Source organism: Malania oleifera, chromosome 3, assembly GCF_029873635.1.
Source record: "Malania oleifera isolate guangnan ecotype guangnan chromosome 3, ASM2987363v1, whole genome shotgun sequence".
Taxonomy (NCBI): domain Eukaryota; kingdom Viridiplantae; phylum Streptophyta; class Magnoliopsida; order Santalales; family Ximeniaceae; genus Malania; species Malania oleifera.
Window position 1 is genome coordinate 14,651,707 of NC_080419.1, and position 72,089 is coordinate 14,723,795.

General features: G+C 35.9%; 3 protein-coding genes across 5 annotated transcripts; all 3 read right to left on the bottom strand.

The window, feature by feature from the left end:
- Positions 1-11,117: 11,117 nt before the first annotated feature.
- LOC131150203 (uncharacterized) lies at positions 11,118-12,425 on the bottom strand. The gene is made up of 2 exons (XM_058100798.1): positions 11,858-12,425; positions 11,118-11,721 (listed from the first exon to the last, which is right to left on the bottom strand). Exons 1-2 carry the CDS (start codon positions 11,966-11,968, stop codon positions 11,446-11,448), a joined length of 387 nt encoding a protein of 128 aa, XP_057956781.1. The 5' UTR covers positions 11,969-12,425; the 3' UTR covers positions 11,118-11,445.
- A 5,783-nt stretch (positions 12,426-18,208) lies between these two features.
- Positions 18,209-43,120, bottom strand: LOC131150204 (NEDD8-activating enzyme E1 catalytic subunit). Of its 2 annotated transcripts, XM_058100799.1 has the most exons (10): positions 42,960-43,120; positions 42,606-42,855; positions 42,241-42,404; positions 41,188-41,390; positions 38,283-38,515; positions 38,130-38,192; positions 37,989-38,045; positions 37,059-37,180; positions 23,775-23,892; positions 18,209-18,766 (listed from the first exon to the last, which is right to left on the bottom strand). In XM_058100799.1, exons 2-10 carry the CDS (start codon positions 42,705-42,707, stop codon positions 18,479-18,481), a joined length of 1,350 nt encoding a protein of 449 aa, XP_057956782.1. In that variant the 5' UTR covers positions 42,708-42,855; positions 42,960-43,120; the 3' UTR covers positions 18,209-18,478. The 2 variants fall into 2 exon arrangements, with proteins under 2 accessions (XP_057956782.1, XP_057956783.1); XM_058100800.1 differs by having other exon boundaries at positions 42,606-43,084.
- A 10,960-nt stretch (positions 43,121-54,080) lies between these two features.
- Positions 54,081-58,968, bottom strand: LOC131150206 (protein trichome birefringence-like 11). Of its 2 annotated transcripts, XM_058100802.1 has the most exons (5): positions 58,078-58,944; positions 56,601-56,990; positions 55,845-56,003; positions 55,001-55,146; positions 54,081-54,855 (listed from the first exon to the last, which is right to left on the bottom strand). In XM_058100802.1, exons 1-5 carry the CDS (start codon positions 58,515-58,517, stop codon positions 54,749-54,751), a joined length of 1,242 nt encoding a protein of 413 aa, XP_057956785.1. In that variant the 5' UTR covers positions 58,518-58,944; the 3' UTR covers positions 54,081-54,748. The 2 variants fall into 2 exon arrangements, with proteins under 2 accessions (XP_057956785.1, XP_057956784.1); XM_058100801.1 differs by lacking the exon at positions 55,001-55,146 and having other exon boundaries at positions 58,078-58,968.
- Positions 58,969-72,089: the final 13,121 nt, after the last annotated feature.

Sequence of the window (72,089 nt, forward strand, 5' to 3'; positions counted from 1 at the left end):
AATGTGATCCCACTTCCATGCTAGGATGTAAAGTGGCTGCAACTGTCCTGTAGGTCTCTGGTGTTCGGCCTTAACCTGCTGGCACGTCAAGTACTGCTGCACAAATTTGGCAATCTCTCTCTTCATGCCGCTTCACCGAAAATACTCTCGCAGATCCCTATACATGTTAATGCTATTGGGATGTACCGTGTACAGGGACCTATAAGCCTCCTCAAGGATCACCTTTATGATATCCTCATCTTCAGACACCCATAATTTGGTATAGAACAGCAGAGCTCCATCATCTGAAATACTGAACTCCTCCTCCTGTCCTTTATGTATCTTCTCTATCAACTCTGCATCATTCTTCTAAGCTGCTTTAATATTTTCATATAGCGTCGGCTGCACTACCAGGTTGGCAATAAATGTATGGTGATCACTTTTTACTAAATCCACGCCAAACCTCTCCAAATCCATCAGGATCAGGTGTTGAATTACTGCCGCTAACTGTGCTGTTTCTCCTTATTTTCGGCTCAGTGCATCAGCCACTACATTAGCTTTACTTGGATGGTAACTGATGGTGTAGTCATAATTCTTGATAAGCTCTAACCATCTTCTTTGTCATATATTCAACTCCTTCTGCGTAAAGAAGTACTTTAAACTTTTATGGTCTGAAAATATTTCACATCTCTCTCCGTACATATAATGTCTCCAAATTTTCAGTGCATGAACCACTGTAACCAATTCTAGATCATGAGTGGGATAATTCTTTTCATATTCTTTCAATTGTCTAGAGGCATATGCTACTACTCTGCCCTGCTGTATTAATACACATGATCCCCCTCAAAGACACGTCACAGTAGATCACGTAATCATCACCTCTCGATGGAATGGTCAATATTGGACAAGCCTCTGTTTCAATTCCTAGAAACTTTGCTCACAACTGTCGTCCTATTCAAACCTGACATTCTTTATGGTTAGTCACATCAAAGGCCCTGATAATGCTGAGAATCCTTCTACAAACCGACGGTAATGTCCCGTCAGTCATAAGAAACTCCTGACTTCATCTACATTCCTCAGTCTGACCCAATTCACTACTACCTCTATCTTGCTGTGATCTACTGAAATTCCATTCCTTGATATAACATGCCCCAAAATTGCAACTTCTTCTAACCAAAATTCACATTTGCTAAACTTGCCATACAATTTCTTTTCCCCGAGCAACTGAAGTACTAGCCTTAGGTGCGTCTCATGCTCCTCAAAACTTATTGAGTAGACCAGTATGTCGTCAATGAAAATCACAACGAACTGGTTTAAATACTGTTGAAAGATTTTATTCATCAAATCTATGAATACAGTAGGAGCATTTGTCATACCAAATGGCATAACAAGAAATTCATAATGCCCATACTTGGTCTTGAAATTTGTCTTTGAGATGTCCTCAATTTTAACTGTCATGTGGTGATAACCTGACCTGAGGTCGATATTAGAATAGACCCGTGTACCCTCAAGCTGATCAAATAAGTTCTCTATACGGGGTAGAGGATACTTGTTCTTAATTGTTACTTTGTTTATTTCCTTATAATCTATGCCCATCCTCAGAGACCCGTCATTCTTTTTCACAAATAACACTAAAACTCCCCATGGAAAAATACTAGGTCTGATAAACCCTTTACTCAATAAATTGTGCAACTGATCCTTTAATTCTCCCAATTCTTCTAGAGCCATTCAGTAAGGGGCTTTAAAGATCGGTTGTGTCCCTGGAAGTAAGTCGATAGTAAAATCTATCTCACGGTCGGGAGGCAACTCAGGTAGTTCTTCTGGAAAAACGTCTGAAAACTCCTTAACCACTGGTGTACTGACAAGCTTCAATTCATTTTCCGTCATCTCCTTTACATAAGCCATAAACCCCTGACATCCATCCAGAAGTAGTCTTCTCGCCTGCATGACTGACACTAACTGAGGTGGGGATTACACCTGCGATCCCACAAATCTGAATTCAGGCTTTCCTGGTGGTCTGAAAATCACATCTTTCATATGACCGTTGATACTAGCATGGTTAGTAGCCAGCCAGTCCATACCAAGTATTACATCAAATCCATGCTAATCTAACATAATTAGGTCAACTGGTAATACTCTCTCTTGAATTTCTACTAGGTAACCCCTGAGCACCCTACAACACCTCACCACTGACCCTGTCGGTGTTGCTATTGACAATTCAACATCTAATAACAATGTTTCAACACCCGACAATTTAACATATCCCGTAGACACAAAAGAGTGGGTGGCACCTGTATCAAATAAAATAATAGCTTGATATGATAAAGCAGTAAAGGTACCTGTCACGACGTCGTTTACGGCCTTCGTGTCTCCCAGCGTGAAAGCATAAACCCTTGCCGGGGCTACATTCCTCTATTGGCCTCCACGAGGCACCTAATAACCTCCTTGGTGCAGTCTGGGACTAGGTGCAGTACCAAGTGGTGTAGGGCAATCTCGTTCTAAATGTCCCGGTACACTGCAATGATAGTAGACGCCTCTCCCTACTCAACACTCTCCTAAGTGTCTTTTTCCACATGTCTGACATACAAGGTAGGTTTGCACTCTTTGAACCTCATGGCCCCCAGTCTCCTGCCTTTGTCCTCTACCATAATTTCTTCTCCTCCACTGGCCTCAACTAGATCCCTGCTGAAAGCCTGAAGGCATGGACCTCTTCTTCTGTCCCTGCTCCTTTGCACCCATCTGCTCATCGGCCTCAGCCACAACTGCCCTATCTACCAATTTAGTAAAGTCCTACACTTTCAACACTACTACCTACTTATAAATTTCTCGCCTCAGACCCCTTTCAAACTGCCTTGCCTTCTTTGCCTCATCAAGTATGATGTACGGGGCGAAGCGAGACAACTTTATAAACCTCGCCGTGTACTATTAGATTGTTTGTTGTCCCTGCTTCAAGTTCAGGAACTCCTCCACATTAGTCTCCCTAATAGTGGCCAAAAAGTATCTGTCGAAGAAAAAATCTTTAAAACGATGTCAAGTCATAGCTATAGGCACTGCCCTCTTTTCCTCCAATAGTTTCACCGCATTCCACCATCTTTCGACTTCTCTTGTCAGTTTATAGGTGGAAAATAAGACCCTCTACTATTCAGTGCACTGTAGTACCGCCAATACTTTCTCTATTTCCTGCATCCAATTTTCAACGACTGCAGGATCAGCTCCTCCTGAAAATGCCGAAGGATTCATCTTGGTGAATTTCTCTATCGTGCACTCGTGGCCTGCAGATGGGTCTCCTTGCTCCCTAAAGCTCCATGCAATCTCAGCCATTACCTACTAAGCTACACTACGTTGTATCGCATCTGAATTAGCCATGCTTGCACCCGAGGGCCCTGCACTCTTGCTACCGCTCGCATGAGCACTGCCACCACCAGGGTCCATCCTCAAAAGACAATAATCATGACTTAGGGACCCTACCCTTATAATTTATGCATATAATCAAAATTCTTCATATCCTTCTACCCTGACATCCCTATCTTAATTCAAGATTCAGTCCTACACTTCAGAAACACAACCCGACAATAGTTTACTATAACTTTCCTGAAATAGTCACCCCAGGAAAGACACAGAAACCACCATGGAAGTCCTGCCTCCAAACTACAAAACAAAATCTCAAATCCCTTTTCCTATACTCTGGTATTGTTTCTGCTACACTCTAGAGTCTACAGAACCTAGCAACCTAGGCTCTGATACCAAATTGTAATGACCTGCCTATTTTTCCATGTTTTTTTTTCATATATAATAAAATACATAATAACCCTATAAACCTTCTTATAAACTAGACTAATCATGATCAACCCAGACCTATGGGTACTGAGGAAATACCTGTCATACATCTCTGATACCTAAGTAGCGAAAAACATAAATTACATATATACCATCCAACCAGTCACAATACCAGAGTTTTAGTAAATCTGCCATATATATATATACAAACATATATTTCAAAAAGACCAAAAAGTATCCTAGGGTCATAACCCAAAATACATCAGACCCTAGCTCACCCGCTTACCCTACAAACAGGGTAGCTTGGGCCATCTCAACTGCTGCGGAGCGCGGTCCATCCTTTTGCCTGGATTTCTTAAAATGATTGTATGGCTGGGGTGAAACACCTCTCAATAAGGGAGATAAACTAATATCAGTGTGTGGCAACATGATTATTTTTCGTGATATACATATAGATAGTACATAATTCATATTTGGTATAAACAGTTGTATCATATTTGACTAAAACATGATTTAACATAACATAGTTTAACATACTAAATTCTTGTACTGAAAAATCATTTTATATAAACATATCATACTTGAATTATTACCTAGGATAGATAGACAGTTAGCTATCGTCATGTCTTACCCCCCACATGATAGGATTGTGCAGCCCGAAGGCGGAACCTAGCAATGGTTGGCCGACCATGCTAAGTCAAACATAAATGTGTAAGTATGATGGACTTGTTCCACCTGTTCCGGACTACCAGGGGAACTATGACACTCCCATAAAGCCACATCGACTGCCATCTCCCATACTCTACATAAGATGTGTGGTAGTACTAACGTAAACGTGAACATACCAGCTATGGTACCGTGCTTCGTGAAACTAAACTAAGCTATTCGGATTGTGATAACATATAATACATTTTATGATATTGAACATAGCAGTTTCATATTTCAGAGTAAAACATGACATGATAATATTTTCTTGAAACTTGACATAACATGCATAATTACGGCATTTATACTATCATATCATAATGTAAAAATCATGATGCCAGCGCCGGCATAACATGACGTACTTGTATATGAAATTCTTGCACTTGTTAACATAATATTCTTAAAACCATAATTTTTGTACTGTTTTTATGGTTTTCCTGAAAACTGTTATAGCATGCTTATCTTGGAAAAATCATAATATTTCAATATAACATAATTTTCATGGAAATATTATACTCATGCCACACAAATGTAAGTAGTCTTATAAACTCATAATTTATTCTGAAATCATATTTCCTTATAAAATGTGTTAAAATCATTTTCGTATTCAACAGTAGTATTCCCAAACATAGTTCTATAACATATATATTTTCCTGAAAATAAATGTTGTATAATAATAAATAATTTCATGAAAAATGCTGACTTAATTTATCTTCTTATCTGAATTACTGAGAAGCCTACAAACTTAACCAAATCTACTCCTATGGTGTTCCCAGCTCAACACCCTGAAATTATATTTTCCCCAACAAAACTTCAGTATTATTCTATTTAAAGCATTTTCCTCAGTCCAGAAATACCAAATACCTTATAAAACTTTTTTTTTTTTTTAAATCCAACTTACCCAAATTTTGGGATGGTGCCCAAGTTGGCCTAACCAACGAACAATTCCATCAGACTTTAGGAGTATCTTTGGAGGAGTAGCGTGGCGGCTTCTGACCTTCGAACTGACGAGAATCGAAGCCGAAAATGAAGAGAGAGTGTTGAGGAGATGAGGTTTAGAGAGAGAGAGGATTTCATGCAAAATTTCACGTTGAAATCATGAGGTTAGTGTATTTATAACGTGTTGACTCGTCAACGAGACACGTCACCTCGTCAACGAGGCCGTGAAGGGAGTTCGTTGACGAACTTTAAGCTTTGTCAAACCCCCTCTAGGTAAGTTCTCGTCGACGAGACACAAGTCCACGTCGATGAGCCCAAAAAGCCAGTTCGTCGACGAGCACTCTACACTCGTCGACGAAACCATGCTGAATCCCTCTTTTGAAAAATCATTTTCTCTTATTTTTTTATTATTTAATTACTATAATTCTTCTGTCTCTACACAACCAGTCCCATTATAGGTCTCCTAGAGAAACATGACAAAAACAACCATTAGCCAACACCTACAAATGCAAAATAAATCACTCTACTCTAAACCAAATTATTTGTTGTGACCACCCATTTGAAAATTTTGGCATTTCTCTTCAACTAAACATACCTAATAAAAGCCATAATAGTGCATTGCCACAAGGTTTTGATAATTTTTCACAATACTCCTTCATAATTAGTCAAAGAATTATTTAGGAAAATGACCCTTCTATATTAGAGGGAGCGAACAATTGCCTCCTCTAGGCTTGTCAGATACGTTTGAATTTGAATAAACTTAGACCAAATTCAAGAAACTCTTAAGCGGGTAAGATTTTTGGACCTCCCCTAATGGACCCTCCTTTTCTGTAAAATATAGTTATGGTTAGCTCCTCTCTGACCTACTCTAATTCCATCTTTTACTTTAAATTTTTATAAATATTTTTAACATGGTATTTACTTTGTTAATTATAAGACATGAATCATGTATTAAGCTTTTAGGCATTGCAGTTAATGTTTAGGCACAAGACACATGATGAGGGGCCTCCTCCTTTGACCATGGGCGATCAAAAGAGTGGGTTCCTTGATGCTAAGGCTAGCATGGAGGAATCGTTCCTCTAAATAATTTCTTCAATTAGTCCATTACAATACATATTTTTAACACAAAGGAGGGAGAGAGAGAGAGAGAGAGAGAGAGAGAGAGAGAGAGAGAGAGAGAGAGAGAGAGTAATGACTATTGTATAATTTCAAATGGGCTTAATGTACATATAGATTCAAATAAGGAAGTATTAAAAAACATTATCTTCTCATACTTATCATCTAACTTTTTTGTTCAATTGACTAGCGATGACTTAAAATTTATTTGTCATTTCACTATTTCAACTTCCCCTAATGTATGATCGCATTGAATTACCATTTTCATAGGCCGTTTTCAGCAAGTAAAATGGATTACCTATTTAAAGAAATGTCGCATTATTTTCAATGGGAGCATATTTGCACAAGGAAATTAAAATTGTCGGGTATTTTATGGGGCCAATTTTATATATTTAATCTTAAAGTTTCAATCATTAGATTATTGGGGTTTAAAATAAGTTTTATATATATATATATATAAACACTTCCTCCCACACGATCTTTCATTTCAGTTGTGATAAGGAGGGAGCACTACAACTAAAACTTTGAATGTTTAGGTCAAATATTCCCTAATCATATCTTTAATCTTTTCTATTTAACTTTACCTTTTTCTTTTTCTTTTTTTTCTGTTTGCTCATATTTCCCTTAAAGTGATATGAAGGAAACCTAATAATTAGGGTTTGACTATATATGGTTTGAAAAATCTAGGATTCTTGCCACTGCCAGTGGATGGCTCACTCATAAAAGTAGGTTTGGTACTTTGCATATGGGCCTCTAACATAAAAATTATGCTATTGCACAGCAACTCTAGAAAAATTAAAGTATTTAGACCCCAATTTAGCTGATGATAAATTTGTATCAAGATTCTTGTTTATAAAAATAAAAAGTGCAAGTTGCATCATGTATGTTTTGAATTGAAAATCATGTTGGGATAGTTAGTTTCCACTAATGAAAATAAGAAATTTGTTTGGAACTGGATAAATTAATTTTTTTTTATTTAAAAAAAAAATTGGATGGTTGGCATCAATAATTTCTCAGTGATAGTTGTGATATCTGGTTACCAACAATGAACTGTGTTGTGGTCGTGGACAACAGTATATTGTTCTATGTATGGTAGTAGTCGCGAATAGTGAAAGTAAAAAGTAATGAATAGCAGTAGTGAGCAACGACAACTCTCAACGAAGGATGATTGATAACAATAAGATAGTATTTAGGAACATGAATTTCAAATCTTAAATTTAGATTTGAATGAATTTAAAAAATTTAAGTACAACTTTATATATTATCTTATCCAAGGACCTCTCCATCATGGGGTAAGGGTGTGTTTGATTTCGTGGTTAAGACTTATGAGATTGGACTAGATTAGGCTACACTTGACAAATTATGATCATAGTTCATATGCCCCAGCCAACATTGCCAAGGGGGTGGAGAGGAAGTTCCAGCCCCTTCACATATAAATGGGCTTAAAAGTCCACTTTTATTGTCCAATCCTATTATGCAATGTGTTACATTAAACATGAGTTAAGAATCCTTGACCTAATTTTGTATAATCCAACCAATGAAATGACAATAAAGAAAAGGATTATTGTATTAACAATGCATTACAGCTTGACACATTCAATGAGAGTGATGTCATCGATAGTTTCAGGCAGAAACAAATTCAGAAGGAAACCGTCGACGATTTTGTCTACTGTAGATTTAAATGCCAAAAATTCGAGACAAATCATCACAATAAAATTTGGGGAGTTTTAAAGATCCAAAGTCAGTTGCCTAAGGATCATATATGCTAACAAATCAGAGTCTATTGATTCAAAAAAATTAAAAAGCATATATGTCAATAATGCAAATTTTATATCCATTTATCTCAGATTTCATGGGATTTATGATATTTCATTTATTGTTAACTATATTTTGTAAACTTGTTTAAATACCCTAACTAGTATTTTTTTTTTTTATTACATAGGAACTCTACCCACCAACAAGCCCTTCGGACCCCCTGTTGCGGCACCAAACCTACGGATCAGCATCCTCCCCCTAGATCTCACTGATCAGGTAAAGTTCGGAATGCGGACACGGCTTCCTTGCATCAGTTGGACGTTCGGCCAACCCGATCCCCTGGACACATTTCCATTACCATCCATGGTCCCCGCTGGCTCACAAAGCAAACTCTAACCATCCACAGTCTCCGCTGGCTCACAAAGTAAATTCTCATCACCCACACATACCGCTTGCTCCGAGAGTGTATTTACCTAGAATTGAACCCTCGATACTCCTTCTTACGTACCGATGCCTTTCCACCCCGCCATGCCCATGGAGGCCCCTAACTAGTATTTTCCTTATGCACTTAGTGATCACGGTTCAGTTATTGCAATAAAAGTACCGTTAGTTCTTCTTGTTTCACTTTTTCTTTATGTTGAAAATAATAAGTTATGAAAGGAGAGTCTCTCTTGCTATAATGAGTAATTCCTTTTTATTAAAAATTCAAAAAAATTTTAAATGAAAAGTTAAACTTGAATTTATTTATTTACTTACTTTTTGCACTCTCCCTCTCTCTTGTAAATTACATTTTAAAATTCAATCAAACTCTCAAACCTTAATTTCGAAACTCTTAAACTACAATAGCTTTGGCCAATTTTGACATTAAACTTGGTTCACAAAATAGAATAAAAAGAATAGAAATATAACAACTTTGAAGTTGATTGTGAAAATTTGGGTCATCTGATCTAATATAAAATATGATATTAATAGACATTTTAATTATAAAATATATTTGGTGTCATGTTTTGAGGAGAATGGTTGTTCTTAATTACTATACAAAGTGATTGGTAAAATTATATAATTAATAACATCATTTATTCATGCAATATTGCTTTTTAGCTAATGTCCGACAACCAGCTATAAGATGACTCCCATCACTCCCAATTAGGAGTGTAAGTGAGTCAAGTTTACTTGCGAATTACTCAAAGTTAACTCGTTTTCTAACACAATGGTCAATTTGTGACTTTGGTGACTTCAAGATCACGTGTTCGATTCCTCCTTTAAAATTTATTCCAATGAATCACTAGTGGTACGTCAATGGATGGACGACTTTTACTCTCTCAAATTTGATGTCACATCATAGTGTTCAAAATGGTACGATAATAATTGAATGCCCAAATTATCAAAAAATATAAAATAAACTTACAACTAGCCCATCAATCCTCCCTGCTAATTAATTCTTTTACTTTTATAAAAGCTTTTGACATATTGTATATGCTTTGTGACTCTGAGGGATGAATCATGCAAGCACTGCAAACACGAGACAGGTGGCGATAAGACTCGCTCCCCTGCCTACATGAGCAGTTGGAGTGGGCTCCTTAGGCTGGAGCCCTAGACCCTAGGCTAGCATGGAGGAATCCTTCTCATGAATAATTTCTTCAATTTGTCCATCACAGTGCATACATTTGATGCAAAGGTGAGAGAGAGAGAGATAAAGTCATACAAGTCCAGATGGGCTTAATGTACCTAACGACCTACAGAATCCAATGAGGAAGAGATATCATCTTCTCATATATTCTTTCTTTTGGGTCAACCAATCACTTGCAATTTGTTCAAAGCTACCACTTCATTATTTTCATTTCCCTTTATTTATGGCTACCATTTCGCCACAATAATGGCATTTAACCATGGGTTGATTCTTTAAAGAAATGTCAAATTTTTAAGCATGAAACATTTGCAGCTGCAAATTGAAATTGTCCTTTCAAGTCTTCCTCTTTTTTCTATTTTAGGGGGAAAGGCGTACATTGAAGTACTGTCCGATCTTAAAGCCTAAGCCATTATATTAAGTTAATTCTATAGTAGGGTTTTAAAAGTTGGACGAAAAACAAATTTTTCATTTATTTTGTGCTAAGAAAAAATGAAAAATTATAATTAAAATTTTGAATGTTTACGTCAAAAGAGATTCAGACATCATGTAAAATAATTCGTTACTTTAAAAGTTTAAACTTGACGATAATAATATTAGCCCTCTTACAAATGCATATCAGATTTTAAATGTAGCATCGTTTTGGATCAACCAAATGCATTGCAGTTGGAGCTCAGGTTCTCAAGAATGTAAGCGGATGCCGAAAGATGGGTTTATTTTTATATTCTCGGAATAAGATTCCAAACTAAAGGGGGATTTGAGAGAATGTGAGGTTAGTCAATAATTGAGGCCTTTGACCAAATCAAATCAAATAAGAGTATAAGATGTCCTCCCAACATACAATATACCAATTTTTCAAATTGTGTTTAACCCAAGCGACTCACGACTTATACAAATGACCAATTTTAGATGAAACATTATACTTAATCACCTAATTTTTTTATATTGAAGGAGCAAAGTCATTTTCCAATATTTATAATTACAATTTTTGAACTTAAAACTTCACCTAATTTAGTAGGTCCTAGAGTGAAATTGGCCTATCACTTTTTTCAAGTCAAACAAATATTTTGGGTAGCATTCTTAATTGCAGATCGGAAGTCCATTCGCATTCAAAATTGCATGGAATTTGGCAAAATTGACCAAATACTTAAAGAGGAAAATTAGAAGACAGAGAATGATTAACAAGAAAAAAAGCAAGAAAGGAAAAAATGATCATGGATGATTAAATATAATTAAAAAATAGCATTAAATGAGCAATACATAATACATTCAAACATATTCTAATATCCTATAGCAATATGTGTGTATCAAATTCAAACTCAACAACAACCACACATTTCGATAAGGGGAGGGCTGCAAAACCTTCGGTTAAACCTCCCGTAAACCCATGCCATCAAGTACTAATTAACACAGTAAATAGCTTACTAGCTTCTTGTCAGTGTACAGGATTCCCATGCAGATCTTAAAATCTTGCCTCTCATTGCATGTAAATCGGCGGCAATTATTGAATAATACCCTTAATTTAATAAGCATCTATTCATAACATACTAATTTTTGGGGTTACAACAATTACAGGACGGGCTGTAATTGTTGTAGGCGTAGGATGCACGATGATTTGAAGACCCTCTCGAGTAATCAGCTGGCTGATGCTTAGACTTTGGGTTGAAGCTTTTTCTTTCTTTGCTGCTCTTCCTTCTCGGGCGAGATGACTGAGGGATGAAAACCCCTGTTCCTTTGCTTTCTCGTTCTCCTCTGCAACTCTGCTCAAACAGGATTGGAGGATACTGCAATTGTTCGGTGGGGTAAATTGCTCTAGAGAAACCCTGAAGATTCAAGAACAGTAAATGATTAAATTCTACTTAATTAATTTATGCGCGCAGCAGCTGATCGAGGGAGCAAATAATTTGTAAGTGAAAACAGAGGAGCAGCTGAGAAGGATACAGGGGATGGAGGTTAAACCTGGAGAGAGACTGAAGGAGAAGGCAGAGCAGGGTCCTCATCATCATCCATGATTAGAAGGGAAATTCGCTTGCTCAGGTCTGCAAAGAACACATCATCTTCAACTTCCATATTTGCGCATATGAGAAGTTACAGATACAGAGGGAGCTTCACTTTCAGGTCACCCTCCAAATCTCTCTCTTTTTTTGGGGGGTAGTGGTTTTGCTTAATTTAGGTGATCAGATGGCAAATAAGAGGGGATTTAAATAGAAGCAGGGGAAGGGTGAGTAGAGAGAGTAAATGGGGCAGTGGGCATGTGGGGTGGTGGGGTCATGGGGGCAGTTGGCCAATCTGTCCAATTAAGCCCAGTACCCCACAAGAATCATGAACAAGTGTGTGTTTGAATTATGATATTATCCAGTTGGTGAGGGGAGATCCCAGAGGAGCAGCCAGCCAGCCAGCAGCAACTCACACTCTCTCATATCTCATCCAAGATAGGCTTGATCCCCCCATCACCTATACTTGGTTGTGAATGGCACTTTGTACCGTAGGGGTACTTACTCTCTCTCTCTCTCTCTCTCTCTCTCTCTCTCTCTCTCTCTCTCTCACACACACACACACACACACACAGGTCAAAAGTCTGGCCTGTGAATTATTGGTTGTAAATTAGACAAAATTGAGTATAATTTGATATTATATCTTGTCAAAATTCTTAAAATCCAAATTGAAGGTGTCTCCAAATATAAGGTGAGAAATAGAGTAAATATCCAAAATATCGTACATCAAATGAAAATTTTCATATAAAATCTCATCTTAGTGGTCAAAGTTTGAACTTCAAAGTTGAACACTTTAAACTCGAATCTCGAAAGGATTGAGGAAAAAATACAGAAAACTTTAGATTTAAATACGAAAGGAATGAGAAATGGGTGGAATATTTTTATATTTTATTTTTTTTTAAGAAAGAACTCATGAATTACCCATTCAATTTTTGAGTTGGATACATACAATACTTTCCCTTCTTCAATATTTCATGTATTGATTCAATAGTGGAGTGGGTCCAGTGAAATGGTAAAGGTGGGGCCAATGAGTATAAGAATAGTTTTCTTCTTGAATCCTGATGACAAAGATGTAGTGTAAGTGGACGAGTGTCCTTGTGCATGTATATATGGACTATGCATGAAGGGTCATGCACCTTCCAAATTATACATACGTATAATGTATAACATATGGTTGAGAGAAGAAGATTCCAATAGATGAAATGAAGTAGGCTATATATATATATATAGCTATGGAATTGTGTAGGGTACTACTCTATCCCTTAACAATACATTTTTTAAGTGTCCAACATGTTCCATTCACAATTTTCTTAACTAGCTTCTCCTTCCATCCTCAAGGTTCACAACTCATCCATCTGCATCTATATGATTATATATATGTATATTAAGAAACAAAAAGGTTTTCAAATGATAAAGGTGAATTTTGATGATATAAAAGTTTTATATTTGATTTTTCATATATAATTTATCCAACAAATTATTAAAGATGCGCCAATATGTGAATGATAGTAGGTTGGTTAAAATTGAAAAGTGATTCAAGTGTGTTTTGTGATCGTAAAATATTCTTAAAATTAAAAAAAAATAAAAAATTATAAGACTATAAGACCAGTTATGCTATATGAATCAAAATGTTGGATGAGTAATATAATATTGAAAGATAAAAAACATATTCGCAGTAAGTTAGGTATAACTCTTATAGAAGATAAGATAAGGAATGGACAACTCGAATGGTATAAATACTTACAACGTATGCCACATAGTGCCCCAATGAGGAAGAGTGAGTTAGTTATTTTGAGAGACAGTAGAAGGAATATAGATAAACTTAGAATAACTTGAGAAGAGATAGTGAGTAATTATTTAATATCCTTGAATTTGTCAAAAGTAATGGTCCATGTTCGCATAAATTGGCGAAAAGGATTCATATAAATGACTCCATCTAATGAGATTTAAAGACTTAATTTTGTTGTAATTGCTCGTCATCAATATGTGGATGATAATATTTTCATCTATTCCATTTTATGCTGCGTGGATAAAAAAGAATTGTCTAAATTGGATTCTAGATTATAACATATATATATATATATATATATATTGAGTGAGAGAGAGAGAGAGAGAGAGAGAGAGAGAGAGGCACTTGGGCATGCATTCCGCAAAGCTTGCAGTAAATGATGGCGTGTGGGTGAGGTCCACACGGTTTGCTGGTTCAAGGAGAGTGACCCTACCCATTTGGCAAACATGATGGGTTGCATGGAATTTTCATGATTCCTCACTCCTATTAATCACTCCTTTCAATTCTTATGATATTTATTACTTTGTCCACCTGTGTTCTTATTTTCCTTCATGCCACCATTAAATGGACACTTTTTTAATAATAATTTTGTTCCTTCAGCCTTAGAATAAGAGTTATTTCATTTAGATAGAGAGAAATCTAAAGCTCTAACACATTTGATTTATGTGGAATTTGAATTTATTGAAAGCAATGGTGACTCTCTTTGCTTTGAAATTATTTTGTGTGCGTGTGGGGGGTATGAGTGATTATATTCATTCCTAATTATAATATTTTTGAAAAATCTATTTAGTGGTTGACACTTGACCATCATTATTGAATGTGACACATGAAAAGTAATTAAAGTGAGTTCCTCCATATGTATAAAATAAATAAATAATATAATGGCACATGGAAAGGCAATTCAAAAAAGAAAATTGCCTTAAGAAAACATTTAAGAGACTTTCAACCATTACTAAAAGAGAGGGAGACTTTAAGGTAAACTAAGTCCCTTAACCTAGCAAGTAATTGTCGTCGTAGTCAACTCTTTGTCTCTTACTTGTTTAAACTAAATGTAAGTGAGACAACTGTAGTTAAGTGTACAATTTTTATTTCAAAAGTCAAGCATTTCTTAAATGATTTCGGTGTTTGTATTGTTGAAAGATAACTGGGTTTTGGAAGCATTGATTTCGGATATTGAATTTAAATTTTATACAAATATTTATATACAAATTCAAATTTAAGACTTGAAACTTTAAATTTCCAAATGTAAAGTTAGTATTCTTTATTGTTTGATGTAGAGTTATTTACTCGCCTATTATCGAGAAATCTCGTATATTTAGTCAATACTGATTGATTTGAATGAATATTTTGTTTTATTCAACCCTTTGATCCACGAGCATGATTGATTAAATACAATTTTATTTTGTTCAACAAAATTAGTAAATCTCTAATAAAATGTAATGCCAATATGACAATCTCTAAGCAGTTGGTTCAAAAAAATCACATGCCCAATGACCTTGGGCCAAGATATTAAAAAAAAATTAAATTAATAATGACAAACATGAAAACAAGAAAAGAGATTTATGTTGTTTGACCATATTTTTGAGAAAAAACAAAATCAGAAAATCTCACATAAACTCAAATCCCAATATGAGATATTCTCAAACCAAGTGCTTAGTTTGAAAATCACAAGCCCAATAATCTTATGCCTAGATATTAAAAGGAAAATGAAATTAATAATAAATAGTATAAAAATGAATGAAGAGATATTTTGGAGAAGATATTTTGAAAGGGGATATTTTGAGATATTTATATATAAATATCTTGGAGGAGATATTTATTTTGATTATTTAAAAGTTAAGTTAGGTTTTTCTTTATAAACTCTCTCTCTCTCTCTCGACACGAACTCCACTCTCTCTCTCTCTAAGATTTTCAGGCCGTGTGTTGCCGGAATCGACAATCCGACATCGCTACGTGGATCAGGGAAGGAATCTCTTTAGGTTCTACGAATCAGAATTTTATTTCAAAGATTTCCAAGTTTTTCCCGAAATCGAGGTAAGGGTCGGTTTTTGCTTTTGGTCCGATAGATCTGTAGCATACAAGATTATACTGAAGTGTTGTTCTTTGAGTATTAGGTTTCGGGGTTTTCGTGCCATTGTTTTGAACAGTTTAGGTTCGGGGTTCAGAAAGTTAGAGTTTGAGTCTCGGGTCGTTTCAGACTCCGATTCACACGCAAGTAAAGGGATTATGTTAATACAGTGATTTATACAATATGAATCGATTGAAATGTTGAAATAACTTTTAGATATCGAGTTACGGTGGTTTAAGGGTTTCCGGACTTCGGTTTGGTAACCAACTTTATTTTCAAAACCAACTGGTCAAATTCAAATGTTATATTTTTAGAATATTGTACTTGTCATTCCGGACCTTTTCACCTGTTGGAAATGTTGTTTTCATTGTTTAAAACCCGTACTGTGATATTAACTATTTATATTTACTTTCAGGTTGTTTTCAAATGTGGAAAACTATATGGCAGGTGTTGATGTTGTGAAATAATGGAACTGTTGTGAAAATGCAAGAAGTTTATTTGACGGTAGCGGGCCGGATTTCGCGTAATGATGTGTTTTGTGAAATGATTTCAAAAGAGTGTTTAAATTGCTTAAATTGCACGATATGCTTTAGGAACCCTGGAGACTGATAGTGTAGGCACGAATCCGTTGCCAATGAGGGCACCATACTTTTAATCTATATGAACTTAGACTGTATTGAGACAGTAGGGACGGTCTTAGTGTGAGTTTGTCTCTTGATCGTGTACCCAAGCTGTATTGAGACAGTAGGGGCGATCAACCCCGATTGTGGGGATTTATACATGGTATAGAGTTTGAGGGCGTGTCCTATCCTGCATATCTGTACATTTATGTAATTGTTGTTATATACTATGAGATTGTTCATATGATGAAAATGGGCAATGTATTTTACAATTACAGAAACGATGATTATATACGTTTATATTTTTGTTAAACACTTAAAGCATACTGGTCACGCACTGTTATTAGCTTAATCATCCTTTACTGAGAGATGTCTCACCTTATCATACAAACTATCTTTTCAGATCCTTATCGAAGTTGAGATTAGCAAGGATTGGGGCAGGGTATCTATCTGTTTTTGAGTGAGCGTCTTCACGAGTTTGATTCTGTAGGTTATGTTATAAGTTTTCAGAACTTGTAAAATGTTGTAAGACTCGAGGATGCGTCGAGTATCATACAGTATTGTATATGGATGTTGGAATAACTGTATGTATCTATCAGGCAATTAGAACTCTGGTAATAGTTTGATGGATGTTTATGTTTTCTGCTGCGTATATATCTGTTGAAAAGTATGTCACGTATACGGACGTCACTACAGTAACATCCGGACCTAAAGTTGGGACCAGGGCGTTACACAAGACTTGTGTTATTTGACCATGTTGTTTAGAAAAGGATGAACCATACTATTAGTCAACTCAAAGAATATCAAGACATAATGTAAAGATAACAATTTTTTTTAGTACAACTATCCTAATCTCTCAACCTTGATAAGATACTATTACACATTTTAAATGACAAATATTGCATCTCTTATCTCTAATGGAATGAGATACTATTACATATTTTAAATTTTAAATATCATATCTCGTCTATGATGGAACAGGGTACCTTTTCCATAACAATTTAAATTACTAAAAAATGAATAAAAAAGAGTCTCTTGAACATAATAAAATTCCGAAAAATCCCAAATGTCGACCATGTTAACTTTAAAGGAACGAAAGAAGAAGAAAAATTGAACATTACTAGTGTAACGTCATCAAAAAGAGGGCATGAAGTTGACCGTATGAACCTAAATGGGAAGCTAAGTTCCGGCAATAATTGAGGCCTACATTGAAATTATTGAGCATATGGAGGGGGCCATCCATTAACTGATTGATTTCATTTATGAAGAGGAGAATTTCATTATGTGAAGGAAAACACAAACAAGTCCCACCCATGCGGCCTTAGGGTTTAGAATCATAGCATGGCCTCCTAACACCATCTGAAATATCTCCTTTTTTTTTTCCTTTTTCTTTTTTCTTTTTCATCATAGGTAGAATTGATGAACAGCAAGTGTGTTTGGTGACAATTATTTCCTCTTTGCAATAGCAGTTTGTTTGTCGTCCTCTAGAAAGAGAAATATCTTATGTCGGCTATAGTAATTCAACTGGGCAGTGACCCATCTCAAATTCAAGTTCATCTTGATAATGATTATTCCATTATCAAGAGTGGCTGCTTGTTTGGACCATATTCCCTTCCTCCATAACAAGAGAACTTGAGGTGTATGGACCGCTTGATGTTTTTACAATTTTTTCTGCATTATTTTTCTAGTACACGCATGAAAACTAGAAATACAGAATGACAAGATGCATGAAGGATTGATTAGTCCCCCAGCCATGTATGAGAGTGAAAAGATATTCCTACAGCCATAGTACAGAGAGAGGGAGGGAGGGAGGTAGGAGCAGCAGCACACAACTGGAAGTTTCTCACCAGTCGATCTTTAATTTACATGAATCTTCAATTTACATGGTATACTTTCTTCATATATTAGGAAAAAAATTAAGTTACAACCCCAAAATATCAATAGTTCCCTGGTACTAAGTTCAAAACTCCATCCTCAACATCTGAAAAATGCTACAAAATAGAAAAGGCAGAATCCAACTTGCCTCACCTGCATTCCAGAAAGTTAAAATCTCTGTGATGCTTTAGAGGTAGCTCTTGTTCCCATAAACAAACCAGGTGCGCTCTAAAACTAGGTACCGCCAGCCATGTCCATATCTGTGACCTCATCGACACTCTTGAAAATGACCCACAATTTCCTCAGGGATGATGTTTTCTTGTCATTCTTGCTGGTTGTACCAGTGACATGGACAACATCCTTTGGAATTTTACCCATCAAGTCAAAAAGCAGTAGATTTAAGTTGGATCGGGTCATCTCTTCCAGCACAGGAGGTGCCTGCATATAAAGGTTCTTCCCTCGATGTGTAACACTAGCTTTTGTTAGCAGCAGCTTGGGATGCACTTCAAGTAGTTTAATAAACTGTTGTTGCAAAGAAAATTAACCAAGCATAAAAATATGTGAATCAACAAAAGCATCTCAAAAGTGCAAGTGTGTGATCTGCTTGTTGAAACAAAAAAACATTCCGCAACTATGAACACTTGGAAATGCTTGGTCATCGGCTTTTTGAAACAAATGTTTTCCAAGTTTACCGCACAAATGTTTGAAAATTGGAAAGCAAGATGACATTTTTGCAATTCTTAGGGAAAAACTACAAATGGAAAATAAGAACTATTTTCCACAACCAGACAGGCTCTAAAATTTAAATTTAATATTCACATCAATATAATCTTAAAAAATCAAGGCTTATGGTGGAGTAGAATTGTTTCAAACTTTCAATATTTAAATAAATATTAAAGAACAAATTATGTACTGATGTTTGTGTGTGTGTATGAAGAGGGAGATGCACTTAAAAGATACTATGGACATCATTGCCACAACTACTACAAAATGTAAAATTCAAATTTTATGCAAAGTAAACGCACTTTCAGAAAACTCAAAGGGAGGAGGCAATTGCATTCTTAAAACCCTTGGGGGACGGTTTTCGCAATTTATCCAATATACTCATATTGATGAAAACTTAAAAGCACACAAGAGATCGGATGACTTGGGCATGGCATTTTCAGTCAATTCTAGAACGTCCTCATCACTTCTCTACCACCAATTGCAGCCAAATTATGAAATCTTCATTCTTATCATTATGAATTTTAATGCTAGGGAAGGTCAGTGATTTAATACCTTTTTTTTAGAAGAAGGTAATAAGATATATTAAGCACAAGAAGGATACTGGAAAGCTGGAATAAGTCCAGAGGAAGCAACAAAAATACAACAAACAAAACAAAGCCACTCAAGGCAATACAAGCAACCCTCAGCAGAAAGTCGAGAATCTTCTAATCTGAGGAACATAACTATCAATGTCCCCATTTATCGAGTTGATAATGCTGTTGATGTTGCTAGAAGAGTTATCAAGGATAACTTTGTTTCTTGCTCTCCATATTGCCAATTCTAATCAGTTTCTCATTCCAGTCTCCATATGGGCAGCAAACAGCTTTGGCAATTGTAACTCTGCTGTAGATTTGAAAAGTGAAACTGCAGGCGAAGAAAAGATGATCCCTGCTTTCATTGGCATCTCCACAAAAAACAAAACATTGTGTATATCCCTCCATTTGGAAATTCTATCTAATGTATTCAATCTATTCCAGGCAGCCATCCAAAGAATCAATGCAAATCTGGGAACATGGTTTTTGAACCAAGTAACTTAATGCCAACAAACAGTTGGAGCCTTCTCTCTAATGACAATCCATGCTGCCGTTGAAGGAATATGCTGGTATTTCTTAACAGAAAAAGCAATAAAATTTGTCTTATATTTGGCTGAAAGTAGATAGATTCCATGATTTCCTTTATAACCTGGGTTGTTCTTCTAGGCCAGCACCAACAATTGTCCTTTGTTATTGCAGGTACAGTAGCATTGTGAGGGAGAAAAAAATTCTTTTGAATGGACAATTCATATTTCAGAAAAAGGCAACCATATGCATGCCAATTATCATAAAACAGAGAGGTGTTTCTACCATCTCCAACATTGCTTTTAAAGAATAGGGCTACTTTATCTCTGATTTTTAGTACCCTACACCACGCTGCAATATCAGAAGGAGGGGTTTTAGAGCCCATATACTTACGTTCTTTAGCTTATAGGTAGTCAGCTGGGTAATCCACAGAAAATTTGCAGCAGTACAAACAAGCCATAAAAAATTTCACAGCAAAAGCATCCCTCAGATCCTTTAATCTCATAAGATCAAGACCTCCCTTTGCAACAGGTTGACAAACTTTATTCCAGCTTACTTTGCCAGAGTAGCCAAAATCCTTGCCTTTCCAAAGAAAAGACTTGAGTTTTTTCTCCAAGCAATTTGAAACTGAATTTGGAAGAACACATGACCCCCAATACTGATGGATACTCATCAATGCTGACTCGATTAGCTGAATCCAGGCAGCATTTGAAAGGCTTTTATTAGTCCAGTTATTAATATGGCCAATGATTTAATACTTAAAACCTGCTATTCTTAAAATTTATTCTAAAAATTACTAACCATCATCTTCATGCCATTCTCTGAAGGGATAACATAGGGTGGTCTATGCACACACGCATCTCAATTGCAGCAACTCTCGCTAAACTGATTCCCTAATTTGTTCCATCTAGCTACAGTTGGGAGGCTTCAGTTGATGATAGCTAGGAATGTAAAGGGGAAGCATTTTCTTGCTGTCCCTCCGTTTTTTGACAAGTGCTTGCTGGAGACAAAGAATTTTGATGACTTTTCTTTCCCTTTTTTTCCACCTCCTATACAAAATCAAAATCACAAGATGGTAGGAAGACCAACACAAAAGAACTGGGCAGTTTGAGGTTTCATCTTCCCTCTGGATTTTACACTCCTGATGGTTAGAACCTACTCCTAAAAAAATTGTTCAAGAATGAGCAGTTTGTTCCTTACTTGGCATAAAATGGGTGCCAGTAGTATCTTTGCTTGATGAGGTTGATGCTTGGGGAGAGAAGGGAAGGGATTCAGAATAAAGACATCAAACATCAAATAGGGTATGACAAGCCATCATGTGAGACTATTTGGCAGGATACAAAAACCAGAGATTTTGAATACAGTCCTCAATTAGGAAGCTCTGTACCAGAGATTTTGAAGGTACAGCCCTCAATTAAGAAGCTCTGTCAGCCTCAAGGTTTCACAACAGCATTTTGATTTAACAAAGCACTGATTATGGCATTAAAGTGTTCTTGTATAGTTACCTACTCTATTGGTGAACAAATGGACAGTTTACAAATTGTATGCTTAGGCTATTTTTGAAGCGAAAGAAAGTTAAAAGAGTTCCCTGAAAGATTTGGGCACCAATTGAAGCAATAGGGACTAGTTTTTCAGGCTTTTAGGGTTTACATTTATTTATGCAAACTAGCATTAAGTGGTGAAATATTCATTAGAAGGGCTCACTTGCACATCATCTAAGCCTTAAACTTTTAGAATTGAATAGGCCTTAGGAATTCATATGGAAGCTTTTGAATTTACAATGAACAATTCAACTGTAATTGGACAACCCATAATATAGGCCGGTCAACTTATTTACAGAGCTAAAACAAAGCTAAAAGGTTATTTGGCCGGCTCAGTGAACCCATTCTCATATATGAGGCCACCAAAATCAAAATGTTCAAAGAATTGGGTGAACGGTTGGTAAAACAAACCAACTGATTCCAGTCAGATGCTGATGCAACAAGTTTGTGGTCGACTGATTTGGTATCAGTTTCTGATAGATTCTCTACGACGGTCAATTTCAAGCTATTCCTACAAATAGGTCATTCCCATTTTTTTATCGGAAAAGGACAATTTATTAAAAGGGAAAAAGGCATTAAGGGGATGCCACCCAAGTGCACTAGAGAAAATGAAAACATCACAACCATCACTGTAAGGTGTCAAGAAAATCAAGAATTACATAGATGTCCCACCCAATCATCTTACCAAGCCAATTAGAAATCATAGCTACCAATGATCTTTTACAACCGGCAGAGAGGAATATATTCCCTCAAAAGCTCTTCTGTTCCTTTCCCTCCAGACAGTCCAGAAAACAGCAAGGGGAATAAGGGAAATGACCATTCTTCCGTTAATTCACCTCATTCCCGTTTAACTTGCATATTCAGTACGCTTGTATTAGTATATTTTGAAATGTATATCAGCCTCAAAAAAATGTATTTAGGATATATTTGCATGGCTTTTGAGAGTGATTGAGAAGGCTTAAGAACCCCAAAAGTTCATAGAAGTGTGGTGAGACCTAGCTAAGAAGAATAATCCTTGGGGAGCGAAGATAGACTAGACTGTTGAACCTCTACAAATGCTCCAAAGTTACCAAAAAACACTAACACCCTAGCGAACCACATATTGGTATGAACATTCAGAAATGTGTTACATTTTCATTCTGGAACACTAAATTTATCGATCCGAAGTTTTAAATCAATGTTTTCCACATAACTTAACTTTTTATAAGTTAGAAGTCAGGTATCATCACATATGAAGTCAATTTTTACCTTATTAATCTATTCCACAAAAAAAAAAAAACTCTTCTGCATTGAGAAGCAGCTCAACATCCTCTCCAGAATATACAAGTGTCATTATATTTTAATCACCAATATATCTATTTAAGTTTCCCCATAAAGTTTCAAATTTTAGAGGATGTAACATGCCGCAATCTTGTTCCTGTTCCCATTCCACGAATGAGAACATTCCATGTTCTTGGTAACATTGGTTCCAACCTATTGTGTTTTTGATTGATTATTATCACATTGCACTAGGTTTTTATAAAAAGGGGCTTACGCTTACTTGAGCTTTTAATAACCCACCTCCCCCACCCCAAAACAAACACACACAAAAAAAAAAAAAAAGAAGATACCACAGGTTGCTTGCTTTGGAAACATGATTAGAGAGGGATGCATCAAGACTGCACTTTTTTTTTTTGGATTGAAGGTGATTATGCTCTTTCCACTAAAGCCTTTCTGCAATTTGCAGAAACATCGACTCTTTGATGCTCTTTCTGTCCTATTAGCTTTTCTATACCTTCTCTTGTGCTATATGTTAAAATGGATTCACTACTTGGTGCTTTTATTAACAAAATCTTCCTTCTTGAAAGGGAAAAGAGCAAGTCAAATTATCAAGTTAAAAAAGTTGCCCATTAAAATTTAAGGATTATATATTGATAATAGTATTATATATACAGTTCTTGGGTCAAGTTGGCTTCGCCCTATATTCTCATGAATCTCAACCAAAGGTTGAGGTGCGTGTAGAAACAAAAACAACAACCAAAATCTGATGGATCGATCAATTTATAGGTGCACTTGACCATAGCACGCCCCTAGTCATTTAGCAGATTGGAAAAGAATAAAAGCATCAACATTGTAGACATCATTTGTGAATTGATAAAATTAAGAGCCACAAGGAATAATAAGTACCTCCTGTAAAGTTACCGATGGGTCTAGCTCGATTAGAACACCAGGACCACATACAAGACAATCCTTATCTTTAACAAATTCAGTCACTTTAGTATGGAGACCTTCAGCTCCATTATACCTGCAAAAGATTCAAATTTAGGTTTTTTTTCCCTTTCTAAATGGTTGATGAGAGAAAATTAAGCAGAACAAAAACACCAATTAGGCCCCTTTGTCATGATAGTCATTATGCAAAAATACCACAAAGATGAGCAAAATTCAATATCCAAAGCCCCATGTATACCAAAGTAACTAACTTTAAGGTGGTGTTTGGTTTGTGAGATCCCCCTCATAGAATGTGATGACCAAATAATCCCATTCTCATGTTTGTTTTGGGGCTGGAAAGTGATGTCATGGGTATCTCACATTCCTTGGGAATCCTATAATGCAAACCAAACAAAATAATCCCATGAAATAGACATCTTATTTCAAAAATTGGATTTCTAGAATATGCATTATGAGCATCTTAGATTCCACAAACCAAACAACACCCTTGGGAGTAAAATGTCTTGTAGACAAAATATTTTACAATATTATTCTTCTAGAATTTATCAAGGGGAAAAAAAAATCCCCCATGACATTGACTAAACAATAAGAAAAAAAAGCTCCCTCCCTCCCTCCCTCCCTCTCTCTCTCTCTCTCTCTCTCTCTCTCTCTCTCTCTCTCTCTCTCACACACACACACACACACACACATTTTACAATATTGTTCTTCTAGAATTTATCAAGGAAAAAAAGAAATCCCCCATGACGTTGACTAAACAATCTCTCTCTCTCACACACATTTTACAATCTAGAATTTATCAAGGGAAAAAAAGAAATCCCCCATGACGTTGACTAAATAATAAGAAATCCCTATTGATGGTTATTTAGTCATTTAGCATTATTAGTGTGTTACTGTTATGTTAATAAGTGAGAGTAAGGATATTACGGTTATTGGTATGTACTTGACATATACTATAAATAAAGGGAGAGATCTATTATTATGATTAGGCCTATCATTTTACCCAATTATTCAACATGGCTCTCTCTCTCTCTCTCCCGCTCCCGCTCTTGCTCTCGCTCTCACTCGTTCTCTCTCTCCCTCTCTCTTCTTTTGTGCCTTACCACCTTCATAATGTGCTTGTTGATGGTTATTTAGTCATTTAGCATTATTAGTGTGTTACTGTTATGTTATAAGTGAGAGTAAGGGTATTATGATTATTGGTATGTACTTGACATAAACTATAATTAGAGGGAGAGGCCTATTATTATGATTAGATCTATCATTTCACCCAATTATTCAACATGGCAACAGAGCATGATTCTGAGACTTAAACCCTAATTGTCAAAGCCACCATCAAAATTAGAGCCTAGAACTCTAAATCTGCTGCATGACTACCATCATAGAAGAATTTCCAGAACACTATAGCCCTGAAAAATGACCAGCAGCTGCCAGAATCCAGAGAAGTCACCGTAAATTTCCTAGGAAACATTGCCAGTTCAGGAACACAACAACCACTTCATAAATTGCAAAAACAACACCATAGTCACCCATGGACATTGCCAATTTGCCCCCCACTAAAATCTCATCTCCAAACATTCCCCTAACTGTTTTAAACCACATAATGATTTCTAGAGCCAGCGCACTAAGCTTGACTACCCCTGTGCAACAAACCTAGGTGGTTGTATAGACCACCTCATGAACGTCACCATGTAGGAAAGCATTCTTCACATCCAATTGGCATAGAGGCCAGCGGTGGTGGCTAGGGAGATGAAAACGTGTCCTCATGGCATGGATTGGTCAATTCAATGTTGTAGTACTTGAGTTTGGCCTTTGACAGTGTGCAATAGATCATTTAGTATTTTATCGTCATACTCCATCCGATGATATTCTGTTTTTTGTATATGTGGATGGCATTGTGATTACTGGTGTTAATGATCAAGGTATCCAGAGGCTAAAGCATTTTCTACAAACTAAGTTTTAGACCAAGGATTTAGGACCATTGAAGTACTTCTTGGGTATAGAAGCATTGAGATCTCAATATTGTCATTACCGTTGATGATGATCAAGGTATCTATATCCTAAAGCACTTCATGCAAACAAAGTTTCGGACCAAGGATTTGGGACCATTGAAGTACTTCTAGGGTACAGAAGTAATGATATCTTTTGAAAGAACCATCTTGTTATAGAGGAAGTATGTTCTTTATCTTTTAAATGAGACTAGGATCGTGGGATCCAAACCCATTGATACACCTATGAATCCTAACAATAAGCTGGTACCAAATATTGGTGAGTTGTTGCCCAATCCAAGACAATAACTAAGACTTGTTGGGAAGCCAAATTATCTTATGGTCACCCGACCAAATATATTTTTTGCAACAAGTGTTGTGAGTCAGTTTCTTGATTCTCTAAGAACAAGTCACTGAGATGTAGTAATTCAAATCTTGAGATATCTCAAAGGTACACTTGGGAGAGGTCTCTTATATCATGATCAAGTTCACACTCATATTCAATGATATACTAACACAGATTGGGCTAGGTCACCTTCCTATAGAAGATCCACCACCAAATACTGTATCTTTGTTGGTGGTAATTTGGTTTCTTGGAGGCATGGTCTTAAATTTCCACAAAATTGTCGAAATTTCCGTCGAAATTTTCGATTTCCATCACCCTCAAAATCAAAATGGCAGTCGATTTTTGTCTTGCATAATTTCCGTCAAAATCTCAACAAATCATCCAACATTTTTTGAAATCTCGAAATTTTAGCGAAACTTATCACAATTTCAACCATACGATGAAATTTCGTCAAAATTCAAATGAGAAATTTAGGAGTGAAGTGAAATTACTATCTAAATTTATTTTATCAAATAAAAAGATTATTTCAAGTTCTTTTGAAATTATATGAAAAAATAAACAGAGTAACATTTTATTTAACCATTCATATCTAAATTATCATTATTTGTACAATAAATAATATTTAAATGATTTATGTATTTCATTTGTATTAACTGAATATGTTTAATGTACATCATCTCACAAATATGTTTGATACACATACTATTTTACAACTTTTCCACCTCATACGAAACATAGATGTATTTAATTTGTAATATATTAGTCCTAAAACTTATATTATTATGTTTGTTAACCATTTCTAAAGTTTCACAAAGAATTTCATGCTTTATTACTAATTTTTGTTATTTTTTCAAATCGAAATCGAAATCGAAATTAACATTGAAATCAAAATTTTCGCCAAAATTTCCATACTTTTGGAGCTTCGAAATTTGAGTCGAAATTGAAATTTAAGACCTTGCTTGAAGGAGTAAGAAACAAACTGTGGTGTTAAGACCTTGCTTGGAGGAGTAAGAAACAAACTGTGGTGGACAGGTCAAGTGTTGAATTAGAGTTTGGCGCCATAACTCACACTATATGTGAATTTGTTTGGCTAAAGAACACGTTGGAAGAACTGTATTTTCCACATTCTCAGTCTATCGAGTTGATGTGTGATAATCAAGTTTCCATTCATATTGTGCCTCCAACACGATCTTCCACGAGCGAATAAAACACAATGAAGTTGATCGCCACTTTGTTCGAAAGAAACTTGTGCAAAAGCTCATTAGCACCACTCATGTGAAGTTTGATTGCAGCTTGTTGATTTATTTACTAAAGCCTTGGGGTGCTCATGTTAAATTCATTTGTAACAAGCTAGGAGCATATGACATACATGCCCCAACTTGAGGGAAAGTGTTGGTAGTTATTTAGTCATTTAGCATTATTAGTGTGTTAGTGTTATATTAGTAAGTGAGAATAAGTAAGGGTATTACAGTTATTGGTATATGCTTGACATATATTATAAATAGAGGAAGAGACCTATCATTGTGATTAGGTCTTCCATTTTACCCAATTATTCAACAAGGACTATTTCCTCTTTCTTGATTCTTGATGAGGATTGTGTTTCTTGAAACTTCCACTCTTATGAATTTCAGTGATAGGGAGGCCAAGCATCTTTCATTGCTTCTTATTTTGTTGGATTCTTTTCAGCCTTCTTCTAGGAAGGATTTTAGGAGTTGGACTTTGAATGTCTCTTATTCTATTATTGATTGTTTTTCTTATTCTAATTTGATTTGTTCCTCTAATCCCTTCCCACTTGTTGATGGCTTGTGGATAAGGTTCTATGATGCCAAGACTTTGATGTGGCCCATTCTCAATAGAATTAACACCAAACTTTACAAGGATTTGTCTTATGACATGTGATGCTAGTGATGAGTCCCATGCTCACTTGTTTCTTCATTGATATGTGTTTTGGAGGTTATGGAACAAGCTTTTTGGTTTATTTGGTGCATGTCTAGTGTGACCAAGGTCCTTGGAAGCGTTCTTATTGATCCCCTTTACAGGTTTTGGAGGGTGTAAGGAAGCAAGAAGGTTCTGGTGGTGCACTTGTAATTTTCTGGGTAGATAGATAGGAGAGGAATGCTCATATCTTTCACAATTTCTCTTTATCCATGCATTTGACTTGGGATGGGCATTTCTTCTTAGATGTTTCAGCAGTTTTTGCTGCAAAAGTTTTTCTCCTCTTCTTTTAGTAGAGAAGAAATTTATTGAGAAAGAAGAATGTACAAAGAGGATGAGAACTCAAAAAATAAATAAGAGAAAAAAATGAATACAAGAAGAAACCCAAGACTAAGAAGAGTCATTCAATCAGGTTGAATGTCAGAAAAAACCATATTTCCAAAATACCCCGTTGTGAACACCTGCACAGACACCAGGCACAGAGTCTTGTCCCAAAATTAACTCCACAAAAGATCCAGACTTGAAAAATCCTGTTTATTTTTTTGCTTTTTTGTTGAAAAAATCCTGCTTATTTTTTTGCTTTTTTGTTTCTTCTTAAGTTGACGCTTTATCCTCTTTGTATGCTCTTCTTTTTTCTCAATAAAGTTTCTTTCTATATCCTCCACACCCAAAAAAAAAAAAAAGTAGTGCTACTTACTAATGACTGTTACACAACTTGTACTAAATTAGGTGTATGGCTCAGGAGATACTGTAGATAAATGACCAAAAATAACCAACAGTAATCATTCATAAACAAGGAGCTAAAGATTAGAGACGATACCCAATAGAATTAAAGCCAAGATAAAGGATAGATGTTGGAGCATACTGTGATCAACATATAGTTTTTGCTTTTTTTAACAATAAAAGAAAATATATTAAAAGAGAAAAAAAGATACAAGCAAGAGAGGAAAAGGAATCCTTAAAGAAAATAAAAACATAAATAAAAGACCACCCCAAACCAAAACTGCCCACAACCTGAACCACTAATACGATCCACCCAAGACCCTACATCTAAGCCTAAACAAAACACTACCTAAGAAAACCTCTCTTTAGATCACTCCCATCGTAATTAATGGAACACCGCAAATTAGCCAATTCCTGTTGCCCCTTCCTAGACTTAATTATGTCACCATCCAAGCAGACTTCCTTTGCTTCTAAGTCAGCTAAGCACATACCTCTTTTATCCAGCATATGTTGAATACAAGACAAAAAATCAGTACTGGTCTCATTCTGCTCAATCTTGAGCTATACCTCTTATAATTCATCATTCCTCAAACCAAGAACTCCCTATAGATCATCCATTGGATATGAAGATTGCAAGGACTGAGCCCACATAAAATCAGAATCATCTGATCCATAAACAAGTTGTTCACAAACCTCATCTATGAACAGCCCTTCATCACCATCATAATCACTAACCTTATCACCGTCCGTCCTCATCTAATTCATCACCCCACTTCTTTTCCAACGAAATTTCCCCACTAACCTTTTTACTTAAATAGTTAAAATCTGTATTCAATCCATTCTAGTCCTCAATGTAAAAATTACCATCACCGTGCTTTTTTGAGGGACTTACTCTACTCGATTGAGTCTTGCCTCTTTTCCTTGCTCTTCTGCCTCCCATAAGTTTCTGCCTTTTTGGCAACCGGAGGCTCCTTTTACCCATTCAGCCTCGCCTTGTCATTACTGAAGCTTGCATCATCTTGATTCCCGTTTCAAACAGTTGAACCATTATCCTCCATAAGAACCTCTTGACACCCATCCTCCATCGGGATGCCTCTAGTAAACTCATCTATCTTCAATAAATCCCTTCCCCCAGAATAACATCTCATGTTGCTTATTCACATAGTCCCCCCATCATAGAAGAGGTACTGCGATATTGTTTCTCCACACCTCCTTGCTCTGCCCCAAACCAAGTCTGCTGTGCCCATTTGTGTTGACACCCATCTCCAAAAGAGCCTTTCCCAAGCTTTGGGCCCGGTTATAATTGGATTTACCTGAATCATTGGATGCTCAATGGAATTCTCCAATGGGCTTTGGGCCTGATATCTAACAGAAGGACCTTGCAAAGCCTGATTATGTCTTGGAACAGCTCCAGAGAAAACCAGTTAGTTGCAGTGGGCTGCCCTTTAAATACAGTTGGGTCAAGCCCAAGAGCACCCAACAGCTGAACCGAACTCAAAAATAATGTGTATAATCCCTTGCCCACCCAACTCTAAGCCACCCAACTCTAAGCCCACCCAACTCTAAGCCCACTCTCCCAACCCCTAGCCTTTCTCCACATTGCAAACCCTAGCTGAAGCAATGTCCACTGGACCATCTGCCACTGCCACACTTGCTGAAGATCACACTGTACCTTCACAGTAGCTGCATTGCCACCCACCCTGCTAGATCTTTGGCAATGATTCTCCCACCAAGGCATCCTTCCAACTCCGATGGTGCAAACTCCTCCCAACTTCTCCCTTGGGAATAGGGATTCTTTGGTTGTTTAACTGCACTTTCACTTCCAAGAATTTACCTTTGCAATTCGATCTACCAAATGTTTTGTGACAAGAGACACACTCCAAATTGTAAATTAAGGAAGATAATCACACCCCCACCTTGTGACTGAAAGCGTGATCCTAATCCACTGATTCCTGACTCGGGATCTCTCCTCCAAATGAACAATATCCCCTTCCCGATCTTTTCCAAATGCATATCAAAACTCTTGCTTTTGATCTGCACCGACTTGAGATTCTCCTCCATACCTACCTTCAATCAGATCAATAGATGGAGGGAGGCTTTTGCAGGGGAGAAAGAGAGCAAGAGAAAGAGACCATCGCAGAGTTACCAAAGAAATATTTTACACATAGTATATCCCTTTTAATAGATGCAGAGTCAACATGTACTATATCCATTTTAACTGAAGAATGCCATTTAAGGGAGCAAAATATTACAAGACTAATCACCATTCAAAGGACAAAAAGTGGACAGCCAAGAAACATGCCCATAGAGCCCAATTGAAAATGGATAAGTTGAAGTGAAAAGGGCAACTGAGAAATGATTGCATTCATGAATGAAATAGGGGCAACACTAGATAGTTGATTATAATGGTCCTGCCAAATGGCACAAAGAACAGAAGAGGCAGAAGTGAAAAAAAATTATGCTCCAAGTCGAAGATATGCAAACCAGAGAGGCTGGAAGCATTAAGGCATTGGTTGAGTTGGCGAGAGAAGGACATGTTTGTGCGTGTACGTGCGCAACAGAAAATCTCTATCCATAAAGGAGGATGGGAAAAAAACTCACTCATATCACATTACCCTAAATCAACAGTAGAGATTGATTTATGAGTCCAATCAACGACAAAACCTTCTGTTACATTTTTCCACTCAGGCATGTAAAGACATGGCTTGGTATAATTGCACAAAGAACAACAATAAAAGTGAAAGGATATGATCTAAGTAGAAGATGTGCAAACCAAGCTGTTAGCCTTAGTGGCTACATAATCATATTTAATGTGTTTTGATGATATAAACCTATTTGTAGTTCCAAGTTTAACCTGTCTTTGCAAATCAAGTCAGTACAAGTGACAAATACATGAAGGTACTGGATCAAAGGCAAAGATCGGACCGAGCAGACATTCAAGTAGGAAAGATCAAAAAGACACTCACTCAGAAGAACTCAAGCACATCCAAGGTTGCTAATGTAGAATCATATGTAATGGGGAGTGTTTGAGGTAGTGTTCATTGTAACTCTTGCAATTATGTTTCACACATGTTTACTGAGCAAGAGTTGAGCAAATTGCATATGCATACTAGGACATAAGAGTATATAGGATATCACCAAATCATAATTTAGTACTTATGAATTTTCAAAGTAAAAACAAGAGTTTTATAAAAATATCCTTTACTCAAATGTATTTTTATATAAAACAAGTTTTAAATCATATTAGTGTTATGATCTTTAAAAAATTTTGTCCTGGTTAGGTTTAAAACCTTAGTTATGCACCTCTCAAATTTCCTGAACACCCTTCAGTATTTGGAGCATAACCTTTCCTAGAAAACTCCAAAAAGGGCAATCTTGGTATCTACCGAAAGTTAGGAAAAAATCTCACAACTTTCATGTTGAAGACTTTCATTGATTTGGGTAATCAGTCGACAGTTTGGGGTAAACAGTCGACGGTTTCGAGCAAAAATGTGGCCCAGTTGAAACAGTCGACTGATTGGGGTAATCAGTCGACTAATTGGGATAAATAGTAGACTAATTGGGTTAAACAGTTGACGGTTTGTGTAGGGATTCAAGCCCCAACGGCTATAAACGGCTAGTTTTCAAAGTAAACAATTATTTTACAAGCCCAACGGCCATAAAACGGCTAGTAACCCATTTTGCCTATAAATACAAGTCCAAAGATTTGTTTAAACATTGATCTTAATAGTTTTATATCATTTGCAAGCACACTTCAATTAGTTCATCATATTTGTGCTCAACTTCTCTCTTGCTCCTTAATCATAGTGTGATACATTACTTTGAGAGAGATTGTGTGAGGATTTGATTGTATCAAATATCAGCTCATTGAAGGAGCATCTATATTTGTAATTGTTTTCTTCCATCTTCAAGTTGTAAAAGGTTCTTGGTGAACTAGTTCGAAAAGGGTTCTTGGTGAACCTTGCGACTCTTGGTGAGCGAAAGAGATTTGTTCCCGGTTGTAAAGGCTTCTCCGCCGGTTAAGGAGTTTATAGTGGATTGAGAATCCTTGAGTGTGTCTCAAAGCGTGGACGTAGGCAAGGGGCTGAACCACGTTAAAATCGTTTGTTAAGATTTTATTCCCTAAACTCTTTAATTTATATCTTGTGCTTGATTTATTTTCTTTTACATTGTGATATAATTACTTGCATCTTGCCAAGAATTATTATTTTGCAAAAAAAAGCCTAAATACGCAAAAGAGTCCATTCATCCCCCCCCCCCTCTCTCTAGACTCTACTCTAGGGCCAACACAAGCAAATCAAAATAATTAGTACATTGTCGACTGAGGTGAGAAAAAGTTTTTTTTTAAAATGTCTAACCATGAAGTAGAACACAAAAATAAAATTCCTGTAGCACACTCTAAATCAGGAATAAGGCATGGACTGATTGAGTGGTTGAGTATGATCAACGATGAAATCTTTAATGTTCCACTTAAACTTTAATATTTTTTTTTTTATAAAAAAAAAATGGAAGAAATCTTTTAGGAGAAGGAAAAAGACAAAAGTAAACAACCCCCTCCCCCCCTCCCCCCTCCCAAAAAAAAGATAAATACATACAAAAATATAATAGTAAAAAGCTAACAAAGACATCCAATCACAACAAAAAGTGCTCATGAAATCTTAATGTCAAATCTTAATCATGTGGCATTAAATTAAGTGTCTAGTTCTCAAAACTGAATCAACTTCTGAAGTTGTGAAATGATTTAGAAACTAAAATGGGTTTGAACACTCAACAGTTTAGAGTTGCTTGGCAATTCTTCTAAACATATCATTTTAACTTCTAAAAATCCAAAAAAAGTTAAAAAGAAAAATTGAAAATTTTAGTCTCAAAAGTGCACACAAGAAATTGGCCTTGCTACTCCTGAAAATGAAGGAGAATATAGAGAAAGAAACATTAGCACGGAAAATTGAATAACAAATGAGTTCCAAAAAAAACAAAATTCACAGAAAAAATTACTCAAGTTGAGGGCTTAGGCATTAAATCCCTTTCCTCATTTAACAAGACCCTCCTTGGCAAAAGGCTCTAGAGATAATGAAAAAAATGTGATCATCTGTGGATGAAGGTCGTTGCTGCTGAATATGACTCCAAACACAATGGGTGGGACTCTAGGGCAAGAAGGGAGTTTTCTTGAGGAGGGGTTAGAAGCGATAGAAAACGTGGATGGAGTGATTTGCTTTGAGGGGTGGGAAATGGCAGCAATATCCCTTCTTGGCATGACACCATGACCACAGGATCTATACACCCCCCCCCCCCTCCTCAATCCAACAAAACATCCGTGGTAAACAATCAATTCCTTGACCTCTCTTCTCCATAGCCCATAATAAAGAAGTTCTAGTTAGCTCCTGTTTTTTTTCTCCTTGATGATGATTGACCATGAACATTTCCTTCTTGAAGAATGCAAAAAAGTGAGAATTTGAAACCTACTCTAAACTCTTTGACAAGATTAATGGGTAGGGATTGACAGGGGAGGCCAAGACCAACTATGTTGGAAGTTGAATAACAGCACCAGTGCCATTTTATGGTTAAATCTTATTAGAAAGAGCTACAGAAAGCTATCTGAAGGACCAACTATCCCTGTAAAGCTATTTGGAAGATAACTGCTACAACTAAAGTTGCTTTCTTTTGCTTGAGAAGCAACTTAGAGTAGGGTGTTAACTATTAATAACCTTCAAAAATGGGAGAAAATTTCTGGTGAAGAGATGTTTTCTTTCTAAAAATGCAGCTGAGTCAGTAAACCACATCTTATGCCACTGTTCTTGGACAAGGAATTGTGGTACTTGACTTTTTTCATTTGCTGATTTCCCTTGGGCAGCTACCATGTCAGTTGGGAAAAAACTTCATATTTGGGGACACATTGATACTTGAACAGAGAGAATCTCAGTCTTTAACTTTGATCCCTATCATCATTTCTTGGAGGGTGAGAAATATAAGGGCTTTCGAAGGAGAGCAAACATCTCTTCTTTTTTTTTTTTTTTGGATATCGCTGGGTGTCCACGTCCGTGGAGAGCAAACATCTCTTCTTGCTCTCAAGGATAGTGGTTTAAGACACTTCCCCTATGGCTTAATTGGAAACATCTTATGGACATACACACTTCCTTAGGATTTTTGGATTTCTTATCTTGCACAGATACTGTTTTTGTTCTTGGGTTGGCACCCCCTTGGTGCCCTTGAATGAATCTCTGATGGGATAATGATAGGTCCATCTCTTATTCAATCAGACGAAGAAAAAAACCATTTAAAGACTCCATCAAACAAGCTTCGGTGACTTCTTGTTGCAACACTAGGACATTTACGTTATTTAGAGTGCTATTAAGTGCAAACAAAAGGCCTCTAAGGAACTACAACGCTGCACAAAAAACAAGCAAGCCCTTGACTAGAATCCAATATTAACTAAAAAATATACATGTTGCATGTATTCATAGAAGTACCTACCATCTTATATCTCTATTATCTACAAATATATTCTAACCAAGTATAAGCAATGTGAATCACTAATACAAAGATTTGGTTACAGAGCCCTGGTAGGAAGTTCTCCACAGAAACAGTATGGAACACAATCAGAGAATAATATCCAATAGTTGCTTAGTCTAATCTGGTATGGTATAGGAGGCATATTCCAAAACAATCATATATTTGCTGGATGGCTCTGAAAAATAGACTCCCTACAATGGACAGAATTTTGAAATGGGGAAAAATAAATGATGCTACATGTTTTCTGAGTAAAAATAGGATGGAATCAAAAAATCACCTGTTTTTTGAGTGTGTTGTAACTCAATAAAATTAAAAAAGAGCAAAATCTGAAATGGAGATTGTGAATGAATACAATTTATGGGAAGAAACTTTAGAATAGTTAACAAAGACGGAAAAAAACAGTTATGCAGTCATAGCTAAGCCAGTGTTGGAGCGCTGCTGTATATCACTCCTGGAGGCTGAGGAATGAAGTGTTATTTGCTGGGAAGAATGAAGACTTAGAACAGGTACTCAGTAAGATGATGTTGGGTGTAAAACTGATATGTTCTAGCTAGAGCTGTTGGCTAGTTATATCATTTCTGGTGTTAGTTGTTTCTATATTGTAATTGTTTCCCCTTATTTGGTTTAATGAAAGCCTTTTTTTTTTTTTTTTTGTTAAGAGATAAGCTTCATATATTACCAACAGGAAACAGAACAAGGAGAACCTGCAGAGCTAAACTCCTTACACATCCAGTACAAAGATTACACACAAAATTTCACATCATCTACAATAGATTTCACAACAATATTGCTGTCCATAGCAATATCCCCAAATAATATCTCTTCACAAGTTCTCCAGATATGATAAATTGCTGCTGCTCATATAATCTTTTTTATCCCATCAGCTGTAGAATTTCCAGTTCTCTTTAGTAACTCTATGTTAGCTTGCCAATTTTCAGCCATACCATCAATGTACATAACAGAACAAGCTGAAAAGAAGATGCTTTTTGAGCAAGAACACTCAAAAAACAAATGATTCCTTGATTCCAAGCAGGAATTACAATCTACACAACTATCAGGAAATTTCCCCCATTTTCTAAGATTGTCCAGCATTGTTAATCGGTTTAAAGAAGCCATCCAACATATAAAACTATGCCTGGGAATGGTTTAATGAAAGCTTATCTTCTACCAAAAAAACAAGGAATTGGTTATAACTTATATGTGCAAAACAGATTTGATTAGATTGAAAAAAAAAAATTTCTTGTTCTAATAGATATAATGATGATTCACATTATTACCTCAAAAGTAAATGAGAAGAGTAAAATACCTTTTTAATCTGTGTGACTAATATAGATTCAATACCATTGAATCCATGTCTTAAGATGGTATCAACATTTGTGAGTGAAATATATTCAATCTCCAGGACTCCTATATGATTACCTGATAAGGGAGATATCAAGGGCAGTTTTCAAATAAGGTGGAGGGATCTAATTCAAGGCTTTTGTGCGGCAAGTATTGAAAGTCCTTACTACAAGCACCACAACTAGAATACAGACCAAGTTTGTGAAATTGAAAATTTCTCTTGTAGAGTATATGCAACAATTTGCCAAAAGAAACAACTTAGTCATCCATGTAAGCAATAAGCCCCGTAATGACCATTACGAAAGCATCCATGAAAATATAATTTTAACAAAACAGCAAATATACGACACATAATTTCAAAATGTTAAACACTAAGCCAATTTAGAAGAGAGCTCAACACACGTTAGGTAGTTGGATAAAGTTTTGCTGCATCCTGACACAATTTTCAGGGTCTCTAGTGTGCACGCAGCTGATATAATTGCATTTGTGGAAGCAATAGCTGGTATAATATTTTTCACAACACCCTGTAAACAACAGAAACATCTACTCGTGTTATTTCAACAGCATTCGTTATCAAAAAAACAAAACCACTTATACATGACATTCATGTACCAATACTTTGAATAACTAATTGATTAAGAAGGCAGCACATAAGGGGCAAAATCGTTAGAAAGATTATGAGGAACTAGTAAGAACAGGAAACTAAAACTGGTTTAGCATAGTAAGGGCCTTTTTAGTTGTGTAATTTCACTTTCTATTTTCAGTCTTCCAAATAGTTACACAAATACAACCTATTTTTCTAGCTTTTCACATTTGTATAGAAAGTTGGAAAACATCTTTTTATTGTTTTTCTTTTATACTTCATATAAATGTCAGAAAACTGGGTAAGAGGGTGGCATTCTTTGTAACTATTTAGAAAGCTGGAAGCGGTAAATAAAAACTCTTTTCCACAACTAACCAGGCCCTAAAGTTTCCAAAACAATTTAAATGTGAAAAATATAAGTGCCTAACTGATATAATTAAGTAACTTACCCTCAGATAAAAATTTATTTAACACTAAGATCTCATCATAAAAAATAAAAAAAATTTCAATATGATATCCCTTCGGGAGGAAAAAAACTCCAAAAGCCAAATAACATACTACTACATATGTGTGAGCGCACAAACATATTATATATACACACACACACACACACACATATGTATAAGAAGCAAACTTGCTTCTGAGAAAAGCATATACCAGAGAACAAAAATATTTGAGACTTCTGAGTCAAAGAATATGCAACACCTAAAGCTTCTGATAAATAAATATATCCCAGAGAACAAACATACCTGAGTCAAAGAATATGTGACACCTGGAATGCCAAAGAGCTCAGCTCTCTTGACAGCCTATATGATATGGGGAAAAAAAATAAGAAACAAAAAATAAACACAAATAGTTAAAAAAATCTCTTAACGCTGCACTTTATTAACCTCTGAATAAACCCACTTCATGTGTTCTGGTTCATCTGGATCAAAAGCTTTGCCATTATGAACCTGCAAGTGAAAACACATGATAAGATCATAACGCACAGTTTAATAGGGCCACTTCCACAAAGAGGAAAATGATAGTGACTGATGCAGTACCTCATCCCACTTGATTAAGTGGGCATATTCAATACAATGAGCAGCAGTTCTAGGGGTTTCTGCAAGAGTGCATAAAGGAAACTTCACTTGTGGGGGGAAAAGCCAGATAGTACACTCAAAGCATGGTGTGACACCTGGCATGATAACCCTAGCATGGCCCTTGAAACCTTCAGTTCCACCATCTACCATAGGTTTAATTGTTTCTTCTCGTGGGTTGTCCTCAGAATCGTACTCTGAATTTCCAAAAACAGTAAGATGAACTTCATAAAGCAGATCATAGAAAAGGCTTATCACTTGATTCATCAAAAAACACAACTAGAGTGCACATAAAAATTTATCACATAACCTGCATGTCATGTTATACAAAAGAATGTTAATACAAAGTGCAAAAGTTCTTACAAAGTATCAGAAAGATCTTGAATCCAAAAGCCACCAGTCTGAAAATGACCAATAAAATGCAAAGTATATGTAACCTTTGGGCAGCTGATCTTACCAAATTGACTTTTGAGGAAACTAATATAACAAAATATAGCATCTGGCAAGACAGGAGGCAAGTTGCATGAGCACAGAAAATTGTGTTGAAAATTTAAGAAGCATTAACAGAAATAAGAAAGAACACTAGTCATAGTCCTCTTAAAGTATATTCACAATGACCTTCCATTATCTGCAAATCATAGAAATTTAGAAAGTCTAATAATCATCAAAACATTACAGAACCATTTCCATGTCATATAGCGAATTTGCATGCTGTTTAGCATAAACATGCCTTCATGACACATCATGGTGCTTATAATACACAACGAGTTCATGTTTCAACTATACAAAACATATTTTTAAAAGTGGCTGCGACCATTACATAACAGTTTATTGGGTTCGCAATACCTTTACACACCCTGAAATTGGTAGGAATAAAAATCACAGCCATTATGGACCACTACCATTACATAAAGCCTGCTACAGCCATTATGTAACCAAAATACAGAAGCAGGAAAGAAGTTTATTTTTTTACTTTTTCTTCTCACTTTTGTTTTTCTCCACTTTATAAATCATTCGTGATATACTATGTGAAGAGAGGCGGAAAAGATTATAAAGAGGATGATCATGATACAAAATTTACTTTTTTTCTTTAAATACTCACAAGAGATGCAATAATTAACAATTTGACAATACTAATTTGCTAAGAAGATATTTTGTTTTGGTCATATTTGAAATGTACATTCTCTATTTTTCAACTTCAACCTTCCTTTCTTTTCTAGTGTTTATCGTGTTCAAGATGTTACTTTATTTATTTAATGATAAATTGTATGATCATACATTATAATTTTAACGCTTAGGCTATAGTTAATTAGTTATACAATATAACTTGTTGGTAAAAATTTATTAAATTTGTATTTATTTAAACAATAAAGTAGTAGAAGTTGTGCAATTTACTGTATATTTGTATTATTCGTAGTATCTAATAGATTAATAGGTGCATAATGTATCTTGTTTAATTAATTAATTTATCACACACACAAAAATAATTTTTTTGACAATGGTGGTTTAAAACAAATGTATATTTTTTGACCTTACCAAACAACTTAGCTGAACTAAAGGATCCAAAATACACTAAAACTCTTTGCCAAAAGGGTTAAGACTTAAGAGCTTAAAATATGCAAATATAATAATATACATAGGTTTATATGATTGCATATAATTTAAATTATTATACCATTTCATACTTCATGCTCATAACCTGCAGTATGAGACAAAAAAATAAAGCTTCAAGTGACCAAGTCATAAGGCTTGCCTTATACCTTGAACACATGCTTTGTGCAATATATAGTGACCAAAGATAAAGGACCTCATCATTAATCTGAGAATAGAACGATTTAAAAAAAAAAAAATTACTATATTTTAATTAGTTCTTCTTCACTGTTATTTAACAAAATCAGATTGTTGAAAAATCCTTCCAGCCTCTTCTGACATCAGGACTTTCACTGTAAATGTTTTAAGGATATTTTAGTTATTTGACCACAACAAAGATTTTTTGTGAATTCTTTCAGTTTAGTAAAGCAAAAAAATAAATTAAATTAAAAGAATTTTCAAGTATATGCAATCGTATAAGTCTTCGAATCTATGACAAACAAATTTATAAACATGAACCTATGAAACCTCACTGCCTCTTCCTAAAAAAATAGCAACAGCAACTTGACATGCCTGTAATGGACATAAGGTGGAAGAAACACATTGCATCAATAAATAAATTTGCCTGCAACACTTCAACTTAAACTTTTATGGTTCATAATACATATATTTTTTCTTTCATGTTCTTTCTTTTTCCTTTTTTTTTGTGAAAAACTATTTCTTTCTTTCTTGGCTTTGTTCAAATAAGCTCAATAGTTTGGTATATACAAATGACTTGCTAGAGGTAAGTCCCACTTGTACAAGAACAAGTGACTTCTCCCTGCAGCTCATATTTGTAGCTAGACCCCCTATCAATTTACCATCAAGGATATAAAACCCTGAATCCATTATAACATGCCAAATGCCAAAGAGACCATGTCTCATATGTCTTGCTACAACAGCACAAGTAGGTTGTTGCTATTACATTTTAGAGAACTTTTTACTATTTTCCTCATTAATAAAGGATCGTTTTTTGCAACTGATAAATGGCGAGTGAAAAACTAACAAGATGCATACAGATATAATCCTGAAGACAGTAAAACAATACATGCAAAGACAAAGCCAAAATAGTAGTTTGAATATTGTAACAATTGGTATCTTATATTAATAGGGAGGATATAGAGTAGTTAATTTTACACCAATATGTGTGGAAAAAAGGCTAACATTCATATATAGGTGAACCTAGCAATTCTATGTGACTTTAATGAAGCTAACCAGAAGCACAAAAGATAATACACACCTAGAAAACTACAGGCTACAGCATTTATGTAGCTTCGAGCCTCAATGGAATCGAGACCAAGAGCAATAATATTGAAATCATTATAGAAGTCAAGGTCTTTGTCCTCAATCCGGCAAAAATGAGGCACAATATTCACACCACTAACTCTTTCCATGACACGCTGTGCTGCTACCTCAGCCTTTGGCTTTCCAACATCTTGAAGCCTACAATATTGACATCATAGTTAAGCATGTCAATAGTTAAGCAACAGTTTCTCACTATGAATGGTGTAGATGACACTTATAGCTCATCCAAAGGAAAGCTTTGGGTTTATTAATATTATCGAAGGTGATGCAATGCAAATCCAGTGCATGAGGAGGTCAGTAAGCATGTTGACTTGTGACCCATTTATCCTCTTCTAATGCATCAAGAAAGATCAATTACCAAATTAAGATATCGTCCCTGTTGGAGGTATCTAGGGCGGTGAGATGGACTACTGTTGTGCAGTCCATGCCTAGTGGGCCTCTAATGACCAAAAAAGTAAATAAATAAATAAAGTACAAAATGCAAGCCTTCTTTATGAAATCCATTTCTTCATCTTCATTTTCATTTTCTTCCACTCCTAGCATTTTGGTAATTGGTATCTTACATCATTCTCCTGCACTAGTTGAAAAGGCATCATCCCCCGCAGCACTACAAGTACTGATTTATAGGAACCAACACCAAATGTGCCCAAAGGAGCAGGCTCCTAGAACTAGATGTAAAGAAGCGGTTTAGTAGTTCTTTTATGCATTCCCTTTGCTAGGCACTTGAAAATCACTCAACGGATCTCCGAGCATATCCCTTGTTTCTCGTCTATCAATCTAAACAACTAAAATGGGGAGAAAATTTTATCCATGACCTAATAAATCATACAACACTAAAAGGAATTTCTCCATGAATTGAAAAACTTGGTTTGAGAAATGGGGTGAAAAATCCATAATAATGTAGCTCAAAATTAGTGGCATCACACAAATGACCTAATAACGATTTTTTTCTAGAAACAATTCTACATCGTAACGTGAAAGAGATTACCTAAAGAGAAACTGCCGATTAAGGTTGGAGATCTCGATGCGGTCCATGTCAATGACCTCGAGATTTTGAAAACCCGACAAGGCGAGGTCCTTCAGCAGCTCGCAGCCCAGTCCACCAGCGCCTACCACCAACACTTTCGCATATTTTCCAATGTCGTCCCTCAACTGCAATACAAAAGAAAAACACCAATACTTCGATCAAACCACTGCCCAGTGAACAAACAACACAAATGCACACCAACTGTTCGTTAAAATGTCCCGAAAAACTCATTCAATCGAGAAGAGAAAGAAGCTTGAAGCCCTGTCTACACCCTACTATATAATCCCACACAAACACACACAAACAGAGAGGGTACCGAGACTGACTTCGGGACTGGGTTCGAAGTTAGCGCCAACGAGGTGGCCAGGTCTCAGGAGGAGCTTGTCGAGGTCTCTTGATCTGCTAACTTGGGCGTCGGAGTTCGCCATGGCAATCCCTGCCTCTTCTCCGGTGAGAGAATCTCCCTTGAGACCGACGGGGGCAAGACTGAAGTGGGGAGATGGCTAAAAGCTTGGTTTTTACGCTTGGAATATTGAGTCTAAAACTCCGGCAGCGCACCCGGCCAAATAACGCCGTCTGAAACGAAATTCGTCGGACAAACTTACGTTTTCTCAAAGAAAATTTATTTTAGAACTGTTAAAATAACGCCGTCCGAAACGAAATTCGTGGGATAAACTTACGTTTTCTCAAAGAAAATTTATTTTCTCGGGGGACGGCCCCTTAATTTTAATTAAAAATTTGGACAAACGAGGATTGGTCCCTCGAGTTCTGTTCTCCTTACTCCCCCCGGCTCCAAGCTGCTTCCAATGGCTCCAAGCTCTTGTGAGTGACCATTAGAACTGAGCTTTAATCTCTGCATTTCAGATATTTAAGAAGAAAATATGAGGTATTTATTATGTGTTGAATAAACAAATTAGTAGAATATTGATTTTTAAACTTTAAATTTGGATTTGAGTTTATTTAAAGAAAATTTAATAAATTTTTTTTATGCAAATTCAAATTTAAGGTCACTCCTAAACACTAGAAAAGTATATTAAGATTAGATTTTTTACATAAAAGATATAGTTATTATTAATATATAGTTTACAAATGTCACAGAATAAATATATTTACCATGCGTAAATACTATTTTTTCTTTTTTGAAATGCAAAATTTTATTTTGATGTAATTCTTTTAAATGTAAATTAAGCATGTTTAATGATTTGTATATAATTAAACTTGTGCTTATGTCTCGTTAGGTTAATAGGATATTTTATTTATAATATATATATATATATATAAAATCATTTATGAAGTGAGCATCATAACATAATTTGTGAATTTTAAATAGTGTGTCATTTATGTTTTGTTATATATTTTAATGTGTTTTTATTTAAAATATGATTTTGTATATAATTATAAATTTTGAAGTTCACGATATATAATTTTTAAAATTGTGGCGATTTAATTTTGAGATTTCGAATTTTGATGCAATTTGTATAAATTATAAGCAATTTAGGTACTACATGCAATAGCCTATAAGACATATAAATGGTTCATAGAGGGAAATAGGAATAGCTTGCAAGAAACCACTAATGGGAGAAACCAACCTGTCTGATTGGAGATCTCATGAAGGGTATTCAATGAGTGAAAAGTCCCATGGTAGGTATTATGTTTGTGATGTATTGAAATTTGGTCAAAGGTCTTAATTAAAGCCTTTGTAGTCTAGTATGATTCCCTCAAATGGAAGATGGTTAATACTAAGTAAGGTTCAAGTTGAAAGACACATGTGCCTATTACACGCACATATTATATTTTATTATTTTTTGAATTTTTGAACTTTTGTCAAGCCTGTTAAACATTTTAGAGAAGTTCCTAAACTTCTCAAAATTACCCTTTCTTTTTTTGACAATTGTACCTTTATTTTATAAGAAGTATCTATAGAAAATGTTGGACTCTTTCATTGATATAGAGATGTCCTATATATAGGACTTGTATAAGGTATAGTTTGTTATAAATTCAAATACAAATTCAAATATATTTGAATACTAAATCAGAGAGATTCTAAACTATCAAATACAAACACATATTCAAGTAATACAATCTGAAAAATCCCAGATCGCCGCATACAATCAAATATTCGCAAATCTTCAACTGTTAAGATTCTCGACAGTTCAGCAATAGGTCAATTCGTCAACGGTTTAATCACTGTAACCATTCTGTCTTAATTTGTCGAAGCAACCGTCGAATGGTTTATTGAAACAGCTGATGGTTTGCTGGAAAACTAAGTAATTTTCTTAATACGCCCCCGCAAAACAGGTGTGCCATTAATTAAGTCAATCTTGGAGCACATAGAGAGTAACATGAGAGGCTTAGGAATCGGAATACCAAGTTCTCGAAACAACGAGTGAATCCAAACAAACTTGGAGGTGGTTGAAGTAAGAGCCTGATATTCTGCCTTAGTGGAGGAACAAGCCACAGCATGCTGCTTGCGCATGCTCCATGAAATGGGACAATCACCTAGAAAAATAAGATAAACAGAGGTGGAGGATTTGGTATCCCTATCACCAACCCAATTAGCATTCGAAAACCCTTAAAGAGTGAGATTCCCAATGCGCTTGAGGATGATGCAATGATGAAGTGTACCTTTCAAGTACTGCTGAATACACTTGACAATGTTCTAATGGAGCTAAGATAGTTTATGCATGAACTGAGTCAGCTTATTGATCGAGAAGGTAATGTCGGGCCAAGTTAGAAAGAGATATTGAAGAGCTTCTATAACTCGGCGAAATTCAGTTGGATCAACAAGAGGAGCCATTGTGGAGCTAAAGAAGATCCTTTGTGGAAAGTGGATTCATCACTGCCTTAGCACCGTTCATCTTAGTGCAAGAAAGGAGATCTCGAATATAATTTTGTTGGGAGAGGAACAGTCCATGAGGAACTAAATTCACCTCAACACCAAGAAAGTAATGCAAGGGACCAATATTCTTCAGAGAAAACCGATGACCGAACTATTGAACAACCTTATAAATAGTAGCAAAGTTACACCCCAATGATTAAGAGGTCATCTACATGTACCAAAAAACAATGAGTAACGTTAGCAATTGTGTAGATAAAAAGAAAAGAATCAGATTTAGACTGCTAAAAATTGAGTTGAAGAAGACAAGCACTCAGTTCTTGATACCAAACACGAGGTGCTTGTTTCAAGCCATACAAAGTTCACTTTAACCTGCAAACATAAGAAAGCAGATTAGGATCAACAAAACCTGAAGGTTGAACCATGAATACATCCTCCTGAAGGCGGCCATGGAGAAATGCATTATTAGCATCCAGTTGGCGAAGGTGCCAATTTTTCTGAACAGCAATGGAGAGGAGAACTCAAATAGTTACCAATTTCACAACAGGGCTGTGATACCCCATGGATGAAAAGACTTAAAAGGATTAGATGTTACTACCCATATCAACAAGGTGCACCTTTCTTTTCGGGAGCTTTCCCATAAGAACTTCATAGTTAAGCGTGCTTGGCTTAGAGCAATCTTGGGATGAGTGACCACCTGGGAAGCTTTCTCAGGCAGTGTGTGAGTAAGGACAAAACACACTGAAAATGACATGTGTTGGTTTGTGGGGCCAGTCATTAATCTAATAAGGCCCACCCCCTGTTGTCTGGTCCAGGTGGAGGAGGAGAGACGCAATGCTCCTTGGCAGACCCAGGTTGGGGCGTTACAAATGGTATTAGAGCCAACACCCAGCCGGAAGTGTGATGAGATTCACATTGCTTGGGTTTAGAAATGTGGGTTCGCAACGAGGACGTTGCGTTCTATAAGTGGGGGAAAATGTGATACCCATGGTTGAAAAGACTTAAAAGGATTAGATGTTACTACCCATATCAACAAGGTGCACCTTTCTTTTCGGGAGCTTTCCCATAAGAACTTCATAGTTAAGCGTGCTTGGCTTGGAGCAATCTTGGGATGGGTGACCACCTAGGAGGTTTTCTCAGGCAGTGTGTGAGTGAGGACAAAACACACTAAAAAGGACACGTGTTGGTTTGTGAGGCCAGTCATTAATCTGATAAGACCCGCCCCCTGTTGTCTAGTCCAGGTAGAGAAGGAGAGATGTAGTGCTCCTTGGTAAACCCAGGTTGGGGCATTACAAGGGCTGAACGTCTCATTGTAGTCAAAGTCAAGCCGTTGATGAAAACCTTTGGCTACTAACCGGGTTTTATAAAGAGAAATACTACGATTAGGATTATGTTTGATATGGAAAGCCCATTTGCAGCCAACGGGTTTGATTTTAGAGCATAGTAGAACTAGCTCCTATGTACCATGTTTAACTAATGCAGTGAACTCGTCGGACATAGCATGCTGCCATTTGGGATCTTTCAAGGCCTAAGACACACATGTGGGCTCAACAAGTTGAGGAATTACCAGCTTTACAATAGGGCTGAATGTCTCATTATAGTCAAAGCCAGGCCAATGATGAAAACCTTTAGCTACTAACTGGGCTTTATAACAAGAAATACTACCATCAGGATTCCATTTGATACGAAAAACCCATTTGCAACCAATGGGTTTGATTTTAGAGTGTAGTGGAACCAGCTCTTATGTACCATGTTTAACCAACGTAGTGAACTCTTCGGACATAGCATGCCACCACTTGGGATCTTTTAAGCCCTAAGACACACATGTGGGCTCAAGAGGTTGAGGAAGAGGGTGTCGAGTGGCAAGGTAAAGTTGTTTGGGTCTATGAATATTATTCATAGACCGGGGTAGCCATACCATGAGTATAGGTGGACTAGGCCAAAGATGCAGGTATGGTGGATGAAAAGATTGCCTCTGGAGGAGAAGGTGTGGGGAAGAGTGATGAAGCCGGAGCTACAGGAGTAGTGTTTGTCACGATGGTAGGAGAGGAGGGTATCCGTCCAATGAAAGGCATAGCTAAAATGGAAAAATCCTTTGTCATAGCACCTGAAACTAATAGAGAAGGCACAACAACATAGGCAGAGGAAGAAAAGGGAAAAACACATTCATAAAAAACCACATGCTTAGACACATAAATGCTAGAGGTAACAAGGTCCATACACCTATAGGCACTCTGAGACCTCGAGTAACCAAGAAAGAGACAAGGCGTAGATTTTGGTTGAAGTTTACCAATGGCATAAGGTTTGAGCCATGGGTAATACTGACAACGAAAAATTTGCAACTTTTTGTAATTAGAGCGACGACCAAACAAACATTTGAAAGGACTTTTATTTTTCAAAATAGGTGTGGGCATACGATTTATTAAATAAACAATTGCCTAAAATGTATAAGACCAATAAAAAAGAGGGAGACTCGCTCAACTCAACAGGGTGAGATCGATTTCGACAACGTGTCGATGTCAACGTTCACTTGTACTATTTTGCTCAGGTGTATGAGGAGCAATGGTAAGCCAACCAATGGAATCAGAGGAGAGAAAATGATGAAGAGCTAGAAATTCGCCCCCATTATCGGAGTATAAGTGTTTGATGTGAAAACCAAACTATTTTTCAAGTAGCCCTTTCAATTGACAAAAAATGTTGCAAGCATCACTTTTTCATCAGATGGGAAACAGATGGGAAACAACCAACAGTATTTAGTGAAGTGATCAACAAACAAGATATAAAAATGAAACTAATCAAGCAAAGTGAAATTTGTAGGTGATTACGCATCAAAATTGCATAATTGAGCACCTTAACCTGGGCTTTTCGGCTTATATTTTTAATTAAATGTCCAATTATGTCCCATATTTTAATATAGTGTCTTATTTATCATTTTTTAGTTTTATTGCATAATTTATGAATTTTGGTAATTTTTTATTGCAGAAAAATTCTTGGGAACCAAAACCGGCACTTGTTCGTAAATCGTGCATAACTTTTCCATTCAATCTCTGATCAAGACGATTCAAATTTTTGAAGAAATGGGAAAGGATTATCTACAACTTTTGTGTTTTGAATTTTGCGAGAAACGGGTTCCAAGAAGGTCAAATTTGGCTGTGAATGTAGAAAGCAAAAAATGAAAAATATATATATATATTTGGGCTTGATGTGACCCGGCCATGCAGCTGGGTCGGGTCAAGCAGGTCGGGTCACTTAACTGGATCTGGGTCTAGGCAAGCCTCTGCACTTCCTCTTATTTAATCCCTTCTTTTCTTCCCCTGCTTCTTATGCCCCGGCACCATCTCTCTTCTTCCTTCCCTTATTTTATTTTTTTCTTTTTTTCTCTCCTCTCCCTTGCTCCCTCTCTTGCTCTCTTCTCTACCTCTCTGTTATTTCTTTCTTCTTCTTTTCTTTCCCGAGCCCCTCTTTTCTCTTTTCACATCCTCTATTTCTCAGGCCCTCTCCCTTGTTCCTCCCTGTTCTTTTCCCCTTCCTCTGTTGCTCCCTGCAGCTCACCCGCAGACCACACACCTAGACTCCATTGAAGCCTGCTGCAGCTTCCCTCTGAACCTGACAACATCAGCAAATCTCCCACACCTACAGCAAATCTCCACCACAGCAGCAGCCCTTTTTTGCTACACCAGACGGCCAACCTCCACACCAGAACCACCACAGCAGGCCAGTGCAGGAAACCAGCACCAGCAGCTCTCCTCTGCAACCCCCTCGGCCAACATCCACCTCGACCACCCTCTGCAACTCAGCCGTGACAGCCACAGAGCACCAGCAGTCCATCCCCGAGCCCCTCTGTTTTCTCTCCCTCTCTCTCTCTCTCTCTCTCTCTCTCTCTCTCACTTTTATATATTTTTGTTAAGTCTTTAAATATTGAATAAAGTTTAGTTTTTTAAATGTTATTTGAAATTTCTTTTTAAGTTAGACATTGTCAAGTATTTAATTCTTGTTGAAATTATTTATTTGTTTATCTAATTAGTGGGAGTTTTAATTTAGTCTTTTTAATTAAGTCCGGTTTGATTTCTCGTGTTATTATTATTATTATTTTTTTGTTATCGTTTATGTGTTAAATTTTTGTTTGTTTTGTGTTTAAATTGTGATTGTGGTTTGAGTTATTGCTTTGGTTAAAGATCCAATTTTTAGTGTGTGTGTGTGTTAAGTCTGATTGAGTTTCCATTGCATGTTTTAATTCCATGTTCAAAGTTACCAATTTTAATTAGTGTGTGTTTCGATGTTTCCTTGAGTAGACTAGGGTTTCCCGTTTTTGTTCTTTAATTCGATGCATGTTAGGACTTTAAGTTGTGTGTTTATTTAACCGGCCAAAATAAGTCAAACAATCTTGAAAATCCCGAATCTGAACTGAGTTCAGTACTTTTTTTTTATTTTCGATTGAAAAAACGTGAAGTTTGAAATTAAACACATTCCCTGAGGAAACGATCTAACCCTTGGGCTGAATATTACACGACGTAACTCCTATACTTGGGATAGCTTCCAAGCTGCTCATTTTTCGAGTGAGTCCTCAAGCATCAGTATAAATGTATTCAAGTGGATAAATGCTAACAAGAGAAATGGAAGAAAAAGACAACTTGTGACTTTTATTGCATTGACAAGCATTACAAACGGAAGATGAAGAGACACTAGACACCAAAATTGGTAGAGAAAAGGTATGAATAACAAAATCAACTACTTTATTTGACGGATGCCCAAGTCATCTATGCTAGGTGTTTGCTATTGTTCATTCACCAACAAGTGCTAAAACAGAAGATGCTTTAGCGGAAGACACCATTGGCATTGGATAGACACCATCCTGACATTTATCACAAAGTAGAGTCGCCCCTATGCTTCAATCCTTCACAAGAAAATAAAATGGATGAAACATAAGATAGACATCATTGCTACGAATGAAATTATGAATGGAGATTAGGTTTTTGTGAATATTAGGAACACAAGGAGTATTAGTCAATTTAAAATGCTTTGACGAAGAGGAAAGAGACATAGAGTCAACATGTGTGACTTGCAACCTTGAGTCATTGTCAATGATGACCTCATTTATGTCATCATACTCCGAGTGAATAGAGAGATTGGCAAGATCAGATGTGATGTTATGAGAAGCAGTGGAATCCACAAGCCACTTTTTGTCAGTGGGCGCATTTGTAGTGGCACAATTAACAAACTTCACTCTTGAAACCGAGTAACAAGTCTTGGCTGAGTGGTCGACTTTGTCACATAGCTGACAAACGATTCGGGGGTTAGTCGATTGTTCCTTGCGATTATTGCGACTTTGTCTTAGCGAGTGCTTAGAGATCATTGCAACTCAGTCGCTCTTTAGAGGACGGTCTGGTCAAAATGGAATTTCAGAGGATAAACAGGGTAGATACTATTTGTACACGTAAATAAGTATATATACATAAAATAATGTTTTGACTTACAAAATTTATAATAATAATAATAATAGGTACCCTATGCGGGGTCCACATGATCGGGTGGGGCTCACACAAGTCTCGGACTAGAACTTGCTTTGGCATATCAACTATGATCTTCCTGTACCAAAAGTCTTCATGTAATCCATATGTACCTACAAAGAGTTACAAACTGAAGTGTGTTTTGAGTGCATATGCTTGTCTAAGGGTTGAACCATATGACATAGGTCGACCAATTCTTTTCTACATCAGTGTCCCTATATACACTTCTTAAATCTTGTAATATAGGCGGTCATTCCCACATCCAGCACATGTGGGGCCCACAAAACGACATGGAGCCCACATAAGTCCCGAAGCTATGTGGAGCCCACAAGACCACGTGGGGCCCACATGAGTCCCGAAGTTATGTGGGGCCACAAAATCATGTAAGACATATTGGAGATGTGTGGGGCCCACATGGGTCTCGAAACTGTACAGGACCCACAAGATCGTGTGGGCCCCACAAGAATTTTGGACTCGAACTTGCTTCTTTCTTTATAATAAATAATCAAAATCTAATTAATGGTGACTCCTACCCTACTTATTCTATCGTTCACACTTTCTTCCCAAATAATATGCATAATAAATATATATAATTAAAGATAATAATAATAATAAGAAAAAAAAGGGAAGAAAAAAAAAAAAGGAGTGTCGGCAACCTAATTGCAAAACACATCACCCCACAACCCACTACATCCCACATGTCATCCCATCTTCCACCAATAATTTGAAAATATTAAAATTAAAATTTCACCGCTCTCCCCACACTATTGAAAATGTAATTTTCTTCCCCAAAATTTTCCTATAAATAGGAAGCTCTTAACCTTCATTTTTCACAAAAAATTTCCAAGAAAAGAGAATGATTAGTGACTGAAAGAATTAGTGGTGGAGGGAGAATTTTTATTATAATTAAAATTCTCACTCACCCACTATTTTCGATCTCATTTTCAGAGATATTCGTTTTGACTGTCTCACAAGGTTAAGTAAAGGTAAGTAAATTTTTATTATGTTAGTTATTTTCATAAAATTATCCAAAGTTTATTTTTACACATATTTAATTATATCAGTTTTATTTTTAATATACTTGCGTTTACAAAATGGTTTTATATGGTAGTGGATTTCTCCTGAGAGCACACTTGGGTCGGATCAGAGTTTAATAGGGAAAATCTCAATTAATAATGATGTACGTTGATTTAGTTTGACCGCCCAGCCAGCTAAGTCTAGTCTTTGGATTGCACAACCCAGTTATGGGGGTAAACATGACTTACGACTAACAAAAATATGACTTATGATTAATAGGCCTAACAAAAATATGACTTATGATTAATAGGCCCAAAAATATGTTTATGTGAATATGACCCTTTTTGTGCCTCAATGATGATATAAAGGAAATGTGTAAGGAAAAATATATATGTATATAATTAAATATTATAGTTATAGTATTAAAGTTATAAGTTTAATTTAACAATTACAGTATATGGTTATAAAATTTTACTGCTGTAGTTGATGGTAAAAGTTTTATGTAAATTTTTTTTTTAAATTCATGTTTATTTTAAAAGCAGTTTTGAAGTTATAATATTAAATATTATTTTACGAAAATATAATATTATGAAAGCTTATTTTGGCCACACACTAATAATAATCTTATTTACTTACTGAGCGTCGTTTCACCCCAATCGTTATTTTACATTTCAGATAATTTTTAAGAGTATACCAGAAATCTGGCATAACAAGTGCATGAGCGGGAATAGAAAGAGCAGAGTAGAATAAAAATTTAGTATAATACAATGTAGAATATGTTTGTATATTTTAGAATTTTAGAAATTTTTATTTTAATAGTTGAGACATATATTTGTAATAAAGTTAATTAGTGTCTTGGTAATAAAAATAATTTAGATTTATGTGCGTCCGCTGAAAAATTTATATATAGGAACCCACTCGGGTTCGGGTCCTTACATTCCGAAATTCCAAATAAGCACATAAACCCTAAAATTACTTACTTACCTTGATTTTGGGATGGCGTCCAATTTTCCCAAATCAGAAATCCGTTTTGGTTAAGTTGTAAAGAATCTCCCCGAGATTAACGTGGTAACTTTTGATCGTCGAAGCAGGGAAAAACGGAGCCGAATCTAAGGAGAGAAGCGAGGAGCACCGAAATTTAGAGAGAGAAACAGAAAAATCCCGAAACCTTTGCTGAAAATGTGATTTTTGCGTATTTATAGACGGATGGCTAAGTGGCTTCATTGAGGGGACACGCGTACTCGTTGAGGAACTGCAGAAGGGCATTTGTCGACGAAGATAATGAGTTCGTCGACGAACCCTTAATGACTTGAATTTCATGCTCTCAGTATCTTCTTGTCGATGAGACAAGTATATTTTGTCGACGAGATCTATAAGGGTGTTCGTCGACGAGGATCCTGGTTCGTCGATGAATTCTTACTGATATCCCTTTTTAAAATTCCTTTATTATTTACTTGTTATTATTTTTACGTGTCTCTACAATAAATGTCTTTTAGTTTGAACCTAACTGATTGTTGAGTGCATTCGAGAAAATCATAATATATTAGACCTAAAATTAAGTGTCTTGACCAAAATAAAATGAGTCGTACATGGAATATTAATCATTATATTTATTTAAGAGTTAGCACTATTAAGGGCATGCATTTATTCTTATTTGTAATCATAATATTTAGAGAAAATCCCAATCTCATAACTGCATCCTCACAATCACAATAGCTAGAGTATAGAATAATCCTTGAAGGATAGAATTTGACAAGACCTAGTACAAATGCTTCCTTGACTCATTTCTGAAAGAAATTCTTATTTATTATGGCACTTGAAGCAGAGTCACCAAAAAATTCAAAGGATACACTCCCCTATAATAACTTAAAATTCTCAATCTCATAATTTCATGTTTAATTACCGATGTAGAAAATTACCCACAATCCTTTTAATACTACTAAATAAATCAGATATCTCCATCAACAAATAATGACAAATCATTTAAGAGTCTTAAATTTTATTCATATTAAGATTAAAATCCTAACACTACAAACCTGCAAGCACAAAAAAATAACTGAAGAGAATAAATCTTTGCAAGCTTGAAATTCAAGCCTTGATTTGGATTTGTATAAGATTGGATATAGGTCAATACAATTTTTGTAGTATACTTCATTCAAATGCATACAAATTCCTTGCACCCAAGCACAAACACAATCACAAGTTATTTTAATTCTTTAAATAGCAAATACTATTCTTAGTAACATAATTGATTTTAATTGCATGTATAGTCACACCATATGCAAGATACAGGATACTTTTCCCCCAAAGTCTAAAAAGGCTTGAAGAAAGAAAGAAATCTTCTCACACGTATATACAACTGTGTAAGAAGTGTTTGATTGACAAGAAAGAGAAAGAAATCTTCACACGCATGTACAACCTTTACTACTGTGTAAGAAGTGTTTGATTGACAAGAAAATTCTTTAAAAAAATGTCCAGACTCGTACAAGATATTGAAAGAAAACAAAAAAAAAAATGCTAATTACATCCCAATGAATCAAATCACCTCAAATAATCACAACACACTACCTGCCTGAATGTTTTTCTACAGTTTACTCCAAGAGTCCCTTCCCACTCACCTGCCCCTAAAATTAGACTTCCATTGGTCACATATAACTCATTAGGGTTCCTTCATAATCTGATTGAACAATGCCAAAATTTGACTTGCTTCGAACCTTTCTATGGGACCCCAAAAAATTTCTTGTTATTTTTTTCTTCTTGATAAATTTTGAGTCAATCCCATGAACGAATTCCTAATTTTTTACAATGGATAAATAATAGGAGGCTCTCTTCACCAATCACGGTGGCTAACCAGATGATGAATTGAATGCATGAGTACTGCCCTCTCGCTTTAGGAACAAGGCATAGAGTAGTTCATTCCATGAATCTGGGACTCCAGGCAGACACCAGTGGCTGCAGTCCTGCCTATGTATAGCCGGACGGCCCACTTTTTGACCAAGATAGTACAGAGATGAATGCCCATCCTTCCTTCGAGAACTCATATTTGTTATGTTCAACAAAGTTATTTCTGTTCCTTCCAACGTGTTCGACCGAGCTGATGATAATACATCTAGCAGCGTGTGGAATCCAGCCCAGGAATGGGATGGTACCAATGAAGAACCCAGCTCTGGTAGTGTTTCCAGGTGACAGTGTCCCCCAGTTTTCCAAGTACCACCTCTGAAAAGAAAAAGGTTCAAAATTGCTCTTCAGAATATAACATACATAAGGATCAATTTTGGGAGTAAAAGAAACGTGGCTCTAGATGAATATTGAATGATGATTCAAATCTTTCCGTAAACCAATACCAAATAAGATAATTTACTTGGGAGTTGAGGGCAAAGAAGCAACGCGCATGTACAGAACAAATTTGCAGTGTAACAAGGATGAAGATATGAAGACCCGGAAAGTGCCATAAAACATGCTATGCAACAATTTGTCGAATAGCTTTCTATGAGAACTTGAAAGAAACTGTAACAACAATATAAGTGGGTAGAGTTGTTAGATGGACACTGATATCATTTCGTGGAAAGAAAGGCATGCCTAATGGAATTGCCTCATTACTTAAAGTGGTCAAGTGGTTGGAGTTCTTAATAATCAACTGCATTCAAACTATGTATCACGCACCAAAGATGTTATGTTGCAACTACCTGTTACACTGCTTTATGTGTCAATTCATATAAAGAGGCCAAAAGCATTTTAGAGTTTACATATGCCCCAACAAGTTTTTGGAAATTCATGTTGTGTGTGTTGAATGAAAAGATATGTAGAACCCCACATAGTCCGGTGGCTGATACAAAGTAATGCAGGACCATTGTGGAAAATTAACATCCAAGATGCACACCATACAAAAGGCATTTAACCACAGTTAAGAGGAGTTTGTCCGAGCAAGAAAGTGAGTAGGTAAAACAAGAAAAAGCCCAAGTTTCCAATAAGAAGACAAGTTATATAAGCCATGAAAATAAAAAATCACTGAGTTTGAAGTCCAGCTAAGCAAATAACTGCTGCACTATCGGTGCTGTTTTAACGTGGCTTGTCACAAAATTGGAGTGCTACTTTCCAAAAACCCAAGTTTCAAAAACTTGACAAAATTTAGCAGAATTGAGTATATCAAACAAGTATTCAGTGGATGAGGATTGGGAATAAGAATCAAAACTACCAAGACGAACCTGAAATGTACAGGAGCAAATGTTCGTAAGAAGACCTGGGTCTTGCTGGCATTTATTTTGCTGTGTATCCATTCTACCACAGTCTCTATAGACCTCTTGTATGCATTTTCTACTTTCATGTCCATCTTTACAGCATTCCCTTCTTGAAAATAACAACCCCTAGCTCATAAATATCATCATTAAAGTTAGCCAAAAACAAATTTTCAGAATTAATGGGAAACAAACAATTCTCAGAATAATGCAGACATTTGGCATGCATAGCCTCCACAAAAACAAAGTATCCCTGAAATCTCTATTATTATTACCATAAAGTTTGTTTAATATGATCAACATACTCCCTGACAAATGCAATTTATCACCATTGAATTGAAATTGAAGGGGCCAAGTTTGTATTCCTACCAATCCACGACAAACAGTATTGAAGATCCTAACATCCTCATCTGTCATGCTGCTCAATAGTAGTCACCATAAGATACTATTGTAAATATTAATCTGAGATTGAGATAACAAATTTCAAATTTCAAATTTCATATGAGGGTCAAAAGCTTAATGGTGATGGCAAGTAGCATATATTGGGGAGTATGACGATAATCATTAAGTAAATTTAACAGTAGTAACGACAAAATATTAGTCTTTCTCATTTGTAATCATTATTCATGAATTTTATTATATCTGAAAACCTAACCTCTGTTGAGAATGTCTACCAAAACAAGAGAAATAGTTCGAGTGTAAATAATTTCTGTGAAATAAAATTACCCTCTAATGGTTTTCTCATAGTTCCACCAATGCCCTGTGTTGAACACAATAACATCTGCATCTCTCCACTTCCCAGAGGTCCAATCCATTTTATCCAATTTCAGGGTTGTCTTTACCTTCTGAGGAGATCCAGCAGGTGGCCGGCTCTGTAGCACTAGAAATGGGGCCCTGTAGTACTCCACAGTGCAGTTATAATCCCTAAACTTGAAAACTAAGAAACCCTTGTGCTTTGAAATCGGGCTTCCATTCACTTCGTAGATTGAATCCTTATTAGGAATTACAGATGAAAGCATGCAGAGTAGTGACTCCCATTGGTTTCTTCCAATTGAGTCACCAACAAACACTAGCCGTTTGTTTCGCAGCTTCTCCAACATTAAACTTGCGTTAAACCTGTTTATTCATTAATAATACCAGAGAAACACCAAAATTAGTCTTTCTTTTTCTGTATCTTCCCATTGAAAACTGATAAGAGGCACAAAGTTATCAAGTGAGCACCCATTAACCAAATACATATAGCCTAAATACTAAGAATTTGAGCTCCATTCAACAAAAAAATAAAAATAAAAATCCCAACTAAAATCAGAAATTTTATGCAATGACAACAATAACCTGAAGGAAATAATTGGAGCAGCAAACAGAAAGAATTATACCATCCAAATTCAATATGCACCGAGAAACTTAATATGTTATTTAAACATATCTATTATCTAATATAGCCCATCAGTCAACTAAATAATAAAAAAGTAATATCACTTAAATTAAATATATTATGGCTAATGGTAGACAAAATGATGCGTAGAAAATTTTCAATTGTGGCAATGAGAACCGAATTTGACTGTTCACAAAAAGTTCACAGGCAAAGCTTTTTGACATGGAAAATGTTCCAAACTCATGAAATAACAAGGGAACAGTGAACGCATGATCGAACAAGAAACAGAAAGCAGAGAAGAGGAACAAATTCGTTAACCACAAGAAACATAGTTGAAAATGAGACTTATAATTCAACTATATTGGCCGCATTACCAACAAAGACACCATGTTGATATTTGACAGAGCACTCAATACAAAGCAGTCCTTGTCGTAGAACAGTGACTCACTAGAGCATCACAAATATACCCATCACTAATGAATATAAATCAAACCGAAATTAGGACAGCCACAACATATGGCCAATCAAACAATGCAAATAGAAAAGCCCAGCTCTTTGGCTGCTGAGAAAACAGCCAAATAATAATAATAATAATAATAATAATAAAAGCCATATAACGCGTTTGATGGTGCTTTCTGCCTTCTCGTTAGAATTCAACTAGTAACTATATAAAATTCAAAAGGCAGCTTCACGCTTTGCTGCGTATAGTTATTTGCACTACGGAATCATAAATAATGAAAAAACTTAAGAATTAGAAGTTTTCATTTTCTCAGCAACCAAATCAAACGCAGGTAAAAGCATAACAGGGAATCAAAAGAGCACGGGAACCTGGGCAAGTTGCAGTCTCTGGGCTGCCAACGCCACTTGGTGTAGAAAAAATCAGGACGCCCATTCTCCGAACAGCGAAACCCAGCATCCAGAAAACGGCAATCATTGGACCGGTACAACGGATAGGTCTCATCCCATACCCAATCCCCTTGAAACACATCACACCCGTTGCCCTCTTCTCCCAGAAACTCAAACCTTCGATTCTCGACGAACCCATCTAGTTTCAACCACGTAAACTTCTCTGACTGGGTGGACAAGCGAATCCCCCTAGCAGCGTCTCTGTAGTCCAAGTAAAAGAAAGAGTAGATCACGCAAACTGTAACAAAGGAGAAACCCAGTATCCCCAGTGAAGGCTCGAAAAATCTCAATCGCTTGAATTTACCGAAAACATCCGAATACGGGGGCATGCCTGCGTCGAACTGAGATGGGTTCTTAGACATTTAAGCTCAGAATGGGTTACGGTTGCGGGTTTAAAGGAAGAAACAGAGGAGGCGATGGTGGGTTTTAAGGAAAGGGGTATGGGGTGTGTACTATGAACCATGTAATGTGGATTCGGGGGTTGACAGAGGTGTAGTGTGGAAGCAAGAAATCATTAATGGCGAACCAAATTGAAAATCATTCCATTGCGATCTTTACTTGGGAAGACAGTTTTCTTTGATTTTTCAGTTTCCTTTTTCCTTCTACGTGGTGGGTTGGAAAAAGGCATGGGTGTCATGTAAGCAAAGGAGCATTAATGGCGAAATGATACTTTTCTTTTTTAGCTTTTCCGTTGCTTCTTTTGCAACACAGAGGGAGGGAGAGAGAGTAATGATGGGTAAAGGGATTCAAAAATTCAAAAATAGAATTGGGGGAAATGCAGAGTTCTGAATCATGGGGGGTGAGCAGGTAGGAGGAACGGAGGTTGAGTGGAGGGAATTACTCTGGATCGTGGGTTTTAACGGATAGAGAATAATCCTTTCTGCGTTATTAACCTCCTTGCCTTTCTATTCTTCCGTATAGTTATTTTAAAATTGATTCTTAAAAAATATTTAAAATGTCATTGTGAGTCTGTGTTTTTAATTAATTATTATAAATTATGTCATTGTGACTGCATGTCAATTATAATCCTCTAGGATTCAATGACCTATGTTGTGTTCAAATGAATAGTTTGTGCATGATTTTGTTCCTAAGACACAAAACTTATTTCATAAACTATAATCATACATTAGTCATTTGGTTTGACAAAAGTATTTTTTTTTTTTTGGTTCATCATAGCCAATTTGATACTCTACTTCTCATTCAATACCCATCTCACCTTATTCTTAAATTAGAATCTGACAACTGTAAACATAAATAAATCTCAAATTCTAATAAATTAATGTCCTTAAAGAAGACCATAAGATAATAAAAGTGTCACATTATTTATTATTAGAGTTTATGTAGTAGTTTACCATGGACTTCCCAATATGGGTGTTATTAATTCTTACAATTGTTGAGGTAGCATTAATTAAGTCATATCATTTTCAAATAATAGGTCTTTTATATTTATTCAATCATATGCATATAAAGAAAATGTATACTTACAAAATCATCTCTTTCAAAATTAGAAAAAATATATTTTTTTTAAAAGTTACTATGTCATTGATTAAACAAAATAAAAGCAAGAGTGTCCCGTCTACCCAACTAGGTTTTTTTTGTGTGGCTATTTTTGGAGAAGAGAGGGATTATACTCCTAGACTATCGAATAACTTATGTTACTAAACAAAATGGGATGACTTATTTAATAAGATAAATATTACAAAAATAACTCTTTTAATAGAGAGACATATATTATTTACTAATTAATTATTTCTATTTTATTTATCTATTCCTAAAATTTTTTTATTGGTAATTGTTGGTCCTAGAGTCGTGTCTAGAGGGGAGGGGGTGAATAAACTCTTTTGCAGATTATTATTCTTTTCTACAAAATAATAAGACTTGGCAAGATACAAGCAAATCACAATATAAGCAAAATGAATAACATAATAAATATAAGAAATATAAGGGAGAGAAGTTTAACACTGAAGTTAATGTGGTTCGGCCTCTTGCCTACATCCACGCCTTGAGAAACACTCAAGGATTCCAAAATCCACTAACCAATCTACTTCAAGGACGGAGAAACCTTTACACAATCGGGGAACAAATCCCCTTTCTCTCACCAAAAACCTTCTAGCAACGGTTCACTAAGAAACCATCAAAATTGGTTTACCAAGAACCCTAGGTTCACCAAGAACCCTTTTACAACAAATGGAAGTAGAGAAAATGTGGTTGATACAAATGATGCTCCTTCCATGAGCTGATTACAACACAAAGCCTCACACTAATCTCTCTAATAATGAATCTTCACAAGTATAAAGAACAAGAGAGATTTTTGAGCAATAAATAATGCACTAAAAGCAAGATTGATATTCACTAAATGTCAAAGGTATATATTTGTTTCTAGTAGCTTGTATTTCTAGGCAAATGAATGAAGTAGCTGTTATATGACCGTTGGGCATTTCAAGCAATTAAAAACTTTGAAAACTAACCATTTTATGACGTTGGGTTCACAATCCTGATGCAAATCGTCGATAGATTCCCTCAAACCATCGACGATTTGCTCAAACCATAGACGGTTTCATTCAAGCCAAATTCCATTTAACTTACTGCCTAAAACTGTTGAAGCACCTAGCCAACTATCGACAATTTGCCCTATTTCTTTACTTGGGTGCTTAATCTTGCTTTATACTTAACCAGGACCAAATATTTGAAAGATTATAATACTAAGATAGTTTAAAATATGTCCCTTATGAAAATACATTTGATCATAGGATATTCTTTATGAAATGCATTTGAAAACTCATTAATTTTTGTTTTAAGAGTTTGGTGATATCCTATATACTAGCATGCTCATGCAGTTGCTCAACTCTTACTAAATAGACTTGCACGAATAAGAACTACAAGAGCTACAATCAATTCCTACCTCAAACACTTCCCATTTACATTATGGCTTTACATTTTCTTTAGTTGGTTGTGCTTGAGTTCGTCCGAGTGAGTGTCTGCTTTGATCTTTGCTTCTTGAAAGTTCACTCGATCTTTGTGTTTGATTTAGTACCTTCATGTTGTACCTGTACTAACTTGATGTGCAAATATTAGTTTAACTTAAAATCACTAATGGGTTGTTATCATCAAAATATGTCAATTCGGATTATATAGCCACTAAGGCAAACAATCTCTCTGTTTTTTATGATGGCAAACCATTGGCGTTCCTATAGTGTAATGACCCGAAGAATAATTTTATTTAAATAATAAAGAGAAAGGGAAATGTAAACAGGAACAGAAGGAGGTAGCAGACTTCGTCGACGAACGCAAAGCGTTCGTCGATGACATTACATTTTGGATATAATAATCCAAGAAATTTTCTTATGACCTCGTCGACGAACACAGGGGATTTGTCGACAAGGGTACAAGAGGGACTCGTCGACGAGGGCATGTTTCATCGACGAGAAGATACCGAGAGAATGTTTTGGGCAACTCTGAATTTCGTCAACGAAGGGGAGAGTTCGTTGACGAATTTCTTATTAGACTCATCGACAAAATGACGTGGCTCATCGACAAAGGCCACAATATAAATAGCCCTAAACTCAGTTTAATCACAAAAAATCGACGGAAAACCTTCTCTCTCCTTTTCCTACGGTTCTTCTTCCAATTTTATTCGATTTTGGCCCCGTCAGTCACCGGATCAACGATCTGAGGCCACCATGACGCTCTTGGTGGAGTTCTCTTTAAGTCTGCTGGGGCAGATCATTGGTGGGATCGAGTCGAATTTCTCCCCAGAATCAGGGTAAGACCTTTTATTCAATTTTTGGTCTTCTGGCAGTTGTAGGAAATGATGGAGACAAAGAAATAATGATATTCTGTTTTGGAAAGTGTTGTTTTCAAGGTGTTGAGTAAGAAGCCCTGTAGGTGTTGGACTAGTATACCATAGGGGCTTTCTAGTAGTCAAGTAAGGGAAATATGCTATGCTAGGAAACTCTTTTACGATTTCAGCATGAATTATATATTTTTAACAAATTATTATTTAGATTATATATATTTGCTTTTTCCATAACTTGATAACATTAATATGTATTTGTGTGACTTGAGTTGATAACCGAACAGTACTATGTTTATAGAATATGTGAATACCATGTCTGCAGTTATTAACAGAAATACCATGTTATTTGCATGTTATAGAATGACGAATTTTTTAGTATACAGTATACTCAAAAATATGTATTTTCAGTAATATCAGAATAATATGTTTATCAGTACCATAACGCCCTGATATACAGATATTCAGACAGCAATTCAGTTATACTGAAATCAGATTTTCAGTTAGTTTATTTAGAATTTTAGATAAATTTTATGGGGTTATGGTTATTTTAGGAATCACAGTAAAAACAGTATATTATAGATATCAGTTACCTATATAGTATCAGACCCTAATGGATCAGACAGCAGAGCACGGTACCATAGCTACAGATATTCAGTTCAGAGTGCAACCACTTTACTCAGATAGTAAGTGGTATAAGGTCGATTGTGTCCACATCGGGACAAGCTCTCCATTATATATGGATTAAGGGGGCCGATCAGACTGTCGGAGTTCAGTTGACTTACTTTGGTTGGCTAGCCAGGATAGTTCCCGCCTTCGGGCCGCACAATTCTGTCATGAGGAGTTAAATTATGACATACAATCATCCAAGGAAATTTTATCAAATATTATAGGTATAAGTAGATTTTTCAGACATAGTAGTATTAATATGAAAAGTAGTTTCATATAGATTGACATGTTAAATAATATAGTTAATGGTTTTATTATACATTATGTAATATCAGCATTTTCAGATTCAATTATTCATACTATTCCTAAATCATATTATTTTTACCAAACTATAGCTTAGTGGCCACACACTAGTAATAGCATGTTTCGTTTTACTGAGCGTTGGCTCATCCCAGTGTTGAATTATTTTTCAGGTGAACCAATTAGGCGAGCGGATCAGGCTTGCAGGTAGAGGGGCTGTTAGTTTGTTTGTTTTTTTTTTTAGAGTGAGTATTTTTGGGTGGCATGTTTTTGTAATCCCTTGGTATCAGTAAGGGTAGTTTCGAAAGAATAGTGACGATTGTATATCGTAGGTTGATTTGTCACTTTGGCATTGTATTATGTGTGGTTTAATTCTATATGATTGACCTTCCACTGTTTAGGTTAATGATTGAATTTAAAACTAGGGAAAAATATTTTATTTGATTAGCAGGTCGTTACATATAGGATATAATTGAAAGCTTCCCCTTTGTTGTAATTGGTGTGATTCCAAGAGGGGCGGTGAATTGGGTTTTAAAATATTTTTCACTAATTTAAACAATTACGCCGATTCACCATAATTTATATCACATTCAATATAGAAAACGTGTACGTACAACGATTAAGTTATCAGTGTATGCAAACATACACGTGTGCTGCATACATACACATGTGCTGCATATCTCACTTAAATTAGTTTTGTGTGCGTGCAAAATGGTTATAACAAAACATGTACAAGCATACACATACTGAAATTTAAGTGCAGGAATTTAAATAAGATAGAGAGAGAATAACACACAGATTTTTTAACGAGGTTTGGCCAATACTGCCTATGTCCCCGCCTTGGGCATACCCTCCCCAAGGACTCCACTATACCTGCTCGCTTAACCGGTTGGAGCAGAAGCCTTTTATATCATCTCTTTATGGGGCGAGGAAAACCCCAACTCAATTACTAAGCTGAGCCGAACTAGTCTCAATTACGGGAGTGAGACTCCCTAGTTCCATTCTGGGTTGAACTGAACTGGTCTCATTTATGGGGCTGAGACTCCCCAATTCAATTGACGGGCTGAACCCAACCAGTACATGAAAAATATTTTTGTACATGAAAATACTTCTGAAAATACAAGCTAAGATGTACACGTTTAAACTCAAATAAATGCACTCTAATATGATATGCAATAATACTCAGTAGAGTAAGGGTGCTTATCTAAATAGTATTTTACAATCTTTGAAAATAATGTATATAATAAAGAGCTTCAAAGATTTAAACCCTATAAAATATTTTCTCCAAATAATATTTTTCAAGAACGAACCGGAGAACTTAGGGTTTTAGTTTCAAATAATTTTGCACAAAAAAAAATAAAAATACAAGCATTTTAAAATTATATGTGCAAATCAAAATGAATGCCCAAATTAAAATGTCCTCTTCAAAAAGTTTTTGAAAATAATGAGTGGAAGAGAATGGAGAGCATAAAATATAACCCTATAAAAGATTTTGCAATAAAAACAAGTTTTGGGAGAACTTTGATTAGGATAAAAATTAGAGAGAAAATAGACTAATCAAAGTTGCTAATCTTGGCTTATGAAGGTGTATATATAGACTTAGGGAAATTTATGACCATTGGGGACACGCTAGGAATTATTAAAAGGATTTTAAATGAGTTTAGGAAATTAAACCAATTTTAACTAAATTTAACCTCGGTAAAAAATAATTTAACCTGCGAGATTCGGGTGCCCGGTCTGTGGTTCTGGTGCTCGAATAGACTCAATCAGAAATTCAATTTTTAAAAGTTTGGGTGCCTAAAGACAGGGTCGGTTGGCTGAACCAAAGACAGAAACTTTCTATCAGCAATTCGGGTGCCCGAAGCTGAGTTTGGTTAACTGAACCAACAAGTTCGGTTGCCCGAGGCATATTTGAACGTGGGGTTTGGGTGCCCGGGTTGGTGAAAAGGTATCTGACATGAGTTCGGGCTCCTGGGGATGCTCAGTTCAATTTGGTTCGGTTGCTTGAACCAAGTCAAACGTTTGAGCGGACAACAGTTTGGTCGCTCGAGGCAGTTTGAACTGGTAGGTTCGGTCGCCCAAAAATCATCTAATTTTTTTACCTAAGGTCATTTTCTTTGAACTAAAATTTCCCTAATAATATGAGAACTATGTTAGAGCTTTGTGCACTTAAGTGTGGGAACCTAAGGTCTATTTGAGGCCAAAAACATGGCATCGGTCGACCGAAGGGTCCCTAAGGTCATTTGGTTCCTTATGGTCAATCTATGGTCATCTGAGCATTCAAAACATATTATGCAAGATGTATGCATTATTACAGACCAAATAATAAAAATAAATGCAATACAAATTAAAATCAAAATGTCTTCTTCTCTTGCTCTTCATTTTCAATGGAATTCACCAGGAGTGTGTGAGTTTTATGTTCCTGCTGACTTCCATTTTGCGGTATCTTATGCTCGTGCTGAAATGATAACCTGTTCAAACACTAAATACACATATAAGATACTGGTGATTTGTCAGCATCAAAATAGAGATCGGACTCAAAAAGCCAACAATCTCTTCCTTTTTGATGATGACAAACAACCAAGAGCAAAATGGATATAGTCTGAAAAGGCTCTCCTTATGAATATGCATAATGTAAAAGTAACAACAATAGCTCAAGCATATTCATGAAAGAAGACATTACAAAAGATTATGCATTCAGTTTTAACGTTAAAGCACATGCTCAGATTTTTATCCCTAAAAAATTTCCATTTTCCATTTCCCCTTTTGGTCAGAATAATTTTGCTCATAAAATTCTCCCCCTTTTGGCATTAGCAAAAAAGGCTAAACTAAGTAGAAAAGTTTAATCATTTAAAAACAAACTTAGCAAAGAGAACTCCCCCCTTTTTGAAAAACTCTCCCCAGATGATATTGTAGTTGGGCATAAAAATTTAACAACTATTTAAATATTATAGCAATGAAGCACACTAAAAGATTATAAGTGTTCATTTAAAATATTAAAATGACATGTTAGCAGGATCAGACAAGAAATATCCTCAAACCATAGCAATTTAAATCGTATCATAAGACCCGTAAAAGATTTGAGTTTAAAGCATATGTCATATGATAACAGGTACAAGTTTGAGCATGAAGATGGTCTAACTAGTTCATATGTAACTCATGAATAATCCATGAATCAGTTATGCAACACCCTTAAAAGAAATTTCATGACAAATAATTTTAAAATAAGATAGCACAATTCAGGAAGCATAAAACACACAAGTAAGATATAAAAATATTCTATATAAGTTCAATTCTTGCATTTGTAAATGTAAATATATATATCTATATATATATATATATATATGTATGTATGTATGTATAAAAATATACCCCCCTTCAAATTTTTAATAAATACTGGGGGCTTATGCTTGTTAAAAAAGAAACTTTAATTCAAACTTAAGCAAGCATCATTTTCCTAGTTAAACATTTAAGCATGACACAAAGTATGACCAGAAAAAATAAATACAACCATATAAATCCAGAGAAATTAAGTAAATTTAAAGTAAGGGTCATATGGCAAATCCAAAGACATATGTGGCTAAGAAGTATATTTTAAATCAAAATTTTCAATAAAATCATTTCATTTAAGCACAAGCCACAATGAATTCAACAACATATCTAAGCCAAAAATTTGGTGAGCATAACAAGATAGGAATTTAATTTTAGATGCTCCCCCTATCAATTTGAATTTGTGCTTAGATTCATTTCAACTACTTATACTGATATAATTTGTGAAAATTCATTAAAGTCCAAACAATATAAGTATTAATTTCACATTACTGGATATGTGTTAGACGAATAAATTTCACCAGTAGAATGTCCCTAAACACTCATGCGCTGAAAGTCAAATAGTAAGTCAAGCATGGTGTTTGTATATACTTGGAACAATCTATATCAAAGATATTCAGTCAAGACAGAATATGGTGTTCAAGGTATTTAGAAAGACTCCATACTCAAAAAGTAGAAACTATAGAAATAATGTGAGTCCATGAGTCAAGTGATTCTAATCCCTTTTCAAGGATGGGGCTTAACCTCCCCGGTATAGTCTCAAGCATACAAAAGTGCATTAACGTTCAAGGATGGATTTCATTTGAGCACACTCAACACATGTTCATCGTTCTAAATATTACTTAGTATGCAGGAGATTATAGACATTAAGTTCATTTTTCTTAAACGTGAGGCTTAAATTCCTTCTGTATATTTGCATCGAATATTTCATACATATGGATCTGAATAAATATGTTATTTATCATGTATTATAAAATCGTAATGTACTGCATTATTCCGTAATTTCTGAAAATTACTAAAACATACTTTATTTGTAAAATTGCCTTAACATAATACTATTCACATAAAAATAATATTTAATGCCACACAATGCTAAATAAAACCATACATTCCATTTTGAAATCATATTTTCTGAAATTTTATACTAAAAATATACATTTTAGTGTAACAGTAGTATTTTCCCAAATATGCATTTTCTCAATAATACTCAAATATAATACATGCTTTTTGAACATAAATATGCTGATAATTTAATAAAAATTTTCATGGAAAAATGAATGCTTTAGTTTATTCCCTTACTTGACAACCAAAAAGCCCCTATATAGTTTTTGTCCTGCACCCGCAGGGTTCCCCATTCAACACCCAGAAAATGACATCTCTTAGAACTAAACTTCAGTATTTCTCAGTGTACAACCTTCCCTATAACTATGGTAAAGCCAAATTCCAAATAAAAAGCCTTACCTTGAATCTAGGATGAATTACAAGGTAGTCCCATCGACCATCCACTCCAACAGATTTGTAGAGAACTTCCCCAGGAGTATCATGGTGGCTTCAGATCATCGAACCGACGAGAATTCGGCCCGAAAACTTAGAGAGGAGTGAGGAGGGACGAATGGAGGAAAGAGAGAGGAATTTTTGCACAATTTTTGGCCAAAAAAAAAAAAAAAAAAAGAAGTTTAGGCCTATTTTATACATTGGCCTTTGCCGACGAGCCACATCACTTCGTTGATGAGGTTAAGAAGGAAATTCGTCGACGAATTCTCATTCCTCGTTGACGAAATTCAGAATTGCCAAAATATCCTCTCGGTATCTTCTCGTCGACAAGCCCCTCATGTGCTCTCATCGATGAATCCCCTATGTTCGTTGACAAGACACTGTTTAAGTATAAAATACAATTCCTTTTCCCCCTTCTTTCATTATTTAAATACCATAATTCTCTGGGTCACTACATGTCTTTATATGCCATTTTCATCGTTACCAATAAACACCTCGATATTTATATGTCATTTTCATCGTTTCTAGTAAACACCTCAATAGTTCTCATTTCATCATTTTCTCAGAAAATACTCATCATCCGGTATAATTTTCAGCATACACCATAAGCCACACAATTTCTCATCTAATGTTTATATCATAATAATTTCAGGTAAAATACAATATATCATAATAATTTCAAGTAAAATACTGTAATTCATTTTCACATAAATTTCCAATGTGCAATTCTCAACAAAACTGCTATAATTTATTGCCCTTACTTGGGTTACTAAGAGTCTTGTTAAAACCCAAATCCTACGCCCCTAGCGTCCGAAACTCAAATCCTGCAATTCGCATTTTCTTCAAATTAATTAACTCATTTCCCAAAATAATACCTATATAACCTTCCCTCAGCTCCATATACTCCAAATTAACATTTAAACTAATATTTAACACCCTTACCTGGTTTCCTGAACTATGCCTACAGGGTCTCAAAATTACACCCGCGACGCTCACCCAAGCACTGAATTCCAAAAACCCTACTTCAACCTTAGAATACCCAATATTCTAACATTTCTAAATTTAAATTAATTAAACAATAATTAGCCCCTTATCCCAAATTTGGGGTTATGCCTACGACAACCCACGATAAATCTGCTCCGCTAGACTACTAGAGAATTATCCCTAGATTCTTGTGGTGGTGTCCGATCGTCAATTGAGCTTAATATTTACAAGAAATTGAGGTAAGAGTGGGAATTTAGCTTACCCTGGAGATATGCCTACGCCACTTCTATGATAAATATGCTCTGGTAGATATGTCGGTGGTGGAGAATGGAGTCCAGCGGTATTTTCTGATTTTCGATTAGATGAATATCAGCCAAGAAATTGAAGAGAGTGGGAGGGAGAGACAAAGGATAGATGAGAGACTCTAGGGGGCGGGGGGCGTAGCTTCTCTATCTGTGTGAATTGAAATTAAAATTGAAATCCTCCTGAAGCACTATAAATTGAAGAGAGTGGGAGGGAGAGATGGAGGAGAGATGAGAGACTCTAGGAGGGGGTGTAGCTTCTTTGTTTGCGTGAATTGAAATTGAAATCGAGGAGGTGTTATATATATAATAATAATAATAATAATAATAATAATATAATATTTAATTAATAATAATTTATTTAATTAATAAAAATAAAAATAAAAGTTATTTATTATTTATTATTTTTTAAATTTTAATTAATTAATTAATTAATTATTTTTTGAAATCACCCTACTAATTTTGTATAACCATTTTGGGGTTATTACATTCTCCCCTCTTTATAAAAATTTTGTCCTCGAAATTTACTATTCATTACATTTTCATCCTTAAAGGGAAACACCCCAATTTTATTAATTACCCTCACTTATGACGGAGGAACACCGTGGTTACAAAGAGGGTTCTAGGAGATTACAACTATTCAAAATTCTTTCAAAGCCATTCACGTCCCAAAACGAAAAATTCTATCTATCCTACGTTACACTATACAAATCAAAATACAACATTATTATTCACTTTATTTTGACTAGCTTAACTCTGAACTCCATTGAATAAATATGAATATCTCTGACGCATCTGATCCTCTAATTCCTAGGAAGCCTCCTCAACGGTATGATTGCGCCATAAAACTTTTACCAGTTGAATATTCTTCATGTGTAACTCCTATTCCTTCCAGTCAAGAATCTGCCCTGACACTTCCTCATAAACTAAGGTATCACCCAACTCTAGTGCTTCATAACTGATCACATGTGAGGGGTCTGGGATAGACATATGGAATACGTCATGGATCCTAGATAGGACTGGTGGCAATGCCAACCTATAAGTAGGATCCACTCGTTTAAGAATCTCGAATGGTCCAATATACCTAGGGCTTAGCTTACCCTTCCTCCTGAACCTCATAACTCCCTTCAACGGTGCCACTTTTAAAAATACGTGATCTCCTGCATCAAACTCCAACTCTCGTCGGTGAGTATCTACATAACTCTTCAGTCACCTTTATGTTGTTCTGATCTTATCTCTGATGAGTCTGACTTTATCCTAAGTTTGCTATATCAGCTCTGGCCCCAAAATCTATCTTTCCCCAATCTCCTCTCCGTATAATGGGGATCGAAACCACTTGCCATATAATGCCTCATATGGTGCCATCTTAATGCTGGCCCGGTAGCTATTGTTATACGCAAACTCGATCAGTGGCAAATACTGCATCCAACAACCTCCAAATTCTAGCACACATGCTCGTAGCATATCAGTCAGAATCTGTATCATCCTCTCCGTCTGCCCATCTGTTTGAGGATAAAAAGTTGTGCTAAAAAAAAATTAAGAACTCATAGCTCCTTGCAAACTCCTCCAAAAACGTGATGTGAATCGTGTGTCTTTATCTAAAACTATAGACACTAGGATGCCATAGAGTCTAACTATCTTCTGGATATATAACTTAGCCAATTTGTCCATGGAGTAGTTAACTCTGATCGAAAAAAAGTGGGCAGTCTTCGTCAGTCGATCCACAACAACCCAAATAGCGTTCTGTCCATGCAATGTCGGTGGTAATCCTATGACGAAATCCATCACTATATGCTCCCACTTCCACTCAGGAATGTGGAGTGGCTACAATGATCCCGCCGGTCTCTAATGCTCAGTTTTCACCTGCTGGCATGTCAAATATTGATCCACATACTGGGCTATCTCCCTCTTCATGTTGCTCCACCAGAAGGACTCCCGAAGATTCCTATACATTTTAGTGCTACCCGGATGTACAGTATACAGGGACCGATGTGCTTCCTCCAAGATAACCCTATTGATCTCAGGGTTAGCAAGAACACACAATCTATCACGGAACCTCAAAGCTCCATCATCTAAGATGCCGAACTTTATCTCCTAACCATCCCGTACCTTCTCCATAAGCTCTACTAGTTCTGCATCATTCCTCTAAGCTGCTTTAATTCTCTTATGTAGAGTTGGCTACAAAACCAGGTTAGCAATAAATGCCTGGTGATCGCCCTCTACCAACTCTACACCGAGCCTCTTTAGATCCATCTAGATCAAATACTGAATCTCCACTACAGGTACAGATGAATCCATTGATTTCTGACTCAAAACATCAACAACCACATTAGCCTTTCCCGGGTGGTGGCTGATAGTGCAATCATAATCCTTTATCACTTCCAAACAACTCTTCTGCCCCATATTTAATTCCTTTTATGTGAAGAAATACTTTAAACTCTTATGATCAATAAATATCTCACACCTACCCTTATATAGATAATGCCTCCAAATAATCAACGCGTAAACGACCGCTACCAACTTCAGATCATGGGTAGGGTAGTTCTTCTCATATTCTTTTAGTTGTTATGAGACATAGGCTATCACTCTCCTTTGCTACATTAACACATATCCAAGCCCTTTATGGGACGCATCACTATAAATTACGAATCCCTCTTCTCCTAAAGGAATCGTCAACATAAGCACAGTGATGAGTTGCTGCTGCAACTCCTGGAAGCTCTGTTCACATTCGTCATATCACTCAAACTTCACTCCCTTCCTGGTCAATCTGGTCAATGGTTTTGACAGTTTAGAGAAACCTTCAACAAACCTGCGGTAGTACCTAGCCAATCCTAGAAAACTCCTAATCTCGTGCACATTCTTCAACCTTACCCAATCTACTACCACCCCAATCTTACTCGGATCAATAGAAATACCACCCCTGGATATGACGTGCCCAAAGAAGGTAACCTGCTCCAGCCAGAACTCACACTTCTTGAGCTTCGCATACAACTTCTTCTCTCGCAACACCTGAAGCACTATACTTAGATGTTCCTCATGCTCCTATGGGTTCTTTGAATACA

What these genes read in the sequence shown, in the direction of transcription:
- LOC131150203 (XM_058100798.1), bottom strand. Translation starts at nt 11,968, where the DNA reads ATGGAAGTTGAAGATGATGTGTTCTTTGCAGACCTGAGCAAGCGAATT. An exon ending in CTCCTTCAGTCTCTCTCCAG is followed by an intron (nt 11,722 to 11,857) that starts GTTTAACCTCCA and finishes TTGAATCTTCAG; the next exon opens with GGTTTCTCTAGAGCAATTTA.
- LOC131150204 (XM_058100799.1), bottom strand. Translation starts at nt 42,707, where the DNA reads ATGGCGAACTCCGACGCCCAAGTTAGCAGATCAAGAGACCTCGACAAG. An exon ending in ACTTCGAACCCAGTCCCGAA is followed by an intron (nt 42,405 to 42,605) that starts GTCAGTCTCGGT and finishes TTTGTATTGCAG; the next exon opens with TTGAGGGACGACATTGGAAA. An exon ending in CATCGGTAACTTTACAGGAG is followed by an intron (nt 18,767 to 23,774) that starts GTACTTATTATT and finishes TTGCAACAACAG; the next exon opens with TTTATTAAACTACTTGAAGT.
- LOC131150206 (XM_058100801.1), bottom strand. Translation starts at nt 58,517, where the DNA reads ATGTCTAAGAACCCATCTCAGTTCGACGCAGGCATGCCCCCGTATTCG. An exon ending in TATGAGAAAACCATTAGAGG is followed by an intron (nt 56,004 to 56,600) that starts GTAATTTTATTT and finishes TTTATGAGCTAG; the next exon opens with GGGTTGTTATTTTCAAGAAG. An exon ending in TTTGCTCCTGTACATTTCAG is followed by an intron (nt 54,856 to 55,844) that starts GTTCGTCTTGGT and finishes TTTTCTTTTCAG; the next exon opens with AGGTGGTACTTGGAAAACTG.